Genomic DNA, 66,497 nt, shown 5'->3' on the forward strand with positions numbered 1-66,497 from the left:
ATTTAGTATGAAGCTTTGAGACTTGAAGCTCTAATCAGTTCATTTGATATATTTTATGGTTTCCAGGTGTGATTGGCTGCATATGTGAATAGGAAGTCTTTCCAAACACACCCCTATTTGCTGACCCCTTACCCTGATCCTATGTCCGGCCCTCAGCAACGTAATAACTTGGCTCACTGCAGGACACGACCCAGGGTAGAGATGACCATTGGGATGCTCAAGGCCCGGTTCCAGTGCCTTCGTAGGCTCAGAGTCACCCTAGAAAGGGCATGTGACATTGTGGCATGTGTGATTCTCCACAACATTGCCACAATTAGAGGAAATCAATGTCCTACTCAACTAGTGAACGATCCTGATAATGATCCTAACCACCCCGCTGACGCAAGAGATGGAAGAGCAGTCAGAGACACAATATGCTACCATCATTTCTGATTGATCCATCACCTCCCCAGTGTCAAATAAGGACAATATGCCTTTCTTTTTATGAAGTCTTCCTTATTTCCTGCAAGAACAAATGCAGTACAGTAGTTTGTATTTAACTGATGTTCTACCTGTGGACACCTCACCACCTTTAACTGATGTTCTACCTGTGGACACCTTTAACTGATGTTCTACCTGTGGGCACCTCACCCACTTTTAACTGATGTTCTACCTGTGGACACCTCACCACCTTTAACTGATGTTCTACCTGTGGACACCTTTAACTGATGTTCTACCTGTGGACACCTCACCACCTTTAACTGGTGTTCTACCTGTGGACACCTCACCACCTTTAACTGGTGTTCTACCTGTGGACACCTCACCACCTTTAACTGATGTTCTACCTGTGGACACCTCACCCCCTTTAACTGGTGTTCTACCTGTGGACACCTCACCACCTTTAACTGATGTTCTACCTGTGGACACCTCACCCCCTTTAACTGATGTTCTACCTGTGGGCACCTCACCCACTTTTAACTGATGTTCTACCTGTGGACACCTCACCCCTTTAACTGATGTTCTACCTGCGGACACCTCACCACCTTTAACTGATGTTCTACCTGTGGACACCTCACCCCCTTTAACTGATGTTCTACCTGTGGACACCTCACCCCCTTTAACTGGTGTTCTACCTGTGGACACCTCACCCCCTTTAACTGATGTTCCAGCAGTTGCATTTCTATGTTTATATTTAGCATCTGCAGCCTTGTGGTACATTTCTAAATGACATTTTTCAATTTGTTTCTCTAAGTACACTTTGTACAGCTGTTTCACAGGGAGCTACAGGAACACAAAAAAAATGACATTCAATTTCACAGTGCCAGGTCTACTTAGTTCTATTGTAAGTCATGGGCCAATGCTGAACAACATCTTACTGAGGTAAGTTGTACTGTGGAGGTGGAGGGACCCTCTTCCTCATTGTAATTTCCATCATTGCTCTGTTAGAAAAAAAGAAGGTGAATGTTTTATTATGATACAACACTATCAACTGTTAGATGGTTATTTTTAAGGTGTAAACCTCAATAGACTTCTCTGTATCTTCTCTCTGTGGCAGCTGACAAGGGGTCTTCATTATCCTCCTGTAATGAAAATGAACCATTTTGATGTTCTACTCTAAACCAGTATGAGAATTCTGTGGAGTATTAAGAGTACTTACAACTGCATGGAGGTATGTTATGGCAGAAGGCTCCACCAGACAGAATACACCGTCAGTAACTGGTAGAAGATGAAGATTAGACAAATGAAAACTTTACCCAGAAAAGTGCCCCACCTAATTTGAATTTGGTTTTTACAACAGTGTGCAGGCCACATCACAATTTCTCCAATATATAACTCTGAGTCACCTTAAAATAGATTGATGTCTGAAGGACAACTAAGAATCTGAAAAAGTAACAGCAGTCAATTGCAAAGAATTGCACCGCTACAAGAAAATCAACGTGCCAAGTTGTGTCTAAGATGGATGGGTGGGAGTCACTGAGGCAACACTGGCAAAAGGATGAATGTACATACAGTATATAATTAATTTGAATAACTAACCTCTTATATAGGCCATTATGTCCTGGGGGGTGGTTGGGTCAGATGAGCTTCTTCCAATGATACCTTCAGTAATAGGTCACCCACTGTTTTGACTGAGGGTCATCTCTTCAGCCTCTGTGTGGTGGTGGACCCCTACCCGTTTATCAGCCCTCAGACTTTTTTTATATTGGCTATAACGGAGGTCAAATTTGAATGTGTCCAGTAAGCACAACATTTGGAGACTTGTATGTATAAAGGCATTTAGGTGTTACTTTCAAATAAACAATATTAAATACTGGCAGTGTTGGGATGGCTGAAATGTTTTATATTAAACACACACACACACACACACACATATTATATAAAATGTTGAATAAGTTTGACAGCTCAGAGTTAGTCAACCCAGAGTTCAGGTTTAAACTCAGAGTTTGTTAAACCTGCTTTCTGAAACAGGGCCCTGGAGTCCTCTAGCTACAGAATGAAGCAGTAGGGGGCAACCTTTACACATTGGCTGCCTGTGTTAGTTTGCCCAAAGTGTGTACGATTTTATTACAATAAAACTACATAATTTAACTATGTGTAACCATGATTTTAATTGAATTTAGATATTGAGCTGTTATATTAAATTGATGAGTTTAAATAGAATGATCTGAATACAAATCATGCTGTTATTATGTAAAAAAAATTAAGTGATCACTTTTGAATAGGAGATGAGACATTTGCATGAGAGATATAAGAAAGCCCCGAAGGCATATGTGGAAGATGGACATTCAACATTCAGCAGGGACCAGAAGACAAAATTATTATAAACCATTTCTTTCAATACTGAATGCCTCAAGCATTCAATCATAACTGGCTACTGGGTTTCCAGGATAACACTGAGAATAGTTTTTTCTTGTATAGCTTTAGAACTAAAACCATGATAGGGTGTTTTGGCAATTCAGTCCTTTTCCAACAGACAAAATTAATATTATCTGGTACAGAGAGAGAAAGAGAAAGAGAGAGAGGGAGAGAGAGAGAGAGAGAGAGAGAATTTGGTTCATTTGAATTCTGCTCAGAGTCAATTCTACTGGAATGACAATTACTTTGATGTAAATAAAGATGGGTAAGGTACATTGGAGGAGATGATGCTGTCTGTGCAGAGATTCATTTCTCCTCCTCACTACTACTTGGTCTGAGTGTCAGGTAGATATTGGTCACGTTCCCCGGCTCAGATGTTGCATGCATCAACCAATGATTGCGTACCACGTCATTGACCATGTCATCGACTGACAGATTTCTATAACATAAGATGTAGTTTGCTGATACGTAAAATACCTATCTAGGCGTTGCAAGATCTAGCAGACGTCAGCAACACCTGGGGAGGGGAACGCGCCCATTTTCTGCAGGCTCCTGCTTCAATAGACCTGTCCTGGTGAGCCTGGATCTCTTATTAAAGCCATGATGACTTGACTGACACAGGTTGGTCAGCTATCATGGACAGGTTGGTAGTAGCTACGAAGTCTCACATGTGTAGGCCTATACTGTCTAGTTTTGCATTAAGCAAAGACATGGACAAAATATAGTGTTTTCATCAGTGTACCTGGTAAAATATGTGCATGCATAATATTATATTTCTCCATATTGCAGCAGAAATGTTACAACCAAACTTTTAAAGAGGATTCAGGGAAATGTCTGCACACTGAGAAAATACTATACAGTACCAGCCAAAGGTTTGGACACACAAAATCATTCAAGGTCTTTCTTTATTTTTACTCTTTTCTACATTTTAGAATAATAGTGAAGACATCAAAACTATGAAAAAACACATGGAATCATGCAGTAACCAAAAAAAGTGTTCAAAAAATCGAAATATTTTTTAGATTTGAGGTTCTTCAAAGGAGCCACCCTTTGCCTTGATGACAGCTTTGCACAATTGGCATTCTCTCAACCAGCTTTATGAGGTAGTCACCTGGATTGCATTTCAACTAACATGTGTGCCTTGTTAAAAGTTTATTTGTGGAATTTATTTCCTGAACCAATCTGAACCAATCAGTTGTGTTGTGATAAGGCAGGGATGGTATACAGAAGATAGCCTTATTTGGTAAAAGACCAAGTCCATATTATGGCAAGAACAGCTCAAATAAGAAAATAGAAACGACAGTCCATCATTACTTTAAGACATGTTAGTCAATGCGGAAAATTTCAAATGCGGTCGCAAAAAACATCAAGCGCTATGATGAAACTGGCTCTCATGAGGACCGAAACAGGAAAGGAAGACCCAGAGTTACCTCTGCTGCAGAGGATAAATTCATTAGAGTTAACTGTACCTCAGATTGCAGCCCAAATAAATGCTTCACAGAGTTCAAATAACCGACACATCTCAACTTCAACTGTTCAGAGTAGACTGCGTGAATCAGGCCTTCATGGTCAAATTGCTGCAAAGAAACTACTACTAAAGGACACCAATAAGAAGAAGAGATGTAAATGGGCCAAAAAACATGAGCAATGGACAATAGACTGGGGGAAATCTGTCCTTTGGTATGATGACTCCAAATTTGAGATTTTTGGTTCCAACCGCTGTGTCTTTGTGAGACCCAAAGTAGGTGAACGGATGATCTCTGCATGTGTGGTTCCCAGGTTGAAGGATGGAGGAGGTGTGTTGGTGTGGGGGTGTTTTGCTGGTGACACTGTTGGTGATTTATTTAGAATTCAAGGCACACTTAACCAGCATGGCTACCACTGCATTCTGCAGTGATACGCCATCACATCTGGTTTGCACTTAGTGGGACCATCATTTGTTTTTCAACAGGACCATGACCCAAAACACACATCCAGGCCGTGTAAGGGCTATTTGACTAAGGAGAGTGATGGAGTGCTACATCAGATGACCTGGCCTCCACAATCACATGACCTCAATCCAATTGAGATGGTTTTGGATGAGTTGGACCGCAGAGTGAAGGAAAAGTAGCCAACAAGTGCTCAGCATATGTTGGAACTCCTTCAAGACTGTTGGAAAAGCATTCCATGTGAAGCTGGTTGAGAGAATGCCAAGAGTGTGCAAAGCTGTCATCAAGGTAAAGGGTGGCCACTTTGAAGAATATGAAATATAAATATATTTTGATTGGTTTAACACTTGTTATGCTTACTACATGATTCCATATGTGTTATTTCATAGTTTTGATGTCTTCACTATTATTTTACAATGTAGAAAATAGTAAAAATAAAGAAAAACCCTTGAATGAGTAGGTGTGTCCAAACTTTTGACTGGTACTGTATATTTTTAAACGAAATAAATCCAAATGGAGGCCTACATCTATCGTTTGCTGTAGGCCTAGCCTACTATGATAAACCAATTTCCGCATTCAATGGGAAATAGAGATGAATGTAAAAAAATTGTAGTGCCTGAACAAAAATTTAAATGCAACATGTAACAATTTCAAAGATATAAGGAAATCAGTTAATTGAAATAAATTAATTTGGCCTTCATCTATGGATTTCACATAACTGGGCAGGGGTGCAGCCATGGGTGGGCCTGGGAGGGCATATGCCCACTGGGGAGCCAGGCCCAGTCAATCAAAATGAGTTTTTCCCCACAAAATGGCTTTATTACATACAGGATTACTCCTCAGCACCCCTCCCCCTTTCGAACGATCCTCCAGGTGAAGAAGCCGGGTGTGGAGGTCCTGGCCTGGCGTGAATACACGTGGTCTGCGGTTGTGAGGCCGGTTGGACATACTGACAAATTCTCTGGGGGACATTCCTGCAGTCAGCATGCCAATTGCAGTCAGCATGCCAATTGCATCCTGTGGCATTGTGTTGAGTGACAAAATGGCACATTTGAGTGGCCCTTTATTGTCCCCAGCACAAAGTGCACCTGTGTAATGACCATGTCAGCTTCTTAATATGCCAACCCTGTCAGGTGGATGGATTATTTTAGCTGATGAGAAATGCTCAGTAACAGGGATGTAAACAAATTTGTGCACACAATTTGAGAAAAATAAGCTTTTTGTGTGTATGGAAGATTTCTGGGGTATTTTATGTCAGCTCATGAAACATGGGACCAACAATTTACATGTTGCGTTTATATTTTTGTTTAGTATATATACTTCTATTGGATAATGTTTCCTAATGATATGGGTATTTTTTCAGGCATCCGGTCGAAAGTCGAGCTTTGTCATTCATTTGTGGGTGTGTCTTGGCTCAGCAAATAACCTGTCTCGCAAGAGTATTTCAACATACCACGCCCACTCAGCTGTTTCCTCAACCGTCCATAGGTAAAAGTTTTCCTCTGTCGCGCTACACTAACTTATCTACTTCTATGTAGCACACCAAAACGTTTCTAAACGTTATTCAGAGGCCCACTCGTCCAAACCTCCGCAGGTCTCAGCCATGTCTCTATCGGACCAGAGCCAACAGTGGCATCCCACCAGCGTACAGGTAACTGTGCTTCAGGCAAGAAGCCTGAGGATAAAGGGAAAAAATGGCACCAACGACGCATACGCCATCATGCAAGTGGCCAAGGATAAATTCGCTACATCGGTGGCAGAAAAGAGTGTGGCACCGGTGTGGAAAGAGGAGGCCACGTTCGAGCTGCCGCTCTTCCACAACGGTAACACAGAGAAGTGTACGTTGCATGTCCACGTAATGCACCGGGCTCTCGTGGGATCGGACAAGTTGCTCGGGCACGCAGTCATCAACCTGTTGGAGCTCAGCGAGGTTAAATCCCGCAATAAGACTGAGTGAGTGTTCACGTCTCTGTCCAGTAATAATCACAGTTTTCTATTTCTACATTGCTCAAGAAAGTGTTTGCCGTTAGTAACACAATTCCTTTTTAAGTGGATATTCTCTGTAGTTGTGAAAGCCTATTTAAGACATTGGAGCACCACAATGTCACTACTCCATTGGCCTTCAATAGGGGTTGTAATTATACCAGAAGAACAAGGACTGCTCCCATATTCCACTTGTGTAATAATCACCCAACTCAACATGCAACAACAATGTTATGTATTAATTACAACAGTATAAGCGCAGGCTATAAGGCCTAAAGTGTTAGCCTTCACCTCCCATTGAGCGACTCTGTTTGTTTTGACAGCCTACAGATTTAGCTCATAACAGTGCAGCATGCGAGCAGCACAACACCCCATTACCAATACCTCACAAATTGCCTGTCTCCTCTGAGTCATTAGTTCATAGCAGTGTTCTCTCCCTTTATGAATATCTGTTAAGGTTGAATATCTCCGAACCATTGGTTTGCAGTACTGACGCCCTAAAAGGGGGGGTTGTTTGACTGTATACTGTATTTTGACTGTATTCATTTATGTTATAAAGAAGGTAATGTTATGTACATCTGTATGTCTCAGGTGTTCATATATTATAATAACAGTCAAAACAATCCCTAATGTATAGTTTTGAACTGAACAATGAGGTTTTGAGTCAACAGTAAAAGCCTCGGTCAAACAAAAGCTGAGCCTTGCGGTCGCCTGTTCTGTGACACTCTGTCCTGGAATAAAACACCCAGCTGAAGTCTGGAAGGAAATGAGGACTGGGGCAGGAAGAGTCAACCAGGGGTCTCAGACCTGTGAGGTGTGTGTGGCCATGAGTGCCCTCTTGGAGGTTACAAAAACAAAATGAATACAATGCTGTGACTGCAGCTTCTTATCTTCGGTGAAGCACTCAATGTGAATCTAAACAGAAAAGCTAATTTTTTTTAAACAGACTGACTGCTCACAGAATGACATATGATGAATAACTGTATGGGGGGAGAGAGAGCCTCTCCTCACTATTACTGCAGCTTTGTTGTTGAGAGGACAGTGTGGGTAAACGTAGGGCAAGGTAGGTAGGGTTGGCAGCTTTCATTGTTGTCCAATGTTATTATTCATTCACAGAAAAATAGAGCAATACATTTGGGAATCATACAAAAATGTAAAACAATGCGGTCAGGCTTGTTCAACATGTCCCTCTAGTCCAGGGCTCTCCGACCCTGTTCCTGGAGAGCTACCCTCCTGTAGGTTTTTGCTCCAACCCCAGTTGTAATTAACCTGATTCAGCTTAACAACCAGCTAATTATTAGAATCGGTTGAACTAGATTAGGGTTGAGTCAATTACTGTGAAATGTACATAGAGACATTCCATAATAGATGTAGATTACTGTGTGTGTAAACAAGTTCTGTTTAGTTAACGCATCTCCCTTTGAGGGAGGCCATTGCGTCTAAAAAAAATACTGATCCAGTCTTGAATATTAGTCAGGTTCACACACATTCCTTCCATGTTACTGAGTGACTGACAACACCCCAAAGACTCATCCTTTCCTTCTACACCTCCCTGCTAGTGTTTGGAATACTGAGCAAGCACGTCAGGGACATTCGTGCCCGCTTGTGGAATCTACTTAGGGGCCACATAGCAGTCACAGCTGTTATACTGTACGCAGTAGCTGAGTAGTTATGTAAACATTTTAAACCAACTCTCTGGCCTTACAGCTGCACTATCACAAGCTGCATTGCCAAAGCAGTAAGGAATGGACACTTACAGTAAGGCCAATTATTATTTCATCCCGATATAGCTCTGTAATTCAATTGACGTTAGACAACAAAGGACAGTTCATTCTTCTCTGTGGTGAAAATGTCAACTTGTTTTGAAAGTTTCTCAGTGAACAGGACACACCCAGACAATCCTTGTTGTAGTTCACTGATTGGTGCCTGTGTGGACATCATGTCACACCTCTCAACTAGAGGTCGACCGATTATGATTTTTCAACGCCGATACCGATTATTGGAGGACCAAAAAAGTCAATACCGATTAATCAGCCGATTTTAATTTAAATTTTTTTTAACATTTATTTATTTATTTGTAATAATGACAATTCCAACAATACTGAATGAACACTTATTTTAACTTAATTTAATACATCAATAAAATCAATTTAGCCTCAAGTAAATAATGAAACATGTTAAATTTGGTTTAAATAAAAAAATAATGCAAAAACAAATTTTTGAAGAAAGTAAAAGTGCAATATGTGCCATGTAAGAAAGCTAACATTTCAGTTCCTTGCTCAGAACATGAGAACATATGAAAGCTGGTGGTTCCTTTTAACATGAGTCTTCAATATTCCCAGGTAAGAAGTTTTAGGTTGTAGTTATTATAGGACTATTTCTCTATACCATTTCTATTTCATATACCTTTGCCTATTGGATGTTCTTATAGGCACTTTAGTATTGCCAGTGTAACAGTATAGCTTCCGTCCCTCTCCTCGCTCGAACCAGTAACACAACAGCCACCATCGAAGCAGCCTTACCCATGCAGAGCAAGGGGAACAACTACTAGAATGCTCAGAGCGAGTGACATTTGAAACGCTATTAGCGCGAGTTAACTAGCTATCCATTTCTCTCCGGTTACATCAGCCTCATCTTGGGAGTTGATAGGCTTGAAGTCATAAACAGCGCAATGCTTGACGCACAACGAAGAGCTGCTGGCAAAACGCCCGAAAGTGCTGTTTGAATTAATGTTTATGCGCCTGCTTCTGCCTACCACCGCTCAGTCAGATACTTAGATACTTGTATGCTCAGTCAGATTATATGCAACGCAGGACACGCTATATAATATCTAGTAATATCATCAACCATGTGTAGTTAACTAGTGATTATGATTGATTGTTTTTTATAAGATAAGTTTAATGCTAGCTAGCAACTTACCCTGGCTTACTGCATTCGCGTAACAGGCAGTCTCCTTGTGGAGTTCAACGAGAGAGAGGCAGGTCGTTATTGCGTTGGACTAATTAACTGTAAGGTTGCAAGATTGGTGCCCCGAGCTGACAAGGTGAAAATCTGTCGTTCTGCCCCTAAACAAGGCAGTTAACCCACCGTTCCTAGGCCGTCATTGAAAATAACATATATTCTATATTTTAATATATATAACGAGCATATATAACGAATCGGCCCTAATTAATCGGCCATTCCGATTAATCGGTTGACCTCTACCCTCAACAGACCCTTGTGAACAACACCCTGCTAGGGAAGGGCCGGGCATTGGAGAAGAACAAGAGGAGAAGTAACTTTACTGAACATCAGTGAAAAGGAAGTAAACTGTAGTGGCGTTAGCTGGGTGGAGGGAGTTGACTAAGAACAGAATAGAACAGTAAATGAAAGGGTCATTTAGTATGAAAAGGCCCGGCGTCAGAGTATCATCTCCACGCAGCAGTCTCGCATCCCAGTGTGAAGTACACAACGTGCAGTACTACTGCTGCTCACTGGCATGATAGACTAATGGAAAGAGATGGAACACTGTGCGAGTCAGCATTTAGGCTATTGTTCTCTTTCAGCATATACTCTTCCTGTGTAACCCTGAATGGCTGATAAAACAATGCCTTCCTTGACACAAACCGTTCTTATCACAATGTGCAGCTGAGTCTCTCCCCCTCATACACATGCACACACACATTCGCTGAGAGAGAGAGAGAGAGACATAACTGAAAGCCAGCCTTTTATTCAAAATATGGCCCCTATAATAAGGTTTGCAGATTAAATCTGTGTTTGGTGCAGTCACTCTTATAAAGTATCTGTTTATGAACAGCCTTGTCCTTGACATAGTTATGCCACAGAGGAGGTACTCCATGTACCTTCATTGTGATTAAAAAGAGCTGAAGAAAAATATGCACAGATAAATGTGCTGCTAAGAACAGGGTTGGAGAGCCCTGCTCTATACCATTGAGTCAATTCCTGTGAAATGTACATAGAGAAATGACATTGTTGTATATTACTGTGTGTGTGTGTGAAGTTTTCTAGTTCTCTCGTTGAATGACAAACACTTAATTTAATAATATTTTTGTACGAGCGAACAGCTGAAAAAACCCTGCCGAAAACCCAAACCAAACAAAAACATCTCAAAATTTCATCATAATATATGCGGGAACTGTTTCAACTGGGAAACATGCAATAGATTAAATTAAGTAACGTTCTTGGGGGAGGGGTTATTAATTAGGCTGCAGGCTTATTTATTTCACAACTTCTTGAGAAATTTTACATCTCACTAAGCTGTCTCTAGGTATTTCAGTCCACACACAACATGTGCCCATGTCTTATTTCGCTGCTATACACAGCACCAGGTGATGTGCACTGCACGCACACACTTAAGTCTGGTAAGTGGACACTCTTGAAAGTGGATATTGCTGTGTCTTGTGATGTGTAAGGAGAGTGCTTCTTGGTTAGACTTTTAGAGTAAATCTAATTTGGTTTTTTGCATCTTTCTGATGACCTATGCAAAGATCCATCAGGATTTGCCATCTCCTTATATAGGATCAGACTTCTCATGCCCTATGTAAAGTCCATTCTCCATGATGATAATTGGTTTCATGCTACATGCTTTATCTGAGTAGGAGACAGTCTGGAGACAGGACTGAGGATCTCCACGGCGGATAGTTTTCCCCCCCTCTGTGTGACAGTGATAGGTTCATGTGACGTTGTTGTTATCTCTGACCTTTAGCTAAAATGCCAAACTTCAGCAGAATTTTTGTAATTTTCTTCTCAGACCTGAATTCTTCCCAGAGCTACTTTTATATGCCATCTTCATAGCCTCTCAACCGTTTTTCGATGTCTGGTCAAAGGATGTCCATGGTTACTCATAAAACCTGATTCATACACCTTATGCATTGTACATAGTCCTATCAACCTTGGTTTTGAGTTCTTCAGAAAATGTCTTAAAACCAGTGAGCCGTGTTCAGGGAGTTTTGTTATTGTGTTCTACTGCTTTCTCAAGGTTGACGATGGTGTATCTGATTTCTGCGGTGGCCAAATCCAGACTTAGCCTCACATTCCAGAATGTTTAACTTGAACAACAAACCTATTATGTGCTCCCCCTCTCTGGTGTTTGGGACTTGACCGTGGCTTTACCAGCTCCCAAACAGACCGCGTTATGTTTGACTTAAAGCAGATAACTCAGTGTTGCTGTTCACACCGCCTTCCTTCCAGTTCTCACTAGCCCCTGCCAGCTGCAGACAGCTTCTACCTCTCTCTGAAACAGATGCAGTTCATTCAGATTCATTCAGACATTTTTTCTTTTTTTTCATTTTCTAAAGGACTAGCGGATTGCCTTTTTGAAAAATAACATGTTTTATTTAAAGAGCAGTTTCAAACATTGGCACGGTATCTAGACATTGACACAGCACAAATATCCCTCTGGTAATGATTTCTTACTCTTAACTCTAAACTGTGTTTGTACAGTACCAGTCAGAAGTTCAGACACACCTACTTATTCCAGGGTTAATCTTTATTTGGACTATTTTCTACATTGTAGGATAACGATGAAGACATCAAAATAGACATGGAATTACGTAGTAGCCCAAAAAGTGTTAAACAAATCAAAATATATTTGAGATTCTTCAAAGTAGCCACCGTTTGCCTCGATGACAGGTTTGCACACATGGCATTCACTCAACCAGCTTCATGAGGTAGTTTTTTCAAGTGCAGTCGCAAAAACCATCAAACGCTATGATAATACTGGCTCTCATGAGGACCGCCACAGGAAAGGAAGATCCAGAGTTACCTCTGCTGCAGAGAATAAGTTAATTAGATTTACCAGCCTCAGAAATTGCAGCCCAAATAAATGCTTCAAGTAACAGACACATCTCACCATCAACTGTTCAGAGGAGACTGCGTGAATCAATCCTTCATGGTCAAATTGCTGCAACAAAAAAAAAACTACTGAAGGACACCAATAAGAAGAAGAGACTTTCTTGGGCCAAGAAACACAAGCAATGGACATTAGACCAGTGGCAATTTGTCCTTTGGTCTGATGAGTCCAAATTAGAGAATAATGGTTCCAACTGCTGTGACTTTGAGATGCGGAGTAGGTGAACGGATGATTTTCGCATGTGTGGTTCCCACCGTGAAGCATGGAGGAGGTGTGAGATTGCTTTTCTGGTGACACTGTCAGTGATTTATTTAGAATTCAAGGCACACTTAACCAGCATTCTGCAGGGATACACCATCCCATCTGGTTTGCACTTAGTGGGACTATCAACTGTTTTTCAACAGGACATTGCCCCAACACACCTCCGGGCTGTGTAAGGGCTATTTGACCAAGAAGGAGAGTGATGGAGTGCTGCATCAGATGACCTGGCCTCCACAATCACCCGACCTCAACCCAATTGAGATGGTTTGGGATGAGTTGGACCGCAGAGTGAAGGAAAAGTAGCCAACAAGTGCTCAGCACATGTTGGAACTCCTTCAAGACTGTTGGAAAAGCATTCCATGTGAAGCTGGTTGAGAGAATGCCAAGAGTGTGCTAAGCTGTCATCAAGGCAAAGGGTGGCCACTTTGAAGAATATAAAATATATTTTGATTTAACACTTGTTATGCTTCCTACATGACTCCATTTTTTTATTTAATAGTGTTGATATCTTCACTATTATTCTACAATGTAGAAAATAGTAAAAATAAAGGAAAAACCCTTGAAAGAGTTTGTGTGTCCACACTTTTGACTGGTACTGTATATACCTGCTTCCCCATCAATTTTGTGAAGGGGGAACATGGACCTGAGAAATCGGCCTCAAATCCCATCTGTGTGTGTTACTGATCTGACACATGTACAGAAGTAGGGTACATGTACAATGGGGACCATAAACTGTTGAATAGTAATGCCTCATTTTGCATAGTGTATTATAACATTTAGTACGTTTACATGCACACTAATAATTCAATATTAAACTGATTATGGCAGTAGGCTGAGCATGGCAGTAGGCTGAGCATGGCATTTGTCATGTAAACACCTTACTCTACTTCTCTTAATCAGCCTAAAGTCATAATCACAGTCAGTATACGCCGATTGAACACCAGGATTTCGGGGCAATCTTTGGAATTATTAGTAAACACCTTGGTGTATTTGATCTGTGCATGTGCAAGCGTCCCTCTTTCGTGAGTTTGGTAAAACTGCGTCTTAGAAATAGTTTTCACTTACAAACGTTATATGTCCCAACTCAGAATCAAATAGGCATCACAAAAGTAACATGGTTGCAGTAATAGAATGTTTATTTTGATTGGTGATTTTCTACATTTACCATCAGTCCCATCAGGTAAACTGATTTCAGATGTGTCCATGTAAACAGGATTATTAGGGAAATAATTATTCTTTCAAAGCATGTAAACATTTAAATTGAACTACTATATTAACCTGATTTATTCCTAATGGTCATATTATTGTGTGCATGTAACCGTACTAATTACTAATGCATGATTTCCACGAGGATATGGAAAAGCGACATTGCAGCACATTTTTCGGTACATATTTTTCTTCCGCTCTTTTTATCACAATGAAGGTACTTCCTCTGTGGCATAACTATGTCAAGGACAAGGCTGTCCATAAACAGATACTTTATAAGAGTGACTGCACCAAACACAGATTTAATCTGCAAACCTTATTATAGGGGCCATATTTTGAATAAAAGGCTGGCTTTCAGTTATGTCTCTCTCTCTCTCTCTCTCTCTCAGTGAATGTGTGTGTGCATGTGTATGAAAGGGGAGAGACTCAGCTGCACATTGTGATAAGAACGGTTTGTGTCAAGGAAGGCATTGTTTTATCAGCCATTCAGGGTTACACAGGAAGAGTATGTGCTGAAAGAGCCATTAGAATAATAATAATAGCCTAAATGCTGACTCACACAGTGTTCCATCTCTTTCCATTAGTCTATCATGCCAGTGAGCAGCAGTAGTACTGCACGTTGTGTACTTCACACTGGGATGCGAGACTGCTGCGTTGAGATGATACTCTGACGCCGGGCCTTTTCATACTAAATGACCCTTTCATTGACTGTTGTATCCTGTTCTTAGTCAGCGCCCTCCACCCAGCTAACGCCACTACAGTTATCTGTAACTGTTGTAACTTCCTATTTACTGACTTTAAGTTACTTCTCCTCTTCTTCTTCTCGTTGAATGCATTCAATTGTACAACTGACTAGGTATCCCCCTTTCTCCATTGCCCGGCCCTTCCCTAGCAGGGTGTTGTTCACAAGGGTCTGTTGAGAGGTGTGATGTCCACACAGGCATCCGTGAACAACTACAAGGATTGTCTGGGTGTGTCCTGTTCACTGAGAAACTTTTAAAACAACTTGACATTTTCACCACAGAGAGAAGAATGAACTGTCCTTTGTTGTCATCAATTGAATTACAGAGCTATATTGGGATGAAATAATAATTGGGCTTACTGTAAGTGTCCATTCCTTACAGCTTTGGCAATGCAGCTTGTGGTAGTGCAGCTGTACAGCCAAAGAGTTGGTTTAGAATGTTTGTTTACATAACTACTCAGCTACTGCGTACAGTATAACAGCTGTGACTGCAATGTGGCCCCTAAGTAGATTCCACAAGCGGGCACGAATGTCCCTGATATGCTTGCTCAGTATTCCAAACACTAGCAGGGAGGTGTAGAAGGAAAGGATGAGTCTTTGGGGTGTTGTCAGTCACTCCGTAACATGGAAGGAGGGTGTGTGAACCTGACTAATATTCAAGACTGGATCAGTATTTTTAGACGCAATGGCCTCCCTCAAGGGAGATGCGTTAACTAAACAGAACTTGTTTACACACACAGTAATCTACATCAATTATGGAATGTCTCTATGTACATTTCACAGTAATTGACTCAATGGAATGGAGGGACAGGTTGAACAAGCCTGACCACATTGACCTTTTTTTGAAGTTATTTTGTACATAATGTTGCTGCTCTACTGTCTCTTATGATCGAAAATAACTTCTGGACATCAGAACAGCGATTACTTACCTTGAACTGGACAAAGATTTTTTTACTTAACTAGTCCGACGCAAAGGATATACTGCTTTGTCGGGAATGGGCCCAAATCCCTGTCATTTGTGTTAAAAGACAGAGAAAAAGGTTGCGAAGGTCGGGCTGCCTTCTGAGAATTTCGTAGTCGAGTGACTAAACCTCCACTACCATCTGTTCTATTGGCCAACATGCAATCATTGGAAAACAAAATGAATGATATACGATCAAGACTATCCTACCAACGGGACATTAAAAACTGTAATATCTTATGTTTCACCAAGTCGTGGCTGAACGCCGACACTGATCATATAGAACTGGCGGGATTTTTCATGCATCTGCAGAACAGAGAAACAACGTCTGGTACGACAAGGGGCAGGGGTGTGTGTGTGTCTATTTGTCAATAACAGCTGGTGCGCAATGTCTACATTTTAAAGAAGTCTCAAGGTATTGCTTGCCTAAGGTAGTGTGATCTACAGTTTATCATAAAGTACTCTGTCTACCAAGAAATTTCTCATCTATATTATTCGTAGCCCGTCTATCACCACAAACCGATGCTGGCACTAAGACCGCACTCAAGCTGTATAAGGCCATAAGCAAACAAGATATAATGCTCATCCAGAAGCGGTGTTCCTAGTGGCCAGGGACTTTTAGTGCAGGCAAACAAATCTGTTTTACTTCATTTCTACCAGCATGTCACAGAGGGAAAAAAACTCTAGACCACCTTTACTCCACACACACAAACGCATACAAGGTTCTCCCTCGCCCTCTATTTGATTCATCCATTGGCATTGAGGAGTATACCACCTCAGTCATCGGCTTCATCAACATGTGCTTCGAAGACGTCGTCCCCACAGTACATATCCCAACCAGAAGCCATGGATTACAGGCCACATCCGCATCTAGCTAAATTCTAGAGCTGCCGCTTTCAAGTAGCGGAACACTAATCTGGACGCTTATAAGAAATCCCGCTACGGACTCAGGCGACCCATCAAACAGGCAAAGCATCAATACAGGATTAAGATTGAGTCCTACCTACACCGGCTCTGACGCTCGTCGGATGTGGCAGGGCTTGAACACTATTACGGACTACAAAGGGAGACCCAGCCGCGAGCTGCCTGGTGACGCGTGCCTCGACGAGCTAAATGCCTTTTTATGCTCGCTTCGAGGCAAGCAACATTGAAGCATGCATGAGAGCACCAGCTGTTCCAGACGACTGTGTGATAATGCTCTCAGTTGCCGATGTGAGCAAGACCTTTTAAACAGATCAACATTTCCAAAGCTGCGGGGCCAGACGGATTACCAGGACGTGTATTCAAAGCATGCGCGGACCAACTGGCAAGTGTTTACAATTACATTTTCAACCTCTCCATGACCGAGTCTGTAATACCTACATGTTTCAAAAAGACCACCATAGTCCCTGTGCCCAAGGAAGCGTAGGTAACCTGCCTAAATGATTACCGCTCCATAGTACTCATGTTGGTAGCCATGAAGTGCTTTGAAAGGCTGGTCATAGCTCACATCAACAGCATCATCCCGGAAACCCTAGACCCACTCCAATTCACATGCCACCCCAACAGATCCACTTTTCCACCTGGGCAAAAGGAACACCTATGTGAGAAAGCTGTTAATTGACTACAGCTCAGCATTCAACACCATAGTGCTCACGAAGCTCATCACTAAGCTAAGGACCCTGGGACTAAACACCTCTCTCTGCAACTGGACCCTGGACTTCCTGACAGGGCGCCCCCAGGTGGTAAGGTTAGGAAACAACACGTCTTCCATGCTGATCCTCAACATTGGGGCCCCTCAGGGGTGCGTGCTTAGTCCCCTCCTGTACTCCCTGTTCACCCACGACTGCGTGGCCATACACAACTCCAACACCATCGTTACGTTTGCAGATGACACAACAGTGGTAGACCTGATTACCGACAACGATGAGACAGCCTATATGGAGGAGATCAGTGTGGTGGCAGGACAACAACCTCTCCCTCAATGTGAGAAAGACAAAGGATATGATCGTGGACTACAGGAAAAGGTGTGCCGAACAGACAGTCGAGAGTTTTAAGTTCCTTGTTGTCCACATCACCAATGAACTTTCATGGTCCACCAAGACAGTCTTGAAGAGGGCACGACAACACCTTTTCCCCTCAGAAGACTGAAAAGATTTGGCATGGGTCCCCAGGTCCCCAAAGGTTCAACAGCTGCACCATCGAGCATCCTGACCGGTTGCATCACCGCCTGGTATGGCAACTGCTCGGCCTCTGACGTAAGGCGGTACAAAGGGTAGTGTGTACGTCCCAGTACATCACTGGGGCCAAGCCTCCTACCACCCAGGACCTATATACTAGGCGGTGTCAGAGGAAGGCCCAGAAAATTGTCAGACTCCAGTCACCCAAGTCATGGACTGTTCTCTCTGCTACCGCAAGTGAAGTGGTAATCCTAGCGCCAAGTCTATGACCAAAAGCTACTTAACAGCTTCTACCCCCAAGCCATAAAACTGCTGAACAGTTCATCAAATGGCCTCCCAGACTATTTACATTGACCCCCCCCCTATTTGTTTTTACACTGCCGCTATTTATTATGTACGCATAGTCACTTTACCCCCACCTACATGTACAAATTACCTTGACTAACCTGTACCCCCGCACGTTGGTTCGGCACCGGTACTCCCTGCACATAACCTTGTTATTTTTTGTTTTTTTTTGTTTATTTAGTAAATATTTTCTTAACTCTATTTCTTGAACTGCACTGTTGGTTAAGAGCTTGTAAGAAAGCATTTCATGGTAAGGTTTACACCTGTTGTATTCGGTGCATGTGACAATGTTGGATTTGTTTTACGTTGTTGTACAATTCCCAAATGTATTGCTCTATTTTTCTGTGAATTAATAATAACATTGGACAACAATGAAAGCTGCCACCCCTACCTACCTTGCCCTACGTTTACCCACACTGTCCTCTCAACAACAAAGCTGCAGTAATAGTGAGGAGAGGCTCTCTCTCCCCCCATACAGTTATTCATCATATTTGTCATTCTGTGAGCAGTCTTTTTTTTAAATTGCTTTTCTGTTTCACATTGAGTGCTTCACCGAAGATAAGAAGCTGCAGTCACAGCATTGTGTTCATTTTGTTTTTGTAACCTCCAAGAGGGCACTCATGGCCACACACACACCTCACAGGTCTGAGACCCCTGGTTGACTCTTCCTGCCCCAGTCCTCATTTTCCTTCCAGACTTCAGCTGGGTTGTTGAGGAACAGGTGACCTCGGGCCTCATGGGTTTTGCTTGACAGACTTAATGACTCAGCTCTGCATTGCTTAGTTCTAAACTATAAGTGAATGGTTGTTTTGACTGTTATTCCATTATATGAACAGCTGAAACATACAGATGTATGAACAGTACCTTCTTTATAACTGAATTACATACAATGGTGATTTCTTGAGGGTTCATTGAACCAATCAGCGTGGACAACAAGAAATTACTTGATGCAGTTCTTACAATGTGAGCCTTTCTTTTGTACTCTGACCTTCTTTTTCCCAGAAGGCATCTTCTACACAAGTGAAACAGACTAGGCGTAGAGGAACTTGTTTTGTGATATTCTGATTATATTTAATATACGGCATTCGTCAAAAAAAGTGCCTGGAGATTTTTGTAAGTGATTCATTAAATATGAACCTAAATTGAGTGTAATCGTAACAGACTCCACCTATATTTTACCTGCATATCCTGTAGCTATGATCACTCATAGAACCCTCCAATGTAAAGTCCATTAATTCAGTTTAGAAATTCACATTGCAAAATGATTTCACTCCCGGAACCCGGTCCCCCCCACCCCCACCCATTTCCACTGCTGGCCTGTAGTAGTCTATACAGTACATTTTAAGGCATGGTGTTCAGTCTTAACATCCAACAGAAGTGTGCTACAACTTAGTCGGACGGCAAGGATGAAATTGTCTTTCTTTCTATGGTGACCATTTAGTATGAATCATAATGCCCACTGACTCTCAAGATCACTTACCACATCATCGGTCATTTCCCCTGGCTCCTCCGCCCTTGGGCCTCTCCAAAAAAGAATCACTGTTTCCATGGAAGGACTCTTAACATTTGAAAGGAAAAATAGCAGCAGCCCCAACTTACTGGAATTATTCTCTTGGCTATGATAAAACCCTTGGAACCAATAGGATTAGAGGTCAACAAATAAGGGGGAAAATACAGCCTTGAATAAAGCCATGCGATGGGTGACCGCTTTCTTTATTTGTGATAGCTAACAACATGTAGACACTATATATTTTTTAGAACTGGAGGTGAGGCCCAGGGACTGATGAACACATGACACTTATTTGATCATCAGCCTTCCTCTGCTTATGCATGCTGTGGTTGTTCAGACAGATCAGTCTGCTAAGTGTGCGTTATCTGAAAAGAGTGGTGAATGCCTACACATTTCTAGTTATTTCTGAGTGCCCTTACAAGTTATTGGAGGAGCTCAGTAGACATCTAAACAAATAAAACATTACCTTGGTTCTTTCTTTCACTGCCTCACATTCATAGACCTTGTTCATGAGCCATCTCTCCGATAAGAACAGCATGTGTTTCGTACCAATTCAATGAAACTATTTGGTAGTCTATTGTTTATCTCTCAACAGATGGCATAAGCTGTTGGATAAGGCAGGCAAGCCAGACAAAGACAGGGGAGAGGTGCTGGTGGACATCCAGTTTATGAAGAACAACCTGACAGCCAGCATGTTCGACCTCTCTGCTACAGACAAGCCGCGCTCCCGCCTGGGCAAGTTCAAGGACAAGGTTCGAGGCAAGAAGAAGGAGGGTCTGTCGGACTCGGCGTCTGCCGTGGTGCCGTCCTTCACCCAGGTTCTGACGGACAGCGAGGGAGAGGGGGAAGGGGAGGGAGGTGCAGACAAAGAAGAGAAAAAGAAGAAAAACAAGCTGAAGTCTCTGTTTTCCCCCAAGTCTAATCTGCAGCGTCACGGACTGTCTCAATCCATGTCTGTCCTGGGCCCTCTGCCGGAGAAGGACTCCTCACTGAGTGGCAGCCCCTCAGGCCTCAATGAGGACTCCTCTGAAGGTGAGCATCATCACAGACTGGCCTTCCATTTTAAATATAGCAATCTATTAGAAAACTTGTTACACTGTGTTTACAAATCACCCCCCCCTTCTTGCTTATCCACAGGTAAAAATAAATTCAAGTTTCTGACCCATAAGCGCACAGGCAGTTCCGACAGTAAGGCTTCTCAGGGCTCCCTGTCTCTAGGGCGCTCTAAGATCCATGCCCCGCTTGCAGAGCAGAGTAACCTGTGCATCAACGGCAGTCACTTGTACACAGAACATCCCCATCCCCGGAGCGCACGCACCGGCTCCACCTTCAGCCTTGCCAGCTCAGGCCACGGTTCCATGGAAGACCTACGCAGGGCCCAGGGCCGTAAGAGCTCCAGCACCTCCATGGACTCTCTCACGGCCCTGAAGCAGCCCTCACCCTGTGCAGAGGGGGAGAGCAGCAGGGCAGAGGAGGATGAGGAGGAGGAGGAAGAAAGAGTTAAGATGGATGAGATGAAGAGAAAGGAAGAGCAGGAGAGAAAGAAGTTAGAGGAAGAGAGGATGGGGAAGGAGGAACAAGAGAAAAGGAGGATTGGGAAGGAGGTAGAAAGACTTAGGTTTGAGGAGGAAGAGAAAACAAGGAAGGAGGAGCAGGAAAACAGAAAGAGGATGGAGGAGGAAAAGATTAGGGTTGAGGAGGAAAGTAGAATGATGGAAGAGAGGAAGAGGAGACTGAAGGAGGAGGGAGAGGAGAGGGTAAAGAAGAAAGAACAGGAAATGATTAGGTTACAGGAGGAAGAAGAGGAAAGGATGAGGCGAGAAGAGCATGAAAGAATGAAGAGGGAGGATAGACTGAGGAAGGAGGACGAGAGGAAAATGAGGGAGGAGGAGGAAAGATTGAAGAGGGAGAAAGAGGAGAGGATTAAGGAGGAGGAAGAAAGGATTAGGAGAGAACAAGAGGAAGAAATGCAAAGAAGGGAGGAACGGCTGAGGAAGATGAGGGAGGAGGAAGAAAGACTAAGGATGGAAGAGGAGATGAGGGAGGAAGAAGTAAGAGTGAAGAGAGAGCAGGATAGGCTGAGAGATGAGGAGAGAAGAGTGAGGGAGGAGGAAGAAAGAGTGAGGAAGGCCGAGGAGGAAGATAGGCTGAGAGCGGAAATGGGGATAAAGAGGACAGAGGAGGAGGAAAGAATTAAGAGGGAAGAGGAGGATAGGCTGAGAAAGGAGGAAGAGGAGAGTAAGATCAGGAAGCAGGAAGAGAGGATAAGGATATTAGAGGAGGAGATGTTGAGGAAGGATGAAGAGCAGAGGAAAATTGGGGAGGAGGAAGAGAGGATAAGGAGATTAGAGGAGGAGATGTTGAGGAAGGATGAAGAGAGGAAGATCGGGGAGGAGGAAGAGAGGATAAGGAGATTAGAGGAGGAGAGGCTGAGGAAGGATGAAGAGAGGAAGATCAGGGAGGAGGAAGAGAGGATAAGGAGATTAGAGGAGGAGAGGCTGAGGAAGGATGAAGAGAGGAAGATCAGGGAGGAGGAAGAGAGGATAAGGAGATTTGAGGAGGAGAGGCTGAGGAAGGATGAAGAGGAGAGGAAGATCAGGGAGGAGGAAGAGAGGATAAGGAGATTAGAGGAGGAGAGGCTGAGGAAGGATGAAGAGGAGAGGAAGATCAGGGAGGAGGAAGAGAGGATAAGGAGATTAGAGGAGGAGAGGCTGAGGAAGGATGAAGAGGAGAGGAAGATCAGGGAGGAGGAAGAGAGGATAAGGAGATTAGAGGAGGAGAGGCTGAGGAAGGAGGAAGCAGAAACAATGAGGCTTGAAGAAGAAAGGGGCAATGAACAGGAGAGGAGTGATAAGGAGCAGAAAGAAAGATTTAGGGTAGAGGAAGAAAATATGAAAACAGGGGAGTTGAGACAGGAAGAGAAAAGGAGAAATGCACAGATGCAGGAAGCGCAAAGGCGTGAGGAGGCGAGGGCACCGTTGGAGGAAGTTGAGAAGCAGATGGAGCAGTATAGCGAGGCAAAGGTCACCGTGTGCAATAATCCTTTTGAGGAAGTCTCTCCCACCAGTTCATTTGATGACAGCTCTTCAAATAATCTGTTTGAGGAGAACCCTATGACCACTACTGGACCCATCAGCTGCCGGATAAATAAAGTATCAGCAGTCAAGCCAAGGTCAGTCACATACACACACTGTCTCAGTTCCCTTTGCCAGAATTCCATTAGCCCTTGGGTGCCATAAATTATGGATGCACTATTCATTTAGTCTCCAAAAGCAGCAGGGGGAAAATACCCAAGTGTCTTCTGGAACCCCCTGAGATCTCTCCTTTCATCCACACACTAACTTTCCCTCTCTCAAATCCTCAGATTCTCTGATTCAGATATCCCATTTCATCTTCTAACAAAACAATATCAATAATGCTAACATTCTCTTTCCTCTGGGTGGCACAAGTCAGATTTATGTGGAAAACCTACCATCTTGTCTGAGACTTTTATACCACCAGTTAATCAAGGGAGGCAACAAGCCCAATGTATGGACATGGCACGGTGTGGCGGATTGCAGAGACTCGGCTGGATGGAATTGGGTTGGTTTTATTGGATCCTTACTGCTTTGGTACAAAATTGAGATTTGATCAGAAAACCTGTTGCCTTATCAAATACTTTGGTACAGGGTGACGCTCTGTAGAGAATATTAAGTTAATCTCCGTGTGTTGGAGTCATGGCCGTTCGGTGTTAAGCGAGATGTCCTGGTATCTGTTGGCCTGCGGTGTATGACACTACTCTCACATGCGCATCTCATTAAAGCACAATCCCCTGAAGTGCTATGACACCGTCATGAAAATTGCAGTGCAGTGGAAAATGTGGTTGTGCGTGTTCGCGTTGGAAACCTTTGGCTCAGCTAGGATTGGCTGCTCCTCCCATGAATCCCACCTTGCTATACAGTTTCTACAGATGTCATATGAAAAGTGTTACAAGTGAGACACAAAGCATTAGGTGATTGCTCAAGTTTTTAACTAGGGCGTTGATGTTGAATGACTCATGAGAGTATGTATGCTGATGAGGATGAAACAAACCAACAGGATGATTTGACTCGGTGTATTCAAGCTAGGCTGTTTGGTCATGTGAACAGTTCACGGTTCAGAGGCTAGAAAGATGATTTATCTTTTTTATTTCTCCTTTTGGTGTATTGTTTCATTCATGTTTGGTTATTTTAAATCTACATGTAAAACCTTTCCGTGCCTTAGTGTGTGTGTGTGTGTGTGTTACTAACCTAAACATTATAACTAACCTTCATCTCCCTCTCATAATAAAATGAAATCCCACCCTTTCTCCCATGTTCTTGTCTGGTGAGTTATGAGCAACTAATAACAACTTTGTTATATAACACCTCTGTAGTTTGTCGTTTACATTGACTATACCTCTCTGCTAACTGGAATGTGTGTGTGTTTGGATTCCAGCAAGACTTTCATAGCGTTTCATCATTTAGCTTTAGAAACAAATTCTATGTTCTTTAAAAAGTTTTGAAGTTTTTTCCATTTTCAATGTTTGGTAGTTAGACCTTGTCATCAGCAACAACAACAAAGAATCTCACTGCACCCTCCCCTTCCTAACCCTGCTCTTCCAGACCCTCTTCATGGGGGAACCCTTCAAAGCCTGCTATATCTTCCAACCCCTTCTTATCGTCCTCGTCTCCTGAACTGGAAAGTTCTATGGACTCCCCCAGAGGCGCAAAGGAAAATAGAGACGCTATTGACCCGTCTACTAATCTGATGGAGAAGAAAGACCCTGCCCCTGTGGCTCCCATCAATCAGCCCTGGGCTCGTAAGGACAACTGGTCTAGTAAATCTCATTGTGCCACACCTACCCTCGCTAAAACAAAGCCAACAAAACCGCCCCCTCCACTCAGATGTCAATCTTCCACTGCATTGGTGGGAAGTGGGGATGACCAGGGGAGTGTTAGTGGTAAGGACCATTCCAGTGTCAGACAGGATAAGGGCCCTGCTCCACTGCCTCCAGACAACCAGCGATGGGCTCATAAGGACAACTGGCCCGGTAAGTCCAACCCTGGTTCTGCCACTCCTACCCTCACCCAAAAAACGCCAACAAAACCGCAGCCTCCTCCAAGACGCCACTCTGCCACGTCATTGGTGGGAAGCGAACATGACCTGCACTTAAATGAGAGTGTTAGTCAGGATGATTCCGGTGTCAGGAGGGACAAGCGTCCTGCTCCACTGCCTCCTGACAGACCAAACCAGGCTCCAAGCCAGACACAGAGGGACCAGAGTATGACCAGTGTGAATCAGGGACATAAGGACAGAGTGGGTGCCTCCATGTCCAAAGTTTCTCAACGTGTGGTACAGATGATCACGCCGCTGAGATCTTCCTCCACAGCTACAACAGAGCACATCAGTGGAGGCCAGAGCTCTACCCACCATGGGAACCAAGCAGAGGAACCCATGCCATCAGCCACTAGGGGGTTGGTGGTTGCAAAACACAATAAAGGTCCAGCACCCTCCAGGCCCCAGCACCTTCCAGGGAAGACGATGCCAACAGTTGATGTGTTAGATGAGCAATCAAATACTGAGGAACATGACTCTTCGGTTGAGTTTGGTCCAAATAATCCCTTTGCAGAAGACTGCAGAATGGAGAAGTCCTCTGGATGTGGTGTAGAACAGAGTCTAACTGGTGAGCGCCAGGGGAGCCCAGACTCTCACAATCAACAGAGTTGTACCTCCACAGATGCAGATCTAGGTCCGTTTCAGAAGCGTGTGGTTGGGGACACAACTGAGCTTCCAACGCCAGATGTTCTGCCAGCCGAGGATGTCTCCTGTCCCACCAAAAGCACATCAGCGAAGCGGGCCCGTGCTCCCTTGCCTCCAGTGAAGATAACATCCACCTTTAGAGAGGAGGGAGCTGGTAAACAGAGTTCTGGAAAACTACAAAGCCCAGGGGCTCCCACTTCGAGTAAGCTTTCCTCAGGTAACTGGGTAAAAAAGCAGAATGGCGGGGTGGGTGTGGCACTACCATGTGTTACACTTGCCCAGCCCCCATGTTTCCCCTCACCTGCCCCCTCCTCCATACCCCACCCCGAGCCCCTGAAGGGATCAGGGGGCAGGAGAGACTGCCCTCCCCAGACAACAAGCTCTGTCCCTGGCCAGAAGACCCTGCTTCATGCTGAAGCTCTGCCCTCCATTACAGAGCAGTACAGTGGAGAGGAGGCAGGAGGGAGAGGGGACAGGTCTGCCTCAAGCACACGCAGGTGAGAGAGATCTCAGCCTTTTCCTGTAGCGTGTAGCAGCTATGTGCTGTCCACCAAACCTCTCCTGTAGAATGTACTGTAGTTAGAATTACTAAACCTCCCCAATCGATTGTAAAATGCACTGTTCCAGAACACTTCATGAATGTGACCCTTTATAAAACTCTTCTCAAATGTTTAGCTGCACTTTCCTGAATTAAATCACTAACTTATGACTAGGTTGTATTTGCAATACTTTCAAAAATTGTGCAAAGGAAATCATAGCTGGTACTCTTAAAAATGACTATACTATAATTATTATGGAGTTTAACATAAAGCAAAAGGAACATAGCTCCCCAGAGCAATTAGCAGTATATTATGTCATCAAAGAGCACTTAGCTACTAATTACTGCAGATGTAATTTATTTTCTGCTAGTTGTTTAATTGTGATGTCATTCACACAATGCCCTCAGCCAGTATGAATCACGTCTATAGAAATGCCAGCCTTTGTAGCTTTCATTGCTTTTTGTCATATTATTCTTCCTGTAGAATCTGACAAAGCTCAGTGGAGCCTGTAAAATGCCATTACTCAGACTGTGCGTACACTGTGGATCCTCTGCAGTCTAACCTTATCTAAGAGAGAAAGAATAGATACTCTTGTCATTGTGTCATATATGGTGGGAATGAGTCAATTGTGAAGACGAACCCTGCTCGGATTTCTTGTCATGTCTAACTGATCAAACAAATCGTTTCCCACTGTTGGCAGCAAGCTTCAACTCTTTTTTTTCTTCTTCTGTGCTATGAGACATAATAATCAGACCTGCTTTTTGAGAAAAGGCATTTATTTGGATATCCCCCACATCCACATGCTGCATCCTCTAATAACAATACTTTTCAGAAAAGTTTGAGTGTCTCTTACTCTCTCTGTCTATCTCGATTCAGGCCCCACCCAGTAAAGCCCTTGAGTTCCCTGGAAAACCAGCCAGCTTCCAACATCCATGAGGGACAGGCTGGCAAATCTACAGGGATCCTCGGTGGCCTTCAAGAGAAGATAAAGGTACTTTAAAGGAATATATTGTCAGGTCCATAATTATTGGCACCCTTGATAAAGATAAAATAAATAATACAAATACTGAGCTGTATTTTATACTAATTCGCTTGCTCAGAGAAAGATTTTGTTTAACAAAATAATTGTCACCTATTTTCAATACTTTAGCACCCTCCCCATGTGAGGATAATGAGGCTTTTTCAAAAAAAAAAAAAAGAGATTGGAAAACACGTTGGGCGGGATCTTAGACCATTCCTCAATACAGAATCTTTCCAGATCCTTGATATCCTTTGTCTGTGCTTGGACTGCCCTCTTCAATTCAAACCACAGGTTTTCAATGGGTTCCAAGTCCGGGGACTGAGATGGCCATTGAAAAATGTTGATTGTATAGTCAATTAACCATTTCTTTGTCGATTTTGATCAGTGCTTGAGGTTGTCTTGCTGGAAGATATACTTGTGGCCAGGTTTTTTGGCTAAAATGTCCTAGTACTGTGTAAAGTTCATGATGCCGTTGACCTTAACAAGGGCCCCAGGACCAGTAGAAGCAAAATAGTCCCATAACATCATAGATCCACCACCATATATTGCAGTAGGTATGAAGTACTTTTCTGCATACAGTGTATGCTTCGGTCATCTGACCACAAACTTGTGACTAGGTTGTATTTGCAATACTTTTAAAAATTGTGCAAAGGAAATCATAGCTGGTACTATATTAATTATTATATTATTGTTATGGCATTTAACATAAAGCAAAAGGAACAGTATAGTAACAGTATATTATGTCATCAAAGAGCACTTAGCTACTAAGTAATTAATGCAGATGTAATTTTTCTCTGCTAGTTGTTTAATTGTGATGTCATTCAGACAATGCCCTCAGCCAGTATGAATCACGTCTACAGAAATGCCCACTTTTGTAGTTTTCATTGTTTTTTTGCGCCTGGGCTGGAACAATACATTATGGCCTTTCTCTTGCATTTCAAAGATGATGGTCCAAAAATATGCATTTGTTATATTCTCCTACATTAATTTCACATTTCCACAAACTTCAAGGTGTTTCCTTTCAAATGGTATCAATAATATGCATATCCTTGCTACAGGCAGTTAGATTTGGGTATGTCATTTTAGGTGAAAATTGAAAAAAAGAGTCAGATCCTTAAGAGCTTTTAATAGGCTTTTAACAGGCTTTTAGCAAATCCAATGACATGGTGATTTTTATTTTTAATGATTTCATGTCAGTTGACAACTCAGCCAAATGTAAACTAAAAACTAGACGTTGAACTGATTCTCTATGTAGGATATTACATTATGTTAGCCAGTGTAAAGGACGTCACGCCGCTTCCTTAGCAAGTACCACTCCCTCCTGAAGCGTCTTACCAGTCGACGGCACATGAAAGGGGAGGAGACCGGTTAAAGAATACTTTTTAAGCCTTGAGACAATTCAGACGTGGCATGTGTATGTGTGCCATTCAGAGGGGGAATGGGCAAGACAAAAGATGTACAGTTGAAGTCAGAAGTTTACATACACCTTAGCCAAATACATTTAAACTCAGTTTTTCCACAATTCCTGACATTTAATCCTCGTAAAAATTCCCTGTCTTAGGTCAGTTAGGATCACCACTTTATTTTAAGAATGTGAAATGTCAAAATAATAGTAGAGTGATTTATTTCAGCTTTTATTTCTTTCATCACATTCCCAGTGGGTCAGAAGTTTACATACACTCAATTAGTATTTGGTAGCATTGCCTTTACATTGTTTAACTTGGGTCAAACGTGTCAGGTAGCCTTCCACAAGCTTCCCACAATAAGTTGAATAAGGTGAATTCTGGCCCCTTCCTCCTGACAGAGCTGGTGTAACTGGGTCAGGTTTGCCTCCAACCTAAATGTATGTAAACTTACGACTTCAACTGTAGATATGTATAGGGTTAAGGTGATTAGGCATCAGGATATATGATAAATAGAGTAGCGGTACAACCAATTATGGTTATATGTATGTGTATTGAGTCAGTATAAATGTGACTGCATGTTATGTGTCTGTTGTAGTTTCAGTGTGCATAGAGACAACAACAGAAATACAAGGGTCAACTCAGTCTGTGTAGCCACTCGGTTAGCTATTTAGCAGTCTTATGGCTTGGGGATAGAAACTGTTCAGGAGCCTTTTGGTGTCAGACTTGATGCACCGGTACCGCTTTCTGTGCGAAAGCAGAGAGAACAGTCTATGGGTGGCTGGTATTTCACACCACCTGATATAGAGGTCCTCGATGGCAGGGAGCTTGGCCCCAGTGATGTATTGGGTTGTCGGCACCAACCTCTGAAGCACCATGCGACCAAGGGTGGTGCTGTTGCCATACCAAGCAATGATGCAGCCAGTTAAATGCCTAGTACAATAAAGGTTAAATAACAAACATATTTTAAAAAGTCCAGATGCTCTCAATGGTGCAGCTGTAGAACCTTTTGAGGATTTGAGGGCCCATGCCAAACCTTTTCAACCTCCTGAGGGGGAAGAGGCGCTGTCACGCCTTCACAACTTTACTAACAATGAGCAGCTTTCTCACATAACTTTACAAGGTTAGGGGAAGGGGAAGCTAACATGCTAAGTAGTTGCAAAGTAGCTAAAAAGTAGTTGCAAAGTTACTAATTAGCTTAAATGCTAAAGTTGTCCATGATGAGATTTGAACAATGTTAGATGTTCGTTATACACTTGACCAGCCACCTTACTTTCATTTTTGCCTTAAGCAACCTGTCTTACGTAACCGTACCAATTGTAACATATACTAATTTCAGTGTCCCGGATTTACATTTACTATGGTACATCTAGTCCGAGACCAGGCTGCTAAGACGTCTGTCCTCAAAACAGTTTATGGACTTGGGCTCATGTATAACGCATTTAATGAACTTGCCCTGTCTGAGTGTAGCCTATGTCTTGCAAGATCACATAGGCCTAATGATTTAATTAGTATTTACATAACAGACCTGAATATAACAGCGTAGTAGTAGGCCTATATTACTGTTACACCCAAAAAACCTGTCATTTTTGGACTTTTAGGGTTCTGGCTGAAGTCACTCTTTTTTTTCCCCTCATGCGGCCAAAACTCAACTGAGCACGCAACTTGGCAAGATGTATAGCCAGTCTATGCTAGCTGTGCATTCGAAATCCTGTTTCAAGTCCAGGCTCTGTCAAAGCCGGCTGTGACCGGGAGACCCATGGTGCGGTGTACAATTGGCCCAGCGTTTGTCCGGGTTAGGGGATGGTTTGGCCGGCAGAGATGGTCTTGTCCCATCGACTCCTGTGGCGGGCTGGGCACGATGCACGCTGACACGGTCACCAGGTGTACAGTGTTTCCCCTGACACATTAGTGCGGCTGGCTTCCGGGTTAAGCGGGCATTGTGTCAAGAAGCAGTGCGGCTTGGCTGGGTTGTTTCGGAACACACGGCTCTTGACCTTCGCCTCTCCCGAGTCTGTGCAGGAGTTGCAGCGATGGGACAAGACCGTAACTACCAATTGGGGAGAAAAAGGGCAAAAAAAAAAATTGAGAATAATTTATTGAGACAATATGTGTGGGCATAGGCAGACGTTGCAATTGGAGGATGCGTTATTCTATATTCTAGAATGCATCTATTAGTCATTTCTCAATCAAAGTCGTCATTTAAAAAAAACATGCATTTCCGCACCTAAAGGAAGGGCACTACACCCCTCTGTATGTGTACCGAATAATCAGACCCCATTGTGTCTAAGAAAAAAGGTGCTATCTAGAACCTAAAAGGCTTCTTCGGCTGTCCCCATAGGAGAACCCTTTGACAAACCCTTTTTGGTTCCTTTGACAGACATCATCAGTGCCCAGGGAGCAGTTGTTGTTGGGGGTTAACTGCCTTCCTCAGGGGTAGAATGGAAGATTTTCCACCTTGCCAGCTTGGGGATTCAAACCAGTGACTTTTTAGTTACTGGCCCAACGCTCTTAACCACTAGGCTACCTGCCGCCAGACATTATAGATAATTCCTGGCATATAGTATCCTTAGAGAAGTCTATGGAAAAACATAAATGGCACTGAATGATTGTACCACCTCCATTGCCTCCCTTTCCTTCTAGGTCAAAGACACAGAGGTCAAAGGTCCCTACTCCCAGCTGACCCAGGAAGAGCTGATCTCCCTGGTGCTAAAGCAGCAGGAGCAGCTCTCCAAAAGGGACGATAAGATTAAGGAGCTGGAGCAGTACATTGACAACCTGCTGGTGCGCATCATCGAGGAGCAACCCAGTATCCTGATGACCATGAACTCACTCAAATGAGTGTTCCTAATCATTCAGAGCAGGGCTTTACTAAATCTGTGTATCTTCCTCAATGCACATGTATTGGGCTGGTTGAATATTTCAGTCTGAATTCACCTGACACCCATGTACAGTATACCATACCAAGCACTGGCTTACTGTTTCCACTGAACAGGTGCACTTTTGTTCATTACATTTTGATTGCTCATTACATTTTGACTGAAGGATTTTGTAACTTTATGGTGTGTAAAGACAGTATAAGAACAACAAAGCACAAGTTTAAATAGGCCTGTGGGAAGTTGCCTTGTGTTTTTGACAGATTTTTCTTAGTATTAATGTTTTGATTTTCTTGCAATGAGTATGATATTCTATGAATGTTTTGATTTTCTTGAGCGGAGTATCATATGAAGGTTAAATCCAGCGCAATGACACTGAATAATAAATAATGAAAGCTCCAACAGAACAGTGGAGTTTGCATATTTGGTAACACTTTATGTAAAGCAGACAGACTGGTATAATAAGGTGTCATACATGCTTATGACAAGTATTACAATGAATTATAATCACATAATGAGTAATACCTGTTGGTAAAGTGTTTGTATTGCTTGTCTATGAGGTACATATATTATTCCCTGATACTGTATAACTCGTATAAATGTTGTACATATTGAGATGTCCTTTTCCTATTGTCAACTTCATGTTGAATCACTGAGGAGGAAATAATTGATAAGTTGCTAGTCTTAAGAGATAAACATGGATTGATCATTATTACAATTTAGTCTACAGATAAGCAAGGTTTACTGGGAAGTGTGGACTATGCAATGAATCGAGAGTGCATTCATCAAAAGGCAATCTCACTGACAGGTGCACCTCTGGAAACAAATTGCATGGGTGTAACCTATAGACACCGTTCAAAGTGGCATTTCCTTGTGAAGAAAGCTATTGAAATTCAGAGACTTCTTAAACCAGCTACCACTGGCCATAGGTAGATACTATGACACATCTTGCTACTGTATGTTGGTCTGTTTTTGGTCATACAAATTATTACTGTATAGTTGGGTGAAAGTTCATCTCGGGACACCCAGAACTAAAATCTAATGTATCCCACGTAATTGCGTCAAACGCTCAATTACATCTGTCCACGAGAGATTAGGTGAAAGTCGGAACGTTTATATTTGATCCATGTAAAGCCTATTTTACAATGATAAAATAAAGACTCATTTTCAAAAAATCATGTAATTTATTTAGCCTCAGGTTGACAAACACACACACCACTTTCTATCTTTCTCTCACTCGCACACTTTCTATCGCTCTGATCTGTAAAGTGTGTATTAATATCTTGTGATAAACCTTTAAATAAAGCTTGACGCATCGATTACACGCGATGAACGTAACGTATGGATAAAATGCGCTGTCCCAAAAGAACGTTGCAGTAGTTTTCAATAGCGGAACGAAAGTAAGGGTGCCTTGTTCCTACACGGATTATAAAGGCTGAGCTCACATTAAAGAACTCGAAACGTTCATTGGTCGTTCACAGCACATGAATGGAATTGACTCAAGTTTATGATTTGCTAGCTAACTTTAACCAACATACATCAACCTGAAGATGGCTACTGTCGGTCTGAAGTGTCCGGAGTGTGGCTCGCTCGACATAGTGGACGACGAACATTATTCACAGCCACAACTTGTATGTGCAGATTGTGGCGCTGTGGTATCCGAAGGTCTACTCACCACTACCCGAAGTGAAGAGACACAGGGCACAGGTAGCTAACGTTAGTTATCTAACTTACTGGTTTATCTGTCACCATCTTAGCACAAATATTTATGCAGCTAAGAATGTGCTTTCCTACTGAGTGTAGGTCATGCAGTCTTCTGTAAGGCTATTCCACATGCCTGATGTCTATATTGTGACTGATTTAATTGAACACTTTGTTTGTATTTCCTTGTCTGCTTGTTTTGGTCCTGTAGATGTAAGATACAGTAATAGCACAGAAGTGGACAAGAAGCCATGCCGGAATCTAATCAATGGTAGGAACTGCACCGTTTCCCTGTAGAACTACTGACTACCTGTTTCTGACACAATGTGAGGGTTGGATATCACAAAATGCTGTGTATTTTAATCATGTTTGGCTGGCAATAATGTATCACTTCCTCCAAACAGGCATACACCGGGTGCGTGCTCTCTGTCGTATTCTCAGACTCACTTTCCTCATGGAGGAGACTGCAGAGACCCATTTTAAGCAGGCCTATGAGCACCCTAACTTCATCAGGGTTAGTCTGCAGAAGAAAGAGGTTCTGGCAGGATGCTGTGTGCTGGCGACCTGCAGGCAGCACAGCTGGCCCATCGCCATGGGAACCATTTGTTGTCTCCTGGAGGCGAACCCCAGGCTGATAGGCGTGGTCTACCAGGAGATGGTGAAGACTCTGAAGATAGAGGCTCCCCCCACCAGTATCATTAACCTACTGGAGACACACTGTCAGGCGTAAGTCAATCACCTCAACTATAAACATTAGCCTTGATTGCCTGATGATAAAGAAATTGCCTGACATAGCACATGTTGTTATTAGGTAGACATTTGATGCTTATTGAGAAACTGTATTTTCTCTCCTTTCTCTGTCAGATACAAACTAAGTCCTCAACATGTCCATGAAGAGTTGTCGGAGTCCTCCAAGGATTTGACAAAGCGAGCTGCTGTCCTGTTGGAGCTGGCTGCAGATGCCTGGCTAGTGACTGGCCGCCAGCCCATCCCCATCCTCACAGCCTCCATCTTCCTGGCTTGGCAGTCCCTGAAACCCACACAGACCCGGCTCAAATACACACTGGCCAGGTTTTGCCAGATGGCTAAGGTGACCAAGTCCTCCATAGCTCCGAAGCGGGTGACCGAGCTGAAGGAGGTGCTGTGTAAGCTGGGCCAGGAGCTGCCCTGGCTGAGGGGGGATGAGGTGACACCCCAGACCGTGATACAGATGGTGGATGACATCCTGAACCATCGACTCACCCTACTGAGGAGGGCCCTGAGCAGTCACGAGGAAGCCCTGGCCTCTGAATCAGTACTCCCACCAAGTTTAGAGGACTCCATACCTGGATCCCACACCAACACGACCTGCCTGGAGGGTGCAGTCTCATCCCAGACCCCAGGGCAGACCCCTAAAGACCCCTTTGTGGGGGAGCCAGACACCGTGAGCGTCCAGCAACAAGGAGATGTTGACCTGACATGCACTGTTGTAATGGAGGGGTTGCCACATACGGGGCCTGGCACAGACTCTCAGCACAGCCAGCCCTCAGTACCAAACTCCGGTAAGAGGAGTTTGTTTGAACCCCCTTCTGTGAGGTACGCTAAGATAAGGAGGGTGCTGGTCCCAGTGGTGGAGGTGACTGGTGATGAGGAGATCTCAGACAGTGAGATTGACAGTTACATCCGTACTCCTCAGGAGATCAGAGACTATGTTGAGGCTAAAGAGGCATTAGCTTCCTCTGATGATGAGTTCTGACAGGAAGGGATCACATTGTAACCAGGTGACTTAGCTATACTGCGCTGTCTGATCTGTAATGCATTATAATACAACGATTTGGCTATTTATTTTGTATGAATATTGAATAATCTCTTGTACCCTTCAGGTCATAAGGCAACACATTAAATCTACTTATTTCAAAACACTCACCAACAGTGTTTAGGACTATATTAATTTTAAAGGTGATTGTATCCTTAATGTGTTAGTTTATTTGAAAGATTCTTCTTTGGCTGATAAATTTTATTGCATTGAAGGTGTGTGTGCATCCAAATGTGTTACTAAATGGTCTGTACTTCAAACTGGAAAACAAGCCCATATACAGTACTTGAAGTGGCCCAATAGCCTCCTTAGCTTTGGTTCTTTTCAAATTATCTATTTGACTAATTACAGTGGCCTAAACTCAGTTCATCATCTCAGGCCGGCTGTCAGTGATTTTAGAGCACATTTGCCTAATTAGTGTCAATGTTGTCACAGCACAGCCTGTAGCCTAAAATAGTTTTTTCAAACAGTCAGCACTGTTGGTTATTAGGTTGTTTACAGCTGTCAGCCTAAAGTATTTATATTCATTTTTACATAAGTTAGACATTAGTCATCTAGATTTTAACTTTCTGAAGCCACGTTCTGTTTTTTTACTGATGTTGTGGTGAGAGGACTGTTACCATAGCAACCACAGGTGGGATTTGTGGACAGTCACTGTTTACTTGTCACAATAAAGTATACATTTTTTTTACTTGAATTAGTGTATTCTAGTTATTGTCTACCTGTAGTCTTGCCTCTCCATGTACTCCTTGTCAGTCCATTCATATCCCACTGGGCACACACTGGTTGAATCAATGTTGTTTCCACGTAATTTCAATTAAATGGCGTTGAACCAACGTAGAATATCGGGGCCCCAAAAGGCTCGGGCCGGTTCTGAGTTCAGATGTTTTGTTGCCCCCACCCCCATCAAAGTTGCCCATACCTTATCCAAACATTTCATGCGAATGAATTGACGCATGGGGAAAAAAGTCACGACCGGGCTGATGGAAACAGGAAATTATCAGTGGTGTAAAGTACTTATAAGTCTAAATACTTTAAAGCAGTACTTAAGTCGTTTTTGGGGGTATCTGTACTTTACTATTTATATTCTTGACAACTTTTACCTTACTACATTCCTAAAGAAAATAATGTACTTTTTACTTAATTTTCCATGACACCCAAAAGTACTCATAACATTTTGAATGCTTAGCAGGACAGGAAAATGGTCCAATTCACACACTTATCACAGGGAGGCAAACTAGTCACCTTTTTGTTGAAATTTGCCGTTTTGAATCCAAAATAGATGACCTATGTGATTTGTGTAGATTTGACGAGAAAAGTTTGGGAAAGGAGGGGGGTTTGGATCCTTACTCGCTGTGAGCGAGTGATGCGCGTTTGGAGCAATATTGGCTGTATCCAAGGCTCAGCCAATCGTTCACATAACAACAGAATGCAGCACGCGACTGAAGAAAGAAGAGACAACCAACTTACTAGTTACAGCATCAGCGCACTCTCTGGAAAGACAGCTTGTCTGTTACAGCGGCGCGTCCCCTGAACGATAACGAAGGTGTAAAGTTATGTGAGAAGCCTGACCACGTAGACGACCGAGGTAAAGTTGGTTTTATATTCACACATTTGGACGTTCGACATTCTAAAGACATTCTCTAAAACCCATTTTAAAATGTAAAAATCAATAATGAATTCACTGTTTGAATCATAAAACTAGATATGATTTATTCTATAAATGTCTAGCATACTATTACAACCTTTGTTTTGAGGAAAGATTTGAGTTTTGATTTATAGAACTACATAACATCTATAAGAAGCCATTTAAAGTGGGATAAATCAATAACTAATTCACTGTTTGTCACAGAAACAACCTAGGTATATGATTTATTCTATAAATGTGTAGTATACTTTTACAACTTTTGCTTTGAGTAAACATTCCAGTTCTGATTTGATAGAAATGCAGTTGAAGTCGGAAGTTTGCATACACCTTAGCCAAATACATTTAAACTCAGTTTTTCACAATTCCTGACATTTAATCCAAGTAAAAATTCCCTGTTTTAGGTCAGTTAGGATCACCACTCTATTTTAAGAATGTAAAATGTCAGAAGAATAGTAGAGAGAATGATTTATTTCAGCTTTTATTTCTTTCATCACTATTTCTTTACATACACTCAATTAGTATTTGGTAGCGTTGCCTTTAAACTGTTTAACTTGGGTCAAACGTTTCGGGTAGCCTTCCACAAGCTTCCCACAATAAGTTGGGTGAATTCTGGCCCATTCCTCCTGACAGAGCTGGTGTAACTGAGTCAGGTTTGTAGGCCTCCTTGCTCGCACACTCTTTTTCAGTTCTGCCCACAAATCTTCTATAGGATTGAGGTGAGGGTTTTGTGATGGTCACTCCATTACCTTGACTTTGTTGTCCTTAAGCCATTTTGCCACAACTTTGGAAGTATGCTTGGGATCATTGTCCATTTTGAAGACCCATTTGCGACCAAGCTATAAATTCCTGACTGATGTCTGGAGATGTTGCTTCAATACATCCACATAATTGTCCTTCCTCATGATGCCATCTATTTTGTGAAGTGCACCAGTCCCTTCTGCAGGAAAGCACCCCCACAACATGATGCTGCCACTCCTGTGCTTCACGGTTGGGATGGTATTCTTCGGCTTGCAAGCCTCCCATTTTTTCCTACAAACATAATGATGGTCATTATGGCCAAACAGTTCTATTTTTGTTTCATCAGACCAGAGGACATTTCTCCAAAAAGTATGATCTTTGTCCCCATGTGCAGTTGCAAATTGTAGTCTGGCTTTTTTTATGGTGGTTTTGGAGCAGTGGCTTCTTCCTTGCTGAGCGGCCTTTCAGGTTATGTCGATATAGGACTTGTTTTACTGTGGATATAGATACTTTTGTACCTGTTTCCTCCAGCATCTTCACAAGGTCCTTTGGTGTTGTTCTGGGATTGATTGGCACTTTTCGCACCACAGTATGTTAATCTCTAGGAGACAAAACGCATCTCCTTCCTGAGTGGTATGACGGCTGCGTGGTCCAATGGTGTTTATACTTGCGTACTATTGTTTGTACAGATGAACGTGGTACATTCAGGCATTTGGAAATTGCTCCCAAGGATGAATCAGACTTGTGGAGGTCAACAATGTTTTTTCTGAGTTCTTGACTGATTTCTTTTGATTTTCCCATGATGTCAAGCAGAGGCAGAGATTGAAGGTAGGCCTTGAAATACATCGACAGGTACACCTCCAATTGACTCAAATGATGTCAATTAGCCTATCAGAAGCTTCTAAAGCCATGACATAATTTCCTGGAATTATAAGTGAAATAATCTGTCTGTAAACATTTGTTGGAAAAACTAGTTGTGTCATCCACAAAGTAGATGTCCTAACCTACTTTCCAAAACTATAGTTTGTTAACAAGAAATTTGTGGAGTGGTTGAAAAATAAGTTTTAATGACTCCAACCTAAGTGTATGTAAACTTCTGACTTTTTTTAACTTAAAAATTGCACTGTTGGTTGCATGTATATATTCAGTTGAAGTCGGAAGTTTACATTCATTCATTTCACTGCAGAATGTTGTGGAAGCCATGCTGGTTAAAAGGCTAGGGGTCACCATTTTCACGTCCGGATGAAAAGTGTGCCCAAAGTAAACTGCCTGCTACTCAGGCCTAGAAGCTAGGATATGCATATCATTTTTGGATAGAAAACACTAAAGTTTCCAAAACTGTTAAAATTATGTCTGTGAGTATAACAGAACTTATTTGGCAGGCGAAACCTCGAGGACAAACCATCCAGAAAAAAAATGTTTGAGGTCACTCGCTTTTCAATTGGTTTTCTATGGGGAACTAGATTTCTAAGGCACTTGCTTGCAGTTCCTATTGCTTCCACTGGATGTCTTTAGAAATTGGTTGATGTTGTTCCTTTGAGAAATGAAGAAGTAGGGCAGTTCAGAACGAGGGTTGAGTGAAGTGTACTGTTGTGGTTGGGGCGCGCGACCTGAAAGCTCGCTCCACTTTGTTTTTGTCCGCTATTGAACACAGTTTATTCCGTCTTAAATTTGATCAATTATTTACATAAAAAATACCTAAAGTTGTATTAGGAAAGTTGTTTGAAATGTTTGGATCAGGATTACAGGTAACTTATTAGATATTTTGTATTTATTTTGTGTGAGTTGGTACCGGTGTATTTTCAGAATCAAACGCGCCAAATAAATGGACATTTTGGGAATATAATGACAGTATTAATCAAACAAAAGTACTATTTGTGATGTTTAATGGACATTTTGGAGTGCCAAGAGAAGAAGATCTTCAAAGGTAAGGCATGAATTATATATTTTATTTCTGACTTTTGTGTCGTGCCTGGTGGTTTGAATTATGATTTTCATGTGTATGTTTGATGGGGTGCTGTCCTCAGATAATAGCATGGTTTGCTTTAGCCGTAAAGCCCTTTTGGAATCTGACACTGTGGCTGGATTAACAAGAAGTTCATCTTTAATCCGATGTATAACACTTGTATGATGTATTAATTATTATTATGAGTATTTCTGTTTTTGAATTTCGCGCACTGCTATTTCACTGGGTGTTGTCAAATCAAACCCGTTAACGGGATTAGTGCGTGAAGGGATCACGAAGAAGTTAAGTGTGCCTTGAATTCTAAATAAATTACGACAGTGTCACCAGCATAGCACACCCACACCATCACACCTCCTTGCTTCACGGTGGGAACCACACATGCGGAGATCATCCATTCACCTACTCTGCGTTTCACAAAATACGGTGGTTGGAACCAAAGATCTTACATTTGGACTCATCATACCAAAGGACAGATTTCCACTGGTCTAATGTCCATTGCTTGTGTTTCTTGGCCCAAGCAAGTCTCTTCTTATTATTGGTGTCCTTTAGTAGTGGTTTCTATGCAGCAATTTGACCATGAAGGCCTAATTCACGCAGTCTCCTCTGAACAGTTGATGTTGAGATGTGTCTGTTACTTGTACTCTGTGAAGCATTTATTTGAGCTGCAATTTCTGAGGCTGGTAACTCTAATGAACGTATCCTCTGCAGCAGAGGTAACTCTGGGTCTTCCTTTCCTGTGGCGGTCCTCATGAGAGCCAGTTTCATCATAGCACTGCATTGAAGAAACTTTAAAAGTCCTTGAAGTTTTCGGGATTGACTGACCTTCATGTCTTAAAGTAATTATGAACCATCTTTTCTCTTTGCTTATTTGAGCTGTTCTTGCAATAATATGGACTTGGTCTTTTACCAAATAGGGCTATCCTCTGTATAACACCACTACCTTGTCACAAATGCATTAAGGAAAGAAAAGAAAATCCAAAAATTTACTTTTAACAAGGCACACCTGTTAATTAAATGCATTCCAGGTGACTACCTCATGAAGCTGGTTGAGAGAATGCCAAGAGTTTGCAAAGCTGTCATCAAGGCAAAGGCTACTTTGAATAATCTAAAATACATTTTGATTTGTTTAACACTTTTTTGGTTACTACATGATTCCATGTGTTATTTCATAGTTTTAATGTCTTCAATATTATTCTACTATGTAGAAAATAGTAAAAAATAAAAAATAAAAAACCTTGAATGAGTAGGTGTGTGCAAACTTTTGACAGGTACTGTATACACTGTATATAATACCTTTTTTATTGTTTGTTTGTGCCTGTTTTGCATGTTATTTTGGCAATAATATGTGTCACCTATCAGTTTGCAAACATTTAAAAAAAATCGTATTAATTGAGTTAATAAAGCTGCATACAAACATGTTCTCTTTTTATTTTCTTGAGTAAGGCAGCTCCAAAATGTAGGTGTTTCAGTGGAAAAGTGGAAAATACAGAGCGCAGTTGTTGGTAATGTTCTCTAGTTGCGTCGTGATTGGCTCAGTGTTCTGTCACTCATGGTGGACACTACGTCACTGCAAAATCTACGTCGAGAGCTTGAAAATTCTAGTCCCTTGGGTGCTGCCATAGATTTACATTAGAACTGCCCATCCAAGAAGGCTCGAGGTCGTTGACCACAGATAAAAGGACATCAAATCACGTTATATCTACCGTAGCTTTGATTGGACTGATGTCAATCTCATACTTTCAAAATCTTAACTAGCAAGCTAGACAAGCAGTCATCTTCATGAATCAAGTCGACAATCTACTGGCAAATCCTTTTCAATCCTTATGAAGAGAAATTATAGATAAATGTATCAGTGCTCATCGGTCATTGGACATAAACATTACACAACAAGTTGGAAATCGCAAATTCAACAATGAGTGGTTTGGAAGGAATCAGTGGCTAACTACAAGCTTTGCAAAGCAATCACTAGCCAGCTATACAGTGGAGACGGTGTGTTGTTCAAGTCGCGGTTTAAGGGTCTCTTTTCCAAGCTTTAAAGGATAAACATCAAATCAAAGTTTATTTGTGAGCAACATCAGACTCGATTACCTCTCTGCGCTATATTTTGAGTGGCAGTTAATAGAAGCACATCTGAAATTGTTTTAATATAAGTGCAGATTTCCTTTTTTTTTTTTTTTACGGTCCTCATTGATGACATCTAACATTGATGAGTTGCTGCCCTTTTATGCTGATTCCAAGCATACATAGCATTGATATGATGCTCTGCCTTTGAATGGAGCTTAAACCCAGAATCTTTAAACAGCGCCTTTTTCCAGTTACAAAATCATGGGATGGGATGTGAAGGCCGATTCAGGTGTATTGGGCAGAGAAAAATGCCTACAGGTGAAACATTAAGTCGAATCTTGACTTACAGAATATTCAAGCCATGAAATGTCCTTATACCAGGAGCTCTTTTCCTAGTGCCATGCTGAGTTCTGGGAAATGTTTTCAAACACGGCTGTACAGGACCCTCTTCTCTGGATCTTGAAATGTCTGAAGTACACTTTAAATAATGTGTCATATCTCTATGGAAATGTATAATTAAGGGATCCACAAGATTAGATACTAACAGCTGCTAACTACAATGTGTAGTTTAAAGTATAGGCCTGGCCTACCATTGGGTCCTTTTGGAACAGCATATCTGGTGCTTGACGCAGTTGGGAGGGACTCGATGACATCTCCTGGCAGCTCTGGCTCACTGTCTAGCTCAGAGTCAGAGGTCTCTGTGTCATTCCTTGATACATCTATTACATTAAAATAACACAAGAATAATAAGTGTATAATCACAATAAATATGCCACAGCCATCAAAACAAGAAAACACATGAATCAACAACCAACATTTTAAAGTGAGGCTTAATCTGACAAAATCATCTATTACAAGATTAAGCTAAACTTCAATTCTGAACTGGGCATGTGACTGACTGCCTGGTAGATGCTCTGACGTGGTGGTGGTAGACTGGGTCCTTGTGAAGTTTGACCACACTGACTCTGATTAGCCTGACTCTGACTAGCCTCAGGTAGGGAGCTGCTCTGGGGTCCGGTGGTGATGCAAGGCCTTGGGTCTGTTTACACCTGATCTGCCTGTTTGTGCTTATTTAAAAAGAAGTCTGATATCTCTCCATTTCTTTTCATGTTTAATTTACCCTATGCAGAAATAAGACAGTCTAAGCATCCAATTCCCCACAATTTAGGCCAATCTCAATCTTAATTACAAATCCCCATTATCATAACTGTACCTTAAAATCAACTACCAGCCTAAGTTACTGTTAGATCATGGCTAGCTCTGCTCTGCAGTAAGTAACTTAGCTAACTATAATTTCGTACACCTTTACGATAGCAAACAGGCTATCTGCAAATTGTGGTAATCTTTTGAGTAACGTTAACAGATTGATAATAATAACAATTGCTCGTTTTGAGTTCAAGTACGAAAAACCTAACGGAGTTAATGAATTTCAAATTGCTGAATGTTAACTTGCCCGACAGATGTAGCCTACTAATTACCCCACATTAGTTAACCATTCATATACTGTAACTTACGACACTGCACTGTATATGCGTGTATTACTAGCACAGATGTAAACATAATGTTAGGCTCCTTCTTCTCTGATTAACTATCTTTTTTAATGGAGCCAAAGGTCTAATGTTAACTTACACAGCGACTCAACTTTCATAAAAGTTGTTCAGGAAACCTAAACCTAAACCCGATGCTAAACCTTAAAACTTACTTCAAATATGACGCTTTCGCCAATCGCGAAAAGAGCTTGTGGAGCTGTGGAAATATTCTCTCTTCTTTCTTCTGTATGTTATTCTTCTTCTTCTTCTTCTTCTATATCTCGCAACCAACATTAATATTTTCTCTTCCTCGTCCTCGATTTGAAAAATGCGCCACCTAACGTCAAAATGAATGCTTCTTTCAACAACAGGTGAAATGAGATGTCAATCAGCATCAAACTGCCAGTAGGGAATTCAATTTTGAGGTGGCACCCAGGGTGGCCAATCAGATTTCAGGGGTGTCCAGTGCCCACCGGAAACCCCTCTGGCTTCGCCCCTGCTTATGCCCCATTCAAAACAACTGGAAACTCGGAACTGGGAAATGTCAGACTTCAGTGAGTTCAAGACAACTGGGAACTCGAACAAAAACTAGCTCTGACTTGGAAAATATGTTTTGAACGGTCATCCAACTCAGAATTCCATGTCGGGAACTTGGGCCTTTTTTTAGAGCGGTAACCTGAAGATCACTGACATCATGATTCAATCTTGAGTTCCCAGTTGTCTTGAAACCACCACAAATCCAGAGAATGCCAGACTTTGATGAGAAAGTTTGACGACAACATGTGCCCACAAGAACGACTGAGCGCCACCTTCCTATTGAAGTGAGCACCAGTTGAGTCCAAGTTGTATGCAAAAATGTATTGTATGCTGCTGGATAATTGATGTAATATGCCAGGGAGATGTGTATACTGTAGCTAAGAAAGTAATACTAAGTGTATGTTGTGTAGTAAGCTGTTAGTAGCCCATGTGTCTCACCCTAATCATTTAGTTCCTTAGCCTACTGTTCTGACTTGGTGGTGCACATGATGCCTGTAGCCTGTTTCAGAGAAATCATTGATGTAATCATCGAATACTGTAAGACCTTTCATTGTCTGCTTAGAGTATATGCCCCTTATCCTACGGTTCTGACTTGGTGTACAGGGAGAATACTGTAAGAATGGCCCATGTTCTGGATTCTATCGCTGTACATTTCAAAAGTTCTGAACGAATAGTTATATTGACCACATCCATCCTAGCTCGCTCATTAATGTCTTAATCGAAATTACAGATTGCCTCTTATCAATCGTCGTTCCCTTATGCCATAGTTTGTACATGTCAATTGTCATTAGAAACCACATTTGTTTAAGAAAGTCAGCCCCATCAGCTATCTTTTTTAAAAAGGCAGTAAATGAGGCTGAATGAACTGTTTTGCTGCCAGACAAGGCTCCAATGATAGCCAGGTGTAGTGGTGGTAAGGATTCACTCAGTGAATGGTGCTGAATTGAAAGCTCTGCTGTTGCGACAGCTTAATGTAGTCCCTAACAGTTTATGGGGATAATTTGTCACCTTTATAGTGCAATTAATGAATTGTTTAGTCTTGTGTAGTGGCTATGCTAGTGTGCATCGATTGTTTTGGTTTTTTGTTTGCCCCACCAAGATTTACATGCTTGTCACGTTGTTCGAAATAATGAAAATATAAACTAGATCAAAAACCCCTAGTCACGCCCTGACTTACTCTACCATAGAAAATACAGGTTTTCTATGGTCAGGACGTGACCATGCTAAAACCGCCACTGTGTCTGTCCCAATGTAAAAATTCAGACCCTTTGCTATGAGACTCGAAATTGAGCTCAGGTGCATCCTGTTTCCATTGATCATCCTTGAGATGTTTCTACAACTTGTTTGGAGTCCACCTGTGTTAAATTCAATTGATTGTACATGATTTGGAAAGGCACACATCTGTCTAAAAAAGGTCCCACAGTTGAAAGTGCATGTCAGCGCAAAAACCAAGCCATGATGTCAAAGGAATTGCCCATTGAGCGCCTAGACAGGATTGTGTCGAGGCACAAATCTGGGGAAATATGGAATATTTTTGGATCCACCAAGACTATTCCTTGAGCTGGCCTCACAGCCAAACTGAGCAATCGGGGGAGAAGGGCCTTGGTCAGGTCAGCACCAGAGTTCTTCTGTGGAGATGGGAGAACTTTCCAGAAGGACAACCATCTCTGCAGCACTCCACCAATCAGGCCTTTATGGTAGATTGGCCAGACGGAAGCCACTCCTCAGAAAAAGGCACATGACAGCCCACTTGGAGTTTGACAAAAGACCATTTAAAGACTCAAGAATCTCTGGTCTGATGAAACAAAGATTGAACTCTTTGGCCTGAATGCCAAGCATCACGTCTGGAGGAAACCTGGCTCCATCCTTACGGTGAAGCATGGTGGTGGCAGCATCAAATCAAATGTATTTATATAGCCCTTCTTACATCAGCTGATATCTCAAAGTGCTGTACAGAAACCCAGTCTAAAACCCCAAACAGCAAGCAATGTAGGTGTAGAAGCATGGTGGCTCGGAAAAACTCCCTAGAAAGGCCAAAACCTAGGAAGAAACCTAGAGAGGAACCAGGCTATGAGGGGTGGCCAGTCCTCTTCTGGCTGTGCCGGGTGGAGATTTATAACAGAACATGGCCAAGATGAAATCATGCTGTGGGGATGTTTTTTAGCATCAGGGACTGGGACACTAGTCAGGATCGAGGGTAAAGATGAATGGAGCAAAGTACAGAGAGATCCTTGATGAAAACGGTTCTCCTTCCAACAGAACAACGACCCTAACGACACAGCCAAGACAATGCAGTCGTTGCCAAATGTCCTTCAACAAGTGCTATTAAAGGGTCTGAATACTTACTTAAATGTGATATTTCAGTTGTTTTTTAAATAAATGTGCACAAATTTCTGACTTGGCCCTCCTCTTCTGCTCTATGGCTGAGTAACTAATTGCGAGCTTACAGAAAATGGAGGAAAACTAAACTTCCGCAGGACCTATCATCCTTTCATTCCCTCCTGTCTACCTTCTCTTCCTCTGTATCCACTGCTAAAGCCACTTTCTATATCTTTCAATTTCAAGATTCTGCCTCTAACCCTAGGAAACTCTTTTCCACCTTCTCATCCCTCCTTAATCCTCCACCCCTCCCTCCTCCCTCTCTGCAGACAACTTTGTCAACCACTTTGAAAGAAGGTTTACGACATTTGCTCTTCATCCACGCAGCCTATTGAGTCCACTGGTCACACTCACACAGAACTAGCTTACACCTTGACCTCTTTCTCCCTTCTCTCTCCAGAGACTGGTGAGGACCGTCCGCCCGACAACCTGCCCACTCGACCCCATTACCTTCTCCCTCCTCCAGACCCCATTCCCTTCTTTCTCCTCCATCTCTGGAGACCTTCTCACTTCCCTCATCAACTCATCCCTGGTTGCGTCCCCTCTGACTTGGCAAGAGTTGCTTCCCTTCTCTAGAAACGAACACTCAAACTCTTTGTCAAAAACTACACACCGACATCCCTTCTTACTTTTCTTTCCAAAACACTTGAGCGTGCTGTGTCTGATCAACTGTTTCGCTATCGCTCTCAGAATGATCTTCTTGACCTTAACCAGTCAGGCTTCAAGACCTGTCACTCAACCAAGACTGCTCTTCTCTGTGTCACGGAGGCTCTCTGCACTGCCAAAGCGGACTCTTTCTCCTCTGTTCTCCTCCTCCTAGATCTATCTGCTGCCTTCGACTCCGTGAACGCTCTGATCCTCCTCTCCACCCTCTCAGGGCTGACACTCAGCTACTTTTCTCCTTCTATCTTTCTGACACACATCTCTGCTTGCCTGGCAGATATCTCAGCTTAGATTTTGGCCTACTACCTCAAGCTCAGCAAGCTCAGCCTGCCTAGTGTTCAACCTTCCCAGGTTCTCCTATGTCACCCCGCTTCTCCGCACACCTCACTGGCTTCCAGTTGAAGCTCGCATCCACTACAAGACCATGGTACTTACCTACATAGCAGTAAGAGGATCTGGCCCTCCTTACCTTGCTTCTTCAAAGAGTATCATAAATAATCCCACAGCACCCCCTCCTCACCCCATGCCCTCCCACCCACAAAAAAAACGTGCCTTTCTTGAACTAACACATGTACTTGACTTTTCCCCCTACTATCCCTGACTTTGTTGATAACTACTTTATTTAGGAAAAATATACTTACTATGACTGAGATATGTGGTTGTCCAACCTAGCTATCTTAAGATGAATGCACTAACTTTAAATCACTCTGGATAAGAGCATCTGCTAAATTACTAAAATGTAAATGTATTTCATGTGATTAGTGATTCATTTACATTTGTACCTCATTTTAAGGTCAACCCTTTTACGTGAATTTAACTCTCGTTTTAATATGGTAAAACTATTCCTTTTAAAATGATTTTTCAAGGAACATTGAACATCTAATAGTCAAATCATAGTCTAAAAGCAGGTGTTCTTTCTGACAGAATTCTAAAATTAGGTGAAATAAATAAATGACCAAATAAACTATGCAAAAGGCACTCTATTGATGGAATAGCCTAATTAAGGTGTATATGAATTAGTCCTGTGTAAATATTGTTCTGTGATGTTGGTCTATGTGATTTCAAGTCTATACTAATTAAGACATTTGCCATCTGTAATACATTAAAGCCCCAATGCAGTCTTTTCAATTTTATTTTTAAATCATCACTAATAATGTCTAATAAATCACTGGGTTTTTATTTCATGAAAATAACTCCAAATATATTTTTTATTAATTATTTCCCTGAGCCTCTGCCATTGAAATGCTCAGTCTGATCGTGTGGGCGTGTTGATACGAATGTACTCATTTTTCCATACACAACCCTGATTGGCGGATAGGATTTCTAGACCAGGGATCTCCAAACCTGTGCCTGGAGAGCTACTGTCCTGTAGGTTTTTGCTCCAACCCCAATCTACTGCACCTGATTCTAATTATTAGCTGGTTGATAATACCCCACCTACCCCTTGGTTACATCTGCAAATAAAAGATGACTGGTCATTGGTCAGAATAATCTGATCAGATTTGGGTTCAAAATCTCCATCCCACCTGAACAGGCAGAAATTCCAGGCAATTACACAACAATCACATTTTTGACTGCACTGCCCTTTTAAGCTTATTAGCACTTCCAAAGGGAATTCAAGAAAAGAAATTGGCCAATTGTCAGTGTTCGTTTATTGAGAATTTTACACATAATTGCATGCAATCACTTAATAAGGACAGGCATTTTATATAGCATGACACAAACCACAGAAGGCCATTTATTACAAAGGGATACATAACAACTTCAGCAAACCACCATTTTGCTTAAATGTATTGAAAGTGGGTAGTCTTGTGGTTTGTCTAAAAAAACCAATGAGAATCATCACCTGAGTGAAACTTTCTGTGGTTATGATAATCAGTCAATAATGCAATCATGCAGTGGCAAGCATGACCTTAGCAAATGCCTAACTAACACCTAATTCGGAATGACTGTTTTCAGAGGCGTGGTACATTCCCCGCAAACAAAGATATGTAAGAGACTGAGAAGGCTGCAATAAAAATGAAGAATTTAACCATAGGGAAAAAAAGATCACCTACTGTTTTATTAAGCATGTTTATTCACAGGGTGCAGACAGCGAGATCTGTAATCACTTCATTCGGCAGTGCTCCAGGGATGTGCAGTCCAACCTGGACTCGGTTAGACGTAACATAGTAAATGTAAATCCAAGTTACTTCAAATAGTATGATATTTGACTTCTGGGTATGGTATGTATTCGTTTGTGGATGTCCATTATCCATTTTGTATGATATATTGCAAATTACAATTCGTATGATGCATTACGAATTGCATTTGTACAATATGTTATGAATTGCAATTCGTACAATATGTTATGAATTTGCAAAACGTATGATATGTTACGAATTCCAATTTGTTGTAGCTAACATTTGCTGGGGGTTAGGTGTTAAGGTTAGGGTGAGGGTTAGGAGTTAGGTTAAAGGGTTAAGGTTAGGGTGAGGGTTAGGAGTTAGGTTAAAGGGTTAAGGTTAGGGTTATGATTAGGGGAAGGTAAAATGCTAAGTAGTTACAAAGTAGCTAAATAGTAGTAAGTAGTTGCACAGTTGCTAATTATCTAAAGTTGTTTGTGATAAGATTCGAACACGCAACCTTGGGTTAGTAGACGTTCGCTTTAGAACCCATCCACCCCGACCAACCACCCTACTTTCTGTTTGTAACCATACCAAACGTATCATATCATACTAATTTGGGTCTTTACAGATTTACATTTACTATGTTACATCTAGTCTATGAGACCAGGCTGACCAGTCTAGGGACCAAACCTGCAGTTGACTATTAACACAACAGACAGAAGCATACTGGACACTGAGTTGAGTTGACATTGTATAGTCTGTCCACTGAGTGCTGCGCTCTAACTTCAGCAGACAGCTGTCCATCTGGATGAATGGAAGATGTCTTCCTGTAGCAACTACTGTGATGATTACTTAACTAATGGTATTATTTACAAGACCTCTTATGAGCATTGACAACATTTTGTGGATTCAGATTTTCCTGTTTGCTACTGTTCTCCTAGTGTTAAACATTAATCTCTCGTGGACAGATTGACAGGAAGTGACATCTCTCTCTCTCTCTCTCTCTCTCTCTTCCTCTCTCCCTCTCTCCCTCTCTCCCTCCCTCTCTCCCTCTCTCTCGTCTTTCGTCTCTCGTCTCTTGCTCTTTTTGTCTCTTGAATTTCACCTTCTTCTTATTGTTGTTCAATCTGCTCATTTAATGATTATTTCCAGTCAATCACCTAATTTATGTTCAATTGATTTGTTTACCTATGAACAATGAGGAAACCACCTCATATCTCTATAATCAGCTGTAATTCCAAGATTTCCTGTATTGTTCATGATGATCTCTTGTTATGTCTCCATAGGTCACCAACAAACATGAACATTATCAGGAAATTGGACCTACAGCATGCTTACACAGGTATCACAGGTCTTGTGTCTCTTCTATCTCCTTGTCCCTGCACAGTCAGAGGACCACACTGGCCATAGCACAGTGGTTGGTGGGGATGCCGATGCGGTGGTGACAGGTGAACATCTTGCGCAGCTCAGCACGAAAGCGGTCGTGCAGCCAGGCATACAAGAAGGGGTTACAGCAGGAGGAGCTCATGGCACACAGGTGGCACAGCAGCTGAATGAGCAGGAAGTGGCGCTTGTTGATTAGGCGGATATCGATGTCGCGCAGCACGTTGAACACATGGATGGGCAGCCAGCACACCCCGAAGGCTGCCACCACTAACGCCACCAGACGGAAGATCTTTCGCTTTCGGGCTCGCTGTGCCTCTGCCTGGTCTCGGGACCGATGTCCCGGCGCCACGCAGTTCCTCAGCTTGAAAGAGATGCAGAGATAGGAGGTGCAGACAGCGGAGAGTGGCAGGACGTAGGTAACCAGCAGGGTGCTGTAGGCATAGGCTAGCCTCTCCTTCTCCTGTCCCAGCCAGAACTCCTCACAGATAGTGAGGCCCTCCTCTCTGAACTCCACGTGGTACGTGTGGGCTACGGCCGGAGCCACCAGGCCACAGGACAGCAGCCAGATCCCTGATAGGACGTAAGCACAGGTGGACACAGAGGTACGCTTCTTCAGAGGATGCACAGTGGCGTAGTACCTGGCAGGGAAAGTGCACAGCAGTATTCATTTTAATGAATTGAAGAAAAATAAATCATAGATATAGATCACCAATTACAACATCATTATTCCAGATGTGGTGTTTAATTTATTTTTATTTTCACAGTTCATGTGTTTCACTTCATTTGAAACTGCCCTTTGAAAACCCATGGGCTTTTCGTTCTCTCGAGTCAAAGTGGGTACACTCACCTGTCAACAGCGATGGCGGTGAGGGTGAAGACAGACACATAGACGGTAACCGGCTGGATCAGGAACACCAGGTAGCACATGAACCTCCCAAACACCCAGCCACGAGGGTTGAATGCATAGGCCAGGGTTAAGGGTACACAGGTCACACACATCAGCATATCTGAGAAGGCCAGGTTCCCTATGAAGAAGTTGGTGACATTGTGCATCTTGCGAGTGCGGCAGATGACGTAGAGCAACAGGTAGTTCCCCAACACACCCACCACCACCACCAGGGAGTAGCAGGGGATGATGAGCAGCTTGAAGCTCTGCAGCAGAGCCACGTCTGCAAACAGGGAGCTGTGGTTGGCCGAGTCATTCTGAACAGCCATCTCAAAGACCGAGTGCCCCTCTGTTGTCTTCTCGCTAACAGAGGGCAGCAGACCTCCAGTCCAGCCACTGCCACTGCCGTCCATACTGTATCTGATTAACCGCACAGCAATAGGGAGCCCTGGGTAGCAGCCTCTTAGCACCTTACCCTGAAAGAGTCAGAGCACAGAGGTTGGGAAAGTTTTAGTGACAAACAATAAGCAAAAATGTATTTTAACTACCGGTATATTCATCATAACTGGAAATGAATGGCATTCAAACATGTGAATGATACACAGTAGATCATACATTAATGTACAGTATATATTCATCAACAAAGCCAAACGGACTTTAACTTTTGCTTTTACATGACTTTTTCCCTTCGATGATTGGTTAAGAGTTTGATAGTCCCCAGGGGCATCTACAAATTGAAGGAAACGTACAGTACTATACAGAGCCATGAGTGCATGGAACTCCCTTCATCTTATATAGCCCAAGTGAACAGCAAACCTTTGCTTTGTTTGTTTAAAAAAACAAATAAAGCAACACCTCACAACGTCTCTCCCCATGTGACCTACTTGTTATGTGTATGTACTAACATGTATGTGTAGCTGATAGACGCACACACAAAACTACATGTTCATATTTTTAAATGTACTGTATGTAAATTGTAAATTACTTTTTTGTCTTTTTCGTGATGTGTCGGACCCCAGTAAGACTAGCTGTCGCCATTGGCGTCGGCTAATGGGGATCCTAATCAATCAAATAATCCAAAAAAGATCCATGACTATCTACATTACTTTAATCAATCAGAACATGCCTGTAGTGTGGGGCTTGCTACAGTATGTCTATTAAAGTGAATTAGCTCTGGAGTGATTGAGAAAATGTTCCCAACCCTTCAGATAGACTCAGCTGCACAGTATTCCAAAAGCTTTCGGGAAACGAGTTTTGGGGAGGGGAAGCTCTTGTGAAACGTAAAGAATTTTCTACAAAAATATCTTATAGGATAAGTGCATGCATGGCCAATTAAAGGCCCATTGCAGTCAAAAACGGGATTACCTGTGTTGTATACACAGTGCCAGTCAAAAGTTTGGACACACCTACTCAATCAAGGGTTTTTCTTTTTTTTAAACTATTTTCCACATTGTAAAATAATAGTAAAGACATCAAAATTATGAAAGTAGCCGCCCTTTTCCTCGATGACAGCTTTGCAAACTCTTGGCATTCTCTCAACCAGCTTCACCTGGAATGCTTTCCCAACAGTCTTGAAGGAGTTGCCACATATGCTGAGCACTTATTGGCTGCTTTTCCTTCACTCTGCGGTCCAACTCATCCCAAACCATGTCAATTGGGTTGAGGTGGGGTGATTGTGGAGGCCAGGTCATCTGATGCAGCACTCCATCACTCTCCTTCTTGGTCAAATAGCCCTTACACAGCCTGGAGGTGAGTTGGATCATTGTTCTCGAATCAAAATCAAATCAAATGTATTTATATAGCCCTTCTTACATCAGCTGATATCTCAAAGTGCTGTACAGAAACCCAGCCTAAAACCCCAAACAGCAAGCAATGCAGGTGTAGAAGCACGGTGGCTAGGAAAAACTCCATAGAAAGGCTAAAACCTAGGAAGAAACCTAGAGAGGAACCAGGTTATGAGGGGCGGCCAGTCCTCTTCTGGCTGTGCCGGGTGGAGATTATAACAGAACATGGCCAAGATGTTCAAATGTTCATAAATGACCAGCATGGTCAAACAATAATAATCCCAGTAGTTGTCGAGGGTGCAACAGGTCAGCCCCTCAGGAGTAAATGTCAGTTGGCTTTTCATAGCCGATCATTGAGAGTATCTCTACCGCTCCTGCTGTCTCCAGAGAGTTGAAAACAGCAGGTCTGGGACAGGTAGCACGTCCAGTTCTGTTGAAAAACAAATGATAGTCCCACTAAGCCCAAACCAGATGGGATGGCGTACTGCTGAGGAATGCTGTGGTAGCCATGCTGTTAAGTATGCCTTGAATTCTAAATAAATCACTGACATTGCCACCGGAAAAGCACCATCACACCTCCTCCTCCATGCTTCATGGTGGGAACCACATATGCGGAGATCATCCGTTCACCTACTCTGCGTCTCACAAAGACACTGCGGTTGGAACCAATAATCTCTCATTTGGACTCATCAGACCAAAGGACAGATTTCCACCGGTCATTTTTCTTAGCCCAAGCAAGTCTCTTCTTCTTATTGGTGTCCTTTAGTAGTGGTTTCTTTGCAGAAATGTGACCACGAAGGCCTGATTCACACAGTCTCCTCTGAACAGTTGATGTTGAGATGTGTCAGTTACTTGAAGCATTTATTTGGGCTGCAATTTCTGAGGCTGGTAACTCTAATGAATTTATCCCCTGCAGCAGAGGTAACTTTGGGTCTTCCTTTCCTGTGGCGTTCCTCATGAGAGCCAGTTTCCTCATAGCGCGTGATGGTTTTTCCGACTCCACTTGAACAAACCTTCAAAGTTCTTGAAATTTACCAGTTTGACTGACCTTCATGTCTTAAAGTAATGATGGACTGTTGTTTCTCCTTTCTTATTTGAGCTGTTCTTGCCATATGAACTTGGTCTTTTACCAAATGTGCTACCTTCTGTATACTGTACCAGCCCTATCAGTCCCACCTGTTAATTGAAATGCATTCCAGATGACTACCTCATCTGACATCTCCAGGTGGTAAATTGGTTAATAGACCAATAAGAAAGAGAGTTCCACATCTCTGCCAATAACAGCTAGTTTTCAGTTTTCTCCTCCCCACTCAGACCACTCCCAGACAGTCCGAGCAAAAATTATTGCTTGAGAAATTGCTCTGTGCTAAGAAGCTATTTAAAAATATATTCTTGACAATTTTGGCTTTGATGAAATGAAACAGTTCAGATTGCTGACATGCCTACATGACCCTCAATTTGATGTACAAATACCTCTGGTTAATAATGAGTGTTATAATGATTAATACATACATTTAACATGATATGATGCAGTGATGGGCAACTTTGATGGGGGTGGTGGCCACAAAAACAATAGAACTTATCATGAGGGGCCACAGGGGATCGTGGGTCTGACTGGAGACAAAGTAGAGAATCTAGACTATTATTCATGTAAGCATTACACCCACATTACACACACTGTCTAAGCTAACAGATACAACTATATCGAGATAAAGACGGATGCAATGTGAGATGTACGCATTCTTTAAAAAAAAAAAAAATTCTAGTAGCTACCTGGCTGCAACTCAATAATATGCAATTATTTTTAAACCTGCACTAAATAGATCTGTTCTCAATATCTTTATGCCAATGGCCTCTTGGGCTCCAATAAAGTATGGGTTAATGAGAACTATTGTATTTTATTATCTTCTTGCCTGCTAGTCATTTTTATTCAATTCAGAGTAATTGTTTCCAGGCATCTTTTTTCATATTTGCTAAAAGGACAACTGCAGGGTGAATGAAATAAAGGTTTAGACATTAATTCAATGTGGAATCTTGTTCTAATAAAATACTAGTGTACTCTTGCTATACTTATTTTACTACCACTTCTATTATAACTACAACAACAACTTACTACACAACATAATGATAACCACAGTAATATCCTGATTAATATCAACAACAAATTATTTTTGCAAAATCAACACTTGATCAAACACTTTTTATAGTAAAGATAAGAATGATAGCAATTAATAATAGTAAATCACAAATGAACTTATCCTACAACTCTTAGGCTACCTTGCTTATGAGGTAAAAATGAAAGTCATAATTATTTTTTTTAAATGAAGGAAACAAATATATTTGATCAAAGGCATCGTACCTCAAGTGCTGATGAGCAAAAGGAGAAGGGAACTCCTTGAAAGACTGAGAACCTCTGTCAAGTGCGCTCTCGACACATTCATATCCTTCCTGAACAGTGGTGAGTACACAGTTGCAGAGCCACTGATGCTGATATGGAAAGAGAGAGCAAGACAGAGAGAGAGAGAGAGAGAGAGAGAGCCCAGTCGGGTGGAGATTTTATTTTCTCCAATGTCAGACTCTATTATACATTTTATTATAATTTTAGTAGGCCTACCTGTAATAGGCTGCCCATAGGCTATAAAATAATAGCCAGAAAAAAATGGGTATCCTGGTAATTCACTTGGTTACTGAGCTTGCAGGATGTGTTTTGAAGAAAACCAAATTGATTGGTCAAGATTGATCTCTTCAAGTCCATTACTTACAGACACCACATGGTCCTCCTGTGTCAGTCATCCATGTGCAGGGTGACATAGTTATTGTCCAAATTGTTCAGTTGGTTGGAGAATGCTCCTGGCAAATACAAGCTGTTACTGCAATGCTCAGGTGAAAGGGAAACATTTGAATAATGGCACACACAATGTGCCTCAATAGTAAGTCACATGAATAAAGGTGTATTTTATCAACTATTCTATGGCAATCTAATCCTGGCTCACCTACTGTATTGTCACTCCAGGGATGGGATGAGATTTAGGGCTCATAGAGGTTCCAAGGAAATGTACTGCACTGGCATATTCATGAATTATTGGGAACTTGCCTCCCATGTTTTCCATGAAGTACAATATAATCTAGATAGATTGGTAAGACTTTACATCAAGATAGAGGTTGAACTCCATTCACCTGTTTTAAAGCTAGAGTCCTTAATTGAAGCAACAACAAAGCGGACACCCCGCCTCTGTTTTGGTTTAAAAAAAGCTGAGGTAGGAGCCTGGAGAAATGTTACCACTCTCAAATTCATTCACAGAGCTATGGATGCAAGGACTGACCATTCATGACATCAAAATGATAGTTCTAACCAGGTTTTTAGTGGTTGTTTACATTTACTTTGTTTACAAACATTGGAGTAAAACAATCTATATTTTGTGTTCTGGTGGGGTGCAACAGTTGAACTAAGCACATTAGGCATTTCTAAGTTATATTCTTCAAGAATCAGCGGGTATACAATATAATCATACATTTATACGTCCAAAAATGGATGTAGAAACTAAGGATTCTAGCTTTAAGTCTGCCCTGGTCTGCTCTACTGATCTGTGAAATTAAGACAAATTGCCTGCATGGGATGACTGTTTTGGGGCAGATTTAGGATCTTAATTTGAGCCAGTTTACTACAGCAGGAAAATAATCCTGCAGCAACAGGAAATTGTAAAAAAAAATATATATATATATTTATGTGGATTGTAATTAATCTACATGTAGGAAAATTCTCAGCAACCAAATATGATGACCCTTTGGCTGGAGAGGATCTCTGTGAGCTGCAGACATATTCATGAACAATTGTCTCTTCACTGAGAACAGCCTACCTGTTTACTCAGTGCACTCAAGGATGTTGTTATTTCAGTGTTTTATTTGTCTCTTTCTTTCAAAGATGTCTAGTTATCTGTGTCTGTGTCTATTCAGACCTCTCCAAACCACATCATGTCTGAAGAGCAGGTTGAGAGCATTAATACCTCTTTCAAACACAGCAGAGGACAATGGAACAGAACAGGCAACAAAACACTTACAATTCCTATTTCATTTGCTGGGTTAGGCTTGGGCAGGTTTTACCTTATACCTTTCGGTATAATGAAGAAGCCGGTCAGTATTACCAACAGTGCAGGTAATGGCGTTTCCATTTCATCGGTCCTCCCTTATCATCTGATAACACGTATTTCATGTTTCCATGGGTACCTATTTGTGTGCTGCCGAACTATTGGGTTGTTACCAAGCCATGAACAGTCACTAAATGTCACACAGGGAAAAGTTCTCCTTTGAATCAATTGATCACTCAGGGGTGAGTTCGCCACAGGGTTTCTACCTGCATATGAATCTCTCCACCTTGAAGGGATTATTGTGCCGAGGTTAAACTCAGTGAAGTGCTGATGGTTTTCTCACAGCCCATTCTGTCCATTAATACCCATGTCTCAGAACCATATGGGGGAACGTTATTCATCAACGGTGTGTAATCCATCACATAAAAATTCAATTTCTATGGTGTAAAAATAACACCACTCCCAGTATTTCTAGTGGATGAATCAGTAACAAAGAGTCAAATAATGACGAGCTTAAAGAACGCTTTTACTAACCGTAGCAGGTGCAGGTGCAGATGAGGGGGGCCTGGGGAAATGGAACAAGACTAAAATAACTGTCTCTTTTCTTTCTACGTATTTGACATTTAACACAATGTGTAGAAAACCTGTTTGCCGTGGAACATTCTGCAAAATGTCAGTATTAAAAAAAAAGTCACAGTAGAGCTTGAGTGTCACATCACCAAAGCAACCCAGCTCACAAACATAAACATTTTTCAAGGTTTCCAAGAATACAGTTGTGTGCATGGCTCTGAAGAAGAAAGAAAGAAAGCTGCTCCAATTGTTCTGTTCTGAGAAAACGGTGATGGGTCCTGACTCCTCTTTGTACCATGAACCAGAGGATGAGATAACGAGAGCAGCCTGAACATTGGGATGAATGCTGTCCACCCCCTGTAACCAGGTGCTCAATTTGTAAATGCATGAATTACTTCAACACATCAACATCTTATCACCCAAAACATCTCTTACCATGTCCAGTAGCAGAATATCCTCTCTGCATAGGTTTTCATATTATATAACAAGGTAATTTGAAAATGTAATTATTAAAAAAGAGAGGCCTCACTTGACTGTACCTGTTGTTGAGATGCCCCTGCATGCATTTTATGCTGTGTGAGATGTAGTTTTCCATCTGCCATCTCCTTGTTGAGATTCATCCTCTATTTTTACATTGTCATTGGGGTTTCAAGTGTGCCTGTTCATTTAGCTGTCTGTGTGACCAGTGTTTATCAATTGAGAGAGAGAGGCATTGTCCGCTTGCTGGCACACTATGCCCCCATTTCCCCACACCTCTTCTCCTCTTACCCAGGCTGACATTTCCATTAGGCAAATGCTGCATACTGCTTCCTGCATGGCATTACCCCCGGGTACCCGCCAAGATATCTGCCAGCATGGTTCCAGGACAACAACCTCTCCCTCAATGTCAGGAAGACAAAGGAGCTGATCGTGGACTATAGGAAACGGAAGGCCGAGCATGCCCCCATTCACATCGACGGGACTGTAGCAGAACGGTTGGACTCACTGGACTCTACCCACACACTCACAAATACGACACTGACATTCTAACACACACACACTACACACGCTCACACACACGCTCACACACACTCACACATTGACACATTTTCACACTCTATTTTTCACACTTTTTTACACATGCGCTGCTGCTACTCTGTTTATTATCTATCCTGATTGCCTAGTCACTTTTACTCCTACCTACATGCTCTTGAGTGGCGCAGCGGGCACTGCATCTTACTGCAAGAGGCGTCACTATAGTACCTGGTTTGAATCCAGGCTGTATCACATCCGGCTGTGATTGGGAGTCCCGTAGGGCGGTGCACAATTGGCCCAGCGTTGTCTGGTTTTGGCCGGAGTAGGCCGTCATTGTAAATAAGAATTTGTACTTAACTGACTTGCACAGTTAAATAAAGGTTAAATGAAACAATATATAAATGATCTCAATTACTTCAACTACAGTACCTCGTACCCCTGCACATTGACTCGGTACAGGTAGTCCTTGTATAAAGTATCTTATTTTGTTACTATTTCCTGACATTTGTTTTGCAAATTGTTCGTACTTTTTAACTCTGCATTGTTGGGGCTTGTATTCGGTGCATGTGACAAATAAAATTGTATTTATTTTGTCATGGAGAGTTGACTTACAATTGAATGTTGTAATTGCAAAGAATATTTTCATATTCATGAACTCTTTGTATTTTTATCAGTGGAGTACAGTATTTTTGCAGGGCCCCCAAGCAAGGTCTGTTTTTGGGGAACACAGCTAAATTCCTACAATTCTACCTGTTTTGCAACACACCACCAGATCCAGCAGTACACCTCCTGTACTCCAGTGATTTTGAATCATTAAGTTTTAGATTTGGTTCATTAAGAAATTCTAGCGACCATGACTGAATTCAAACGTGAGTTGGTTTCGGGGTAAGGTTTGATGTGGGTGTCTCGTATGTGTGTTCAAAGGTGGGAAGAGTTAAACAAAATCTTTAGCCAATTCGCTTCAGCCAGCTGGCGTACAACTGTGGCAAAGTTGGTATGACTTTGGATAGTCTATCACCGAAGCCAGTTAGGGACTGTCAATAAATTACAAAATGTAAATGAGACAATATTTTCGTGTTGCACACCTTTAAGTTTTCTCATTAAAAGCTTTCAATATTTGTACATGATTTCTACAATTTACAGTTGGTTTGAAATTTGTAGCTATTGGAATTTTACATATTGTCCCATGTACATTGTGTAATTTACCCATGATCCCTAACCAGCCCCATATGGATATCCAAAGTCAACCCACATTTACTTCAGGCATTATGATGGGGTCGTATGAAGCTGCACTCTGAATTGATGATTACTTCTGTTTTGCCAGCTGTGGGCAGAGCATTAAAATGAATGTGCTGATGCTGTCATGACCACAAGACTGACTTTATGACCAAAATTATCAATGCCACATATTGTAGGCTGTTTTCTAAATGATAAGTAGTGTTTTAGGGGCTGTTGCTCTTTAAAGGTTTTTGCCAATGACAGGTTCAAGCAAACTACCTTGGACATTTACTGAGGTTAAGACATCTTAGGAGGAGGAATGAGCTAAAAATAGAAAAGTGCAAGGTCAATGAAATGATTCCAATAGAGACAATTCCATTCCAACTTCTGCCTTGACACTGACACCATAATGTATCTTCAAAAAGGCTTGTCTGCCACCTTCAGCAGCAGAAGCTGCTGTAGATGACAGCTCTGCTACCTGCATTGGTAGAGGCTGCTGCCTATGTCAGCACTGTTACCTCCACTAGCAGCATTAGATGACAGGTCTGCAGTCATTCTGGGTAGTGTTTATTTATCCTCCAAGACAAATGATAATACACATGAAATGAATGTGTTGAACAGTGGAACAATTGTAGTTATAAGAGCTGTCATTGTTTTGACAAATTATTTATATATAAACTAGAATACTGACAAGGGGCGCTGTTTTGAAGCCACCGGGCCTCCATCTTGGCACTCCCCCACCATTATTTTTTACTTATTTAGAAGCTATAGAAATGCATTTATTCATGTCTATATTTGTTTTTGCCACGTTTATTCTATTAGAAAAACCTTAATGCATACTTATGCATAATATTTATGTGAGCTAAATATAAACAACTTAAAATATTAAAATATAAAATAAATGTTTTCGTTAAAGTATAATTTTTGGAAAGTTATAATGTCACTGTCCCCACTACAACAACACAATATTTAAATACATGTAAATGTGTCATTGAAACATTTAATTGAAATACTGTAGAATTCCATTCATTCCTATGGAGGACTGCTTCTTCTGGGGAGTTCCAGTATGGCAGATCATTGGCAACAAAACCTGGCCATTAAATAGCATCACCAATCTAGGGTTGATAGACAGGTTGGTTGTTTAACAACAAAACCAAAATGTCCACAACTATGGAGCAAACAGGCAGGATTGGCTTCATTTTTTGACAACATATATTTAGTCTCCAAATGTTTATTGAAAACATAAACACATTTGCACACTGAGCACTTATTGTCTCTGAAATACATTGTTACAGTTGTTGGTTAAATATCTAGCCAATTTTAGTCATATTAGTATTGATATGAAATCAGTCAAACACCTCAAAACAAGACATGGTATCAAGAACAAGCTAAAACTGAAACGAGCCACCTACAATTCCCCACATGGCAGCTTATTGCTCCTAGCTATCTGGACGTCTAGAATCATAACAAAGCATGGTTTCCGCCCCTATCGATGGGCACGCATAATTTTCATGATGTTGTCAGCTAACCCGTCTATATACCTCATTGGTTTTGACAGGCAATCAAATCTAGATGTATTTTCAAAATGGTATTTGTTTACTTGGATCCCCATTAGCTTTTGCAGAAGCAGCAGCTACTCTTACTGTGGTCCAGAAAGAACACAAAACATGACAACTAACAAAACACTGATACACTTATAGACAAGGACAGTCACACAAATGCTATAAGTCATTACTGAGGAAAACTATCCACAGCAACAGCAACAGAATGAGATGACAAACCCCTCAGGTGTTTTAATCTTTCAATTTTGGATATATCTTTTCATTCATTTTTCATCTTAAATGCAGTCAGTGTCGTTATTTTGTTGTCTCAGAACTAATTATCTGCTGTCTGTCTCTTCTGCCTCTGGCTATTGTTGAGGTATGAATTTTCTTCTGAGTTCGTAGGTGGAGAATTATCAAATATAAGAGAGAAAGAGCTCAGTTATAATGCATGCAATTACTATGGAATAACATTAGCATGCAAAACTGCTAAGAATCCCATGATGAGAAAAGCAAAGTAATCCCACACTTTTGATTGGTGGGTTAAATATAATCTTATCTTGTCAGTACTAATCACACTGTTTCTATTACCATAATCACACACTGGGCTCGAAGTAATCTGGAGTCTTTTTATGGTACTGTACACTGAATATGCAGACAGGTAAAGACAGCTGTGTGACTGCTTGATTATCTGCGAGGAGCCAAGAACGGCAGAGAGCTGACAGCTTGTCCAACAATGCCTGTTGCTGTTGTCAAGGGTGTCGATCTCTGTATTTTCCTCTCTATATATCTCCATCAGTCACGATTCACAGAGCATCTTACTCTGTTCTATTCTAGATCGCCTCAAACTGCCTGCCTACGTCACAACTCTGTTTTTAACTCCATTCGTCTCTTCTGCACCAATGTCACTAATCTGTCAAGGAAATGGGCAAGCAATTTTCTTTACCTTTCCAGATGATATGGTGTCCATTATAGTCTATCTGTTGCTTGTCAAGTTACCATTCTTGGCTCTAAGAGTTCTCATTTAAAGTTTCAAGTTGTAATACAGTTTCAGTCTAGTTCTAGTCATATTAATTATCTGTTATAATAGGACACGACTACCGTAAAACATTTTCTATTTTCTTTTTAAAATCACAAACAGCCCCAGACTTAAGTTTATCCACGTTTTGCCCTGGTGATATAAAAGAGATAGTGAGAATTCTAACATCTGATTTGTTGCTCTCATCAGTGGAATCATCTCTACAATAAGACTTTAGTGAGTGTGAGCACACACTGATTCAGTGTTTTCATTCAATACGAGCCTTTGTTTGTGTCATCGAAGCCCCCAAGAAGCCCAGTTAAAATCTTCCTCTGACACATTCATGTGCATGGGTTGACTTTATTTAATTATTTTTATTTCACCTTTATTTAACCAGGTAGGCTAGTTGAGAACAAGTTCTCATTTACAACTGCGACCTGGGCAAGATAAAGCAAAGCAGTGCGACACATACAACAACACAGAGTTACACATGGAATAAACAAACATACAGTCAATAATACAATAGAAATGTATATATACACAGTGTGTGCAAATGAGGTAGGATAAGGGAGGTAAGGCAATAAATAGGCCATAGTGGTGAAATAATTACAATATAGCAATTACACATTGGAGTGATAGATATGTGATAGATATGCAGAAGATAAGTGATACAGTAGAGATACTGGGTTGCAAAGGAGCAAAAATAAATAAAATAAATAACAGTATGGGGATGAGGTAGCTGGATGGGCTATTTACAGATGGGCTATGTACAGGTGCAGTGATCTGTGAGCTGCTCTGACAGCTGGTGCTTAAAGTTAGTGAGGGAGATATCAGTCTCCAGCTTCAGTGATTTTTGCAGTTCGTTCCAGTCATTGGCAGCAGAGAACTGGAAGGAAAGGCGGCCAAAGGAAGAATTGGCTTTGGGGGTGACCAGTGAAATATATCTGCTGGAGCACGTGCTACGGGTGGGTGCTGCTATGGTGACCAGTGAGCTGAGATAAGGCTGGGCTTTACCTAGCAAAGACTTATAGATGACCTGGAGCCAGTGGGTTTAGCAACGAATATGAAGCGAGGGCCAGCCAACGAGAGCATACAGGTCGCATGGTAGGTCGTATATGGGGCTTTGGTGACAGAACGGATGGGACTGTGATAGACTGCATCCAATATGCTGAGTAGAGTGTTGGAGGCTATTTTGTAAATGACATTGCCGAAGTCAAGGATCGGTAAGATAGTCCGTTTTACGAGGGTATGTTTGACAGCATGAGTAAAGGATACTTTGTTGCGAAATAGGAAGCCAATTCTAGATTTAATTTTGGATTGGAGATGCTTAATATGAGTCTGGAAGGAGAGTTTACAGTCTAACCATACACCTAGGTATTTGTAGTTGTCCACATATTCTAAGTCAGAACCGTCCAGAGTAGTGATGTTGGACGGGCGGGCAGGTGTGGGCAGCGATTGGTGGAAGGGCATGCATTTAGTTTTACTAGAATTTAAGAGCAGTTGGAGGCCACGGAAGGAGAGTTGTATGGCATTGAAGCTTGTCTGGAGGTTAGTTAACAAGGTGTCCAAAGAAGGGCCAGAAGTATACAGAATGGTTTCGTCTGCGTAGAGGTGGATCAGAGAATCACCAGCAGCAAGAGCAACATCATTGCAGTATACAGAGAAAAGAGTCGACCCGAGAATTGAACCCTGTGGCACCCCCGGAGAGACTGCCAGAGGTCCGGACAACAGGACCTCCGATTTGACACACTGAACTCTGTCTGAGAAGTAGTTGGTGAACCAGGCGAGGCAGTCATTTGAGAAACCAAGGTTGTTGAGTCTGCCGATAAGAATGCAGTGATTGACAGAGTCGAAAGCCTTGGCCAGGTCAATGAATACAGCTGCACAGTATTGTCTCTTATCGATGGCAGTTATGATATCGTTTAGGACATTGAGCGTGGCTGAGATGCACCCTGAGATTGCATAGCGGAGAAGGTACGGTGAGATTCGAAATGGTCGGTGATCTGTTTGTTAACTTTGCTTTCGAAGACCTTAGAAAGGCAGGGTAGGATAGACATAGGTTTGTAGCAGTTTGGGTCTAGAGTGTCACCCCCTTTGAAGAGGGGGATGACCGCAGCAGCTTTCCAATCTATGGGGATCACAGACGATACAAAAGAGAGGTTGAACAGGCACAAGCCTGTAATAGGGGTTGCAACAATTTTGGCAGATAATTTTAGAAAGAGAGGGTCCAGATTGTCTAGCCTGGCAGATTTGTAAGGGTCCAGATTTTGCAGCTCTTTCAGAACATCAGCTATCTGGATTTTGGTGAAGGAGAAATGGGGGAGTCTTGGGCAAGTTTCTGTGGGGATTGCAGGGCTGTTGACCGGGGTAAGGGTCGCCAGGTAGAAAGCATGGCCAGCCATAGAAAAATGCTTATTGAAATTCTCAATTATCGTGGATTTATTAGTGGTGACAGTGTTTCCTAGCCTCACTGCAGTGGGCAGCTAGGAGGAGGTGCTCTTATTCCCTATGGACTTTACAGTGTCCCAGAACTTTTTGGAGTTTGTGCAACAGGATACAAATTTCTGCTTGAAAAAGCTAGCCTTTGCATTCCTACAGTAACTGCCTGTATATATTGGTTCCTAACTTCCCTGAAAAGTTGCATATCGCGAGGGCTATTCAATGCTAATGCAGTACGCCACAGGATGTTTTTGTGCTGGTCAAGGGCAGTCAGGTCTGGAGTGAACCAAGGGCTATATCCGTTCCTGGTTCTTAATATTTTGAATGGGGCACGCTTATTTAAGATGGTGAGGAAAGCACTTTTGAAGATCAACCAGGCATCCTCTACTGACAGAATGAGGTCAATATCCTTCCAGGATGCCTGGGCCAGGTCGATTAGAAAGGCCTGCTCGCTGAAGTGTTTTAGGGAGCGCTTGACAGTGATGAGGGGTGGTCGTTTGACTTCAGACCCATTACGGATGCAGGCAATGAGCCAGTGATCGCTGAGATCCTGGTTGAAGACAGCAGAGGTTTATTTGGAGGGCAGGTTGGTTAGGATGAAATCTATGAGGATTCCTGTGTTTACGGATTTGGGGTTGTACCTGGTAGGTTCATTGATCATTTGTGTTTGAGGGCATCAAGCTTAGATTGTAGGATGGCCGGGGTGTTAAGCATGTCCCAGTCCCTAATGAACTTGAGAGTCTGACATTTTGTCTGACATCCATGCAGCTATTTCTTGACCATTGCAAAACAAATAGTTTTGGGGGTGGCAGCGTAGCCTAGTTAGAGCATTGGACTAGTAACCGAAAGGTTGCAAGTTCAAATCCCCGAGCTGACAAGGTACAAAATCTGTCGTTCTGCCCCTGAACAGGCAGTTAACCCACTGTTCCTAGGCCGTCATTGAAAATAAGAATTTGTTCTTAACTGACTTGCCTAGTTAAATAAAGGTAAAATAAAAACATTAAAAAAATAATCATTTATTAATCCTTACTTCCACATTTATAAATGTTGGTAACCTTTACAGCATTTCTCTCACTCAGACAACAAAAAAAATGTGCATAAGTTGCCCAATTAGCGGGAGGGATGGGAGCAACTTCTTGTCACATGCAGTGCTCAAGTGTGTTGGGTGAGGGAGCTGAACACTGTGGGATATGTAGCACTGCCTAGCTGGCTTGCTAGCTTGTTAGCACCCACATGAGGGTGAGGCTAGTGTTTCTAGGCAAGTGCCACTTGTATAGTGTAAATGAGACAGCTCTGTGAAACGCAGAGCCTGAGATCTGATGTCATTTATAGCATGTTACCCTTATCAGGACACAAATCTGCCATTTTCAAGCCATGTACGGGTAGGAGTGGAAAGGTCTACACAACAAGCACACAATACCAAGGATGTTTAAGAAAATTGCAATGTGTAACTTCTTGGGCGACCGACCAAATTCACATAGAAATGTGAGTTATAGATCTGTCATTCTCATTGATGATTTATAGACCTGTCATTCTCATTATAAGCAAGTCTAAGAAGTGGAAGATATGTTCTATGTATACTATTTCTATGCATCCCAATCTTAAATGTAGTTTTTCCTTTTACTTTTGGTTTTCTACACCAGCTTCAAACAGCTGAAAATACAACATTTTGGATTATTGAAAAGATATTTCACAGCGGATTAGTACAGATGGTACAATGATTGTCTTCATTGCTTGTTTTGTCACATAAACTGAAATTATGTGAAATTTTGAATTTTAGCGACCAGGCAATGTCAGAGCAATTTTTGCATATTGCACCTTTAATAAAACATATTGATCATTTTATTCCAAAAACAATCACTGTTGTAATAGTGTGATGTGTAACTTCAGACACTATGCTGAGTAAAATTGAGTTTTTAGTCCGAAAGTGCTAACATAAGCATTTACTGGCAATGAATGTTCTACCTATGTGGATTGCAGTCACTCCTTAGAGCAATCTAATATTGGTTAACACAGAACTAAAATCTTGCGTAATTTAGGCAACCAGG

The 66,497-nt window shown here is 41.9% G+C and overlaps 3 protein-coding genes and 1 long non-coding RNA gene across 4 annotated transcripts; 2 read left to right on the top strand and 2 right to left on the bottom strand.

The window, feature by feature from the left end:
* Positions 1-6,218: 6,218 nt before the first annotated feature.
* On the top strand, positions 6,219-32,558 carry LOC112219434 (serine/arginine repetitive matrix protein 1). Its single transcript, XM_042302224.1, has 8 exons — positions 6,219-6,716; positions 20,377-20,813; positions 20,919-21,880; positions 21,953-22,019; positions 22,227-22,953; positions 24,404-26,038; positions 26,957-27,071; positions 31,148-32,558. The coding sequence occupies exons 1-8, from the start codon at positions 6,367-6,369 to the stop codon at positions 31,343-31,345; spliced, it is 4,491 nt and encodes a 1,496-aa protein (XP_042158158.1). The 5' UTR covers positions 6,219-6,366; the 3' UTR covers positions 31,346-32,558.
* Positions 19,956-43,155, bottom strand: LOC112219435. The gene is made up of 3 exons (XR_002948757.2): positions 42,995-43,155; positions 41,883-42,011; positions 19,956-20,602 (listed from the first exon to the last, which is right to left on the bottom strand). It is a non-coding gene; the product is annotated as an uncharacterized LOC112219435 (long non-coding RNA).
* On the top strand, positions 32,833-35,573 carry brf2 (BRF2 RNA polymerase III transcription initiation factor subunit). Its single transcript, XM_024380667.2, has 4 exons — positions 32,833-33,087; positions 33,293-33,352; positions 33,486-33,807; positions 33,946-35,573. Exons 1-4 carry the CDS (start codon positions 32,931-32,933, stop codon positions 34,814-34,816), a joined length of 1,410 nt encoding a protein of 469 aa, XP_024236435.1. The 5' UTR covers positions 32,833-32,930; the 3' UTR covers positions 34,817-35,573.
* Positions 43,156-48,850: 5,695 nt separating the features above from the next.
* LOC112219846 (prolactin-releasing peptide receptor-like) lies at positions 48,851-55,066 on the bottom strand. Its single transcript, XM_024381347.2, has 3 exons — positions 54,924-55,066; positions 50,742-51,256; positions 48,851-50,532 (listed from the first exon to the last, which is right to left on the bottom strand). Exons 2-3 carry the CDS (start codon positions 51,191-51,193, stop codon positions 49,896-49,898), a joined length of 1,089 nt encoding a protein of 362 aa, XP_024237115.1. The 5' UTR covers positions 51,194-51,256; positions 54,924-55,066; the 3' UTR covers positions 48,851-49,895.
* Between the last annotated feature and the right edge of the window lie 11,431 nt (positions 55,067-66,497).

The sequence above is a fragment of the Oncorhynchus tshawytscha genome, linkage group LG20 (genome assembly GCF_018296145.1).
Source record: "Oncorhynchus tshawytscha isolate Ot180627B linkage group LG20, Otsh_v2.0, whole genome shotgun sequence".
Taxonomy (NCBI): Eukaryota; Metazoa; Chordata; class Actinopteri; order Salmoniformes; family Salmonidae; genus Oncorhynchus; species Oncorhynchus tshawytscha.

Coding starts and splice junctions, on each gene's coding strand:
- LOC112219434 (XM_042302224.1), top strand. CDS start 6,367: ATGTCTCTATCGGACCAGAGCCAACAGTGGCATCCCACCAGCGTACAG. Junction 22,020..22,226: donor GAGAAAGGAGGAAGAGGAGA/GTAAGATCAGGA, acceptor GGAAGGATGAAG/AGAGGAAGATCAGGGAGGAG. Junction 22,954..24,403: donor GTATCAGCAGTCAAGCCAAG/GTCAGTCACATA, acceptor CTGCTCTTCCAG/ACCCTCTTCATGGGGGAACC.
- brf2 (XM_024380667.2), top strand. CDS start 32,931: ATGGCTACTGTCGGTCTGAAGTGTCCGGAGTGTGGCTCGCTCGACATA. Junction 33,088..33,292: donor TGAAGAGACACAGGGCACAG/GTAGCTAACGTT, acceptor TTGGTCCTGTAG/ATGTAAGATACAGTAATAGC. Junction 33,808..33,945: donor CTGGAGACACACTGTCAGGC/GTAAGTCAATCA, acceptor TTTCTCTGTCAG/ATACAAACTAAGTCCTCAAC.
- LOC112219846 (XM_024381347.2), bottom strand. CDS start 51,193: ATGGACGGCAGTGGCAGTGGCTGGACTGGAGGTCTGCTGCCCTCTGTT. Junction 50,533..50,741: donor ACCGCCATCGCTGTTGACAG/GTGAGTGTACCC, acceptor TTTCCCTGCCAG/GTACTACGCCACTGTGCATC.